We start from the raw sequence: 69,245 nt of genomic DNA, 5'->3' as shown, positions 1-69,245 counted from the left end.
GGAGAAGGAGAAGGAGAAGGAGAAGGAGAAGGAGAAGGAGAAGGAGAAGGAGAAGGAGAAGGAGAAGGAGAAGGAGAAGGAGAAGAAAGATAAAAATATTTATTCCATTAAGAGAGTCCCTAGAGAAAGCATGAACTGGCTTTGACCTGCTTCTGGTAGATCTGGAAGTACAAAGACCAACACTGAGAGAAAAAGGATTGAGTCCCAAGAGATTCGCGCATCTTTCGGGATTTCGTTGTGGTCAGAGACGATCTTGGTGTACAGCAGTGATTCAGAGGCTGGATGTAGCACATTTGTTGGGTCTGAGAAGAGCAGCGCACTGCAAGGTCAGGGTCGCGGGAGACTTAGCGAGCAAGAAGCGCGCCTGCGCCTGCGCGGGTCAGGGCGGGGGAGAGACGTGGTGGACTCAGGACACAAAACAGTGCAGCGACGTGTTTCTAACATGTAGCGGACTCTGGGAAGACAAAACGTGTTTGAGAAGAAAAAAAACTCGTAAAAAGACTAGAACTGCAAAAACTAAATTCTTGGTATAACTTAGGCTCTATTATAAAAGTCTTACCTTGGACCGGGTGCGGGGGGTGGGGGGGATGCTCACCAGAGTGGAGAAGTCCCCTTAGGCCTTGAGGGGTGGAGGGGTATCTAACATTTTAGGGGAAGGGAACAGGAGGGGGGGAGTCAAAGGTTATGCACAGTTAACATGTTGACTCACCGTTTGGCTCTTCCATGGCCTGTGAAATCACGCAAGGTGTTGGGAAGTTTACCAAGTAGGGGATGGAGCGCTCCTTTACTGCCGCCCATAAAAGGTGGCAGAGATAACACAATCTCTGCAAGTTGCTGTGCTGTCATGGTAGATAAACTTGTCTGCTATTTAAGCTTTAGTTGAATCCTCCTATTTAACTGGATATCGAAAGGGCAGTGGTTTGGTTTGTGTTAATCACATCCTAGTCGCTGAGTAGGCATGGGAGGGAGGACTGACTCTCCCTTCTTGATAGGAGATTGAATACAGCCTAAAGGGACAAGGGCCAGAGTAGGTCTGACTTAGTAAGCTTGGCTCCAGCTATAAATGAAGGGGGAGGGAAGGGAATGTGGCATGGCCCTCAGGAGGGAGGACTTCACAACTGCCATCAGCAGGTGTACGTGCCACAGGCTTCAAGTGTAGTAGAGTGGTAGGGGGACAAGCCTGGCCTTTCCAGCCTCTTAGATGAGCCATAGAGTAGCCAGTGATGGCGAACCTTTCAGAGCTTTCAATGAAACAAACAGCCTGCTGGGGCATGTGTGCTGTAGGTTCATTACCACTAGACTGGGCCAAGACACAGCTACTGTGACGGGCCAGAGGACTTCCTGGGGCCTGGAGCCTGTGGCCTGGTTGGAAGGAGAGGGGGCTTGCCCTGGGAAGTGTTTGGGCTGCTCTTGGCAGTCCCAGCCCTGTTCAGGTTAGAGTCTGGCAGAAGTCACTGTTGAAGTAAGTCTTGTGTACTGTGCCTTGTTGGATTTGTTCTGTGTCTCACAGCTAAGGTACTCAAGGTCTTGCTTTGCCCAGGATAGTTCAGATTTTAGTACTGAAGGTTTTGTGCCATAAGGACCCTCACCTGTGGACAAAACTCCGCCCTGCCCGCAATATTCTTTGGAGACATATAAAACCCTTTGGGAGCCTTTCAAGGGTTAATGTGGTCATTAACAGTCTGAAGTAGGAGAGAATGTATGTACTTACTCACTGCTCTATTTCTACTAAGTGGAACTGTCATGGTGTGTGACTGCCCATGTATGTGCACGTGCCTGCATGCCTGTGTGAATATACATGCGTGTGTGAACACAAACATGCATGTGCCTCTGCTTTTATTCTGGAAAATTCACATGTTACCTGGATTCTCTATCTCAAGGAAATCCCACAGGTGACCCTGTAAACACGAAGCCTTCCTCCTTTGGAAAGGAGTAAGGAGGGGATGTATGTATTGTGTTTAATGCTCTCAAGCTTACTGGTAACAGGCTGACCAAAATTTATAGGAAGAAATGAGGGCTAGTGGTGCATTTCATCCTACAATAGAAACTCACACAGTAGTAATTTTTTATTTCATACATATTTAATCATGGTTTTTTTTTTTTTTCTTGGTCTTTTTGAGATGGAGTCTTGCTATGCAGTTCAGGCTGACCTTGAGCTTGCTTTGTAGCCCAGGCTGGCTTTGAACTTGCAGCAATTCTTCTGCCTCAGCCTCCCAAGTGCTGGAATTACAGTCATGCACCACACAAAGCCTTAAGAGGAAGATGTCTAATTCAGAGCTTAACCTATATAGTCACCAAAGAAGATGAGCAACAATTAACTTGAAGTTTCTTTTCTGGCTCTAGGAATTTGAAGCTTATGTTAATGCTTCTGGAGAACATGGAATTGTGGTTTTCTCTTTGGGATCCATGGTCTCAGAGATTCCAGAGAAGAAAGCTATGGCCATTGCTGAGGGTTTGGGCAAAATACCTCAAACGGTGAGAAAACTCTACACGGCTCATTCATATCTGTCTTCATAGGAATTATGACCCTGACTTTCTGTATCCAAATGAATCCTCTTAAATTCCTCTTGGAACTTTGCATTGGGTATTCCCTGCCACTTCTCAGCTACTAATCTAAAGTTGTTTCCCCTTTTTAAGTTTAACTCTCAGCTACTATTTAACCATGGCCCACTTCACCCTGAAGTCTCACTTTATCTGAGAAACCCTAAAGTGTGAGGGAGAATCTAGTTAAAAATAACAAACATGATATTGGTTCCTCCTATATTTAATGAGAATGTCTCCAAAACCTGTTCATTGGGACACTGGATTTATTTCACATTTTTGCTTGTATAGTTCTGCATCCAGTTGCTTTATTAACTAAACTTTCCCTGGAAGCACAGAAAAGTGAAAAAATTCTAAGACCACAGCTTGGTGGCTTTACATATTCACATAGCAAGCACACCCCGGTCACTAAACCTCTGGGGCAAGATGCAGAATACTGCGAGCCCAAAAGGCCATCTTAATTCCTAACCCACCTGCTCTGGCAGGTTCATTTGGAGAACTCATCATTCTAGCTGCTGTAGATTAAAAAAAAAAAAATCACATCGTGGTCTTTTGTTAAACTGTTCTTTTTGTTCTTGCAAGGTCCTGTGGCGCTACACTGGAACTCCGCCATCAAATCTTGCAAAGAATACAATACTTGTCAAGTGGTTACCCCAAAATGATCTGCTTGGTATGTTGGGAGAATGTGATGGGTAGGTCAAACCAGGTTAAATAAAGAAATGGCTTAGAAAAAAAAAAAAGAAATCAAACAATAAAAGAAATGGCTTAGGGATAGCTAATCTAAAGGATCATTTAGCTTGACAATGCCCTGACCAGCTTGTCCGCACCATGGCCAGCTTGTCCCACATGGCTTTTTATCTGTGAGGTCTGCTTTTCCCTGCACACTTCTACAAGGGCCTTGTGGGGATAACACTGAGCTTGGCTAGAAGATTCTGCCACTTGACCGCCTGCATCCCTCCCTGTTTTGCTTCTCAGGTCACCCGAAGACTCGGGCATTTATCACCCATGCTGGCTCCCACGGCATTTATGAAGGGATCTGCAACGGTGTCCCCATGGTCATGATGCCCTTGTTTGGAGATCAGATGGACAACGCAAAGCGCATGGAGACACGGGGAGCTGGTGTGAACCTGAACGTCCTTGAAATGACTGCCGATGACTTAGAAGACGCTCTAAAAAAAGTCATCTATGACAAAAGGTAAGAGAAAAGCAAAAGAAGACTGCTACCTGCATTTCCCCTTCCCCGCCCTTCCGTCTCCTCTCCCTTCCCTCCTCCTCTTTCTTAATAAAGAACATTTATTAAGTCTATGTGTTTTCTGCACATTATAGAAACACATTGCCCTACCAAGTTTAGAAAATCTGGTAGCCTTCCTAGCGGGGAGCAAGCACCAAGGGAGGATTGTCCACTGCTCTGTGTGTCCCAGGCATTGACATAACTCTCTTGGTCCTCAGCTACAAGGAGAACATCATGCGCCTCTCCAGCCTACACAAGGACCGTCCCATAGAGCCGCTGGACCTGGCGGTGTTCTGGGTGGAGTTCGTGATGAGGCACAAGGGGGCGCCACACCTGCGCCCTGCAGCCCATGACCTCACTTGGTACCAGTACCACTCCTTGGATGTAATTGGCTTCCTCCTGGCCATAGTACTGTTTGTGGCCTTCGTCGCCTTTAAGTGTTGTGCCTACGGCTTCCGGAAATGCTTTGGGAAAAAGGGGAGAGGGAAGAAAGCCCACAAATCCAAGACACACTGAGAAGTGGGTGGGGGAAAAGGAAAAAGTTTGTTCAATTCTCTAATCAAATGCAAACTTGAAAGCAGAGTCAGTGTTAAATTCTTTTCATTCTCAATAAAGAAATCCTTTGTGAAAAGTTAGACATCCTTGAAGTATTTTTAAAAAATAAAAATAATCTAATCCCTGGTCACTCCTGGAGGCAAGGGAATTTGAATATGGATTCTGACTCGCCAGTGTCTTGAGTCCATGCTACCCTTGTTTGTCAAATGACATAAAAAGAGCGATGGCACCCTGCACTGTTTTTTGACTCAGGAAAGTCGCCTGTTTGGGCATGCAGGATTCAGAGGTGCTCCCGAGATTCTCCTCGCTTCAGTGATGGCTTTAAGGTCATTGATTTTTTGTAGTGCCTAGCAGTGATGGTTGGTCTCCCTTGCGATCATGCTTCGTAGGTGTTGCTCTGTGTGTTTGGAGGGAAAACTTCGTACCTTTAGCATGTACGTGATGCGAACGAATGGGCTGGAGTCCTTGAAAACAACATGATTTCCAACTTTGGGGGAAAAATTAATGGATGATGTATTTGAGATGATAGTAATCGCTTGTGTCAAATGGATTGGAGTTTGATAAAAACTGAAGTATAATGCTGGGGTAGTATTTTTTTCTGCTGTTTCCCAGAAGTAAAATTTTACTAATAAATTCACATAAATTATATTTCCAAGGTGTTTTTCTCTTGATTGGTGTTGCATTTATTTACATATTCTTACATTGCATTTTCTGATTATGAAAGTAAAACATTACAGGAAATTTGAAAAGTCATGCACATATAGTACATGTGTGCACACATACACACACACACACACACACAGAAAGAAGTCACCAGTAATCACACTGCCCAGAAATAGCTACTGTTACTAGTAGACTTTGCATTTTGACTGTTACCCCAAAGCACATGTGCTGAGCTCTCGGTCCCCAGCCCATAGGACCAGTGGGAGGTGGTGGAACCCTTAGGTGATGGGGCCTACTGGGAAGAAGTTAAGTCACCAGGGTGTGCCCTTGGAGGGCACATTGGGACACTAGCCCCTTCCTTTCTCTCTGCTTCCCAGCTACCATGAAGTTATCAGCTTCTATTGCACTGTGTTCCTACTACCATGTGCTGCCTCCCCACAGGCCCAAAAATAACAGGGCCAAATGGTTATGGACTAAATCCTTTGATTTCTGTCAGGTATTTGTCATACTTAGGGAAATCTTATGAACACAGCTACTACTTTGAAAAGTACATTTACTTATAAATACTGTAGGTGTAGTGTGTGATGTGAGGTGTGTGTGTCTGTAGGGTGGGGGGTTGTACACCTGTAATCTCAGCTCTATGAGAGGCTGAGGCAGGAGGACTGCAAGTTTGAGTCCAGCCTGGCAAACTTAGTGATTTAGTGAGACTGTCTCAAAATAAAAAATAAAAAATAAAAAATGTTAGAGATGTAGGTCAGTGGGAAGGCCCCTGATTCAATCCCCAGTAATACACACACACACACACACACACACACACACACACACACACACTGCATTACTATAGCAAAATACTTTAGGCAACTAACTTGTAAAGAGAAAAGGTTTATTTACTTCACAATTTTAGAGATTCAAAGCATGGTGCCTGTATTTGCTCAGTTCTTTTAAGGTAGCAACAAGTGGCCCCTCATGACAGGAGACTATAGGAGCAAACAAGGGATTATCTTGACTTGTATCATTGGAAGGGGTCCTCATTTTCTGATTTAAAGCATCTGTGTCCTTTTTATTGACATTCACCTCTATAGCAACACATATATCTTGGCCATACCCTTACATGTTTCTTTATTCCTTTCCTGACCAGGCTTTGAATTTTAAATCTCTGTGTCCTGCTCCCTTGCTCCTGATTCTCATGGTAAATGTGGATAAAGGCAGACAGTGACATCTGTTCCATAGTTGGAAGGATTTGCTATTTTGAGATTTTCTCCACCAGATAAATTAGCCTATCACCATTAAGGTCAGCTTTCCACAGAGTCAAGGAATGGGGCCAAATTCTTTGCCACGGTGTGAAAAGGTGGTCCTTTCTCCAGTTCACCAATGGTGTCCTCACTTCCATCTGAAACATCTACATAACTGTGAGGAACCACTCAGACTGCTTCAAAGCTCAGGGGGGGATCTAAGGACCCCTGAGGATGCGACCCTGCTTGTCTAGTGCAGGTGCACAGTGGGAAACAGTTATGTAACCATGACTTAACACAAGTAAACACACATGCGCTGGTTATGGCGCTATGTAAGAATGTAAAGATGGTATAACACCTGTTTAAGAATTATACATTAAAGACACAGGTGGCTCCTGCTCTGGCTCTTGATTTTGCACTCTTGCACTCTTGTGCTCTGCTCTGCTCCATGCTGCCTGCTGTTGCTGATATCTTGCGCATGTGTGTTCTTTAACCTTGGGAACTCATCTGTGGAAATCTCCCTTGGGCCCCCCAAATGGGTGGACAATAGCCTTCCTGTCCACATTTCTACTAGTATTCTGGTCATCTGAGCCCTGGCCAGAGTCACCCATAATGCTCTGCTGACAATACTTTCAGCTTCCCTGCCAGGTCCTCCAAACTCACCCAACCTTTTCACCTTAACTATTTCTAAAGGCTCCCCCACATCTGTAGGTATAACTTTAGTTAGCTTCACATTGCCACATTGGAATAGCTGAGGCAACTAATGCAGAAAAGGAGAAGGTTTATTTAGCTTATGCATTTAAACTCACAGGAGTCTACAAATACAGTACCTACTTATTCCCCAGTTATCTCCCACAAAAGCAGAAGTGGGGAGCTCAATAGAATAGTGCCACCTAAAAGATTTGTGAATGGCTTGCTTGTGCATCCAACATGACTGTCATAACCAGAGAAAAATAAGGGCATTTTCATTTTTGAAAACCAGTAAGAGCCCATGTTTTCTTTAATCTTACTACCCTAGTGTTTTCTCTAGATAGCATGGTCAAAGATATTGAACTTTTTGCTGTGGCTTTTATTATACTCTCTCTCTGCCTGCGGTTTATAAAAATGGTCCCTTTCTCCACACCTCAGGTAACCACATCCTTCCCCATGGGATTTTGCTGCTCTGCTCTTCAGGAGGCTGCACCAATTTCCCAACCTTTGGAGCCCTGGTTGGCTTGTGATAGCCTTGACCAATAGCAGGAGCAAGTGATGAATGCCGGTTCTGAGTTGAGGCCCTAGGAAGCCCTCGGGTGTCTATGCACTCTCTTGGAATCCTGCTGTCAGGAACCTCAATCACCTTGTCACTTCAGTGAACAGCTTGCTAACAGCCAGCCCTCAGCTGGTTGACTATAGGCACATGAGTGACTCCTGCTGTGCTTGACTGAATATGGCCCCGGTCAGCAGAACCACAAACTGCTAACCCATGCACTAATGGACAATAATAACTGCTTGTTTTCAGTCATGAAGTCTGGGAGTGATTTGTTACACAGCAATTGCTAACTGACACATACATTTCTGATTTTAAATCCATGGTCTTTCATGTGTCAAATTGAAAGACCCACAGAGGACACAGATGTGCCTAACCCACACTGTATGCCCCACAGACATGGAGAGCCATGACTAGCTGCACATAGTAGGCATGTAGTGAGTCTATGTGGAATTCTTCTGAACTACAACCATGCTACTTGAGCAGTCCCTGAAAGACATAAGAAGGCCCAGTGGGGAGTGGGAGATGGCAGTGCAGAAAGGCTGTGAGAAGAGTGGCACATGGTAATTGTCTTACTGTGTCTAATCTGTATTGACCAATGGAGTCTCCAAGGGCAGAACTAGGAATAATGTGGGACTTTAGTGGGAAAGATTTGGACAGGAAGTTCATTTTCTAGCTACCCAAAGTCCATGAATGGGCTTCTACTAAGGGGAATGAGTTCCCTGGTGTTAGAGGTGACCAGGCAGAGGCTGAAGAACTCTACCTTTGCAGGATGGGCAAGTTTTAAATGGGAGTTCTACTGAAGGAGCCTTGGACTGACGTGGCTCAGGCTCTCAATTTATTGACCTGTAATGCTCAGAAAGTTTCCTCAAATGCTATTTCATCCTGCAAACTACTGATCCAGACCTTCTGTCTTAGCTGCAAGTGATAGGGAAATACTTTGGACCCCATTTTTGGTTTAAGGAGGCAAGGGTACTGCTCTCCTGCCTGTCCTTGTGCTTTCTTATCTTTCTTATCTTCTAAGCGTCCCCCATACCACACATATCCAATCTTTGGCAAGGAGAGATCTTTCCCTCCAACCTCTCTGCCATCCCCTTCTCCTCCAAACTGACCTCACCTCCCCATCTCGAGCTCCATCCCCCTGGGTTGTGGTTGTGAATCACCACACTCCTCACAAACAGGCCACAAACAGGCCACAATATGTAGCACACATATGATAACAGACAAGTTTAATGACAACATGATGTGGAGTTTTATCCCAGGGCCCTGTGTACTCTGAAGCCCTGGTTGATAGAGACTCAGGGAGGCAGTTGGATCTCAAAGTTCCAAAGGCCTGGGACCTAACGGTGGTGATTCTAATGAAACTCTCCCACCCTGCCAGAAGACCTGCTCCTCATGAGAATAACAGCAGAGAAGCCCAACTATCTCACTTGGACAACTGGTCCTGCCAGTGCTCAGATCTCCTTCGATGTGTATTAGGCAAAGGACAGAGCTTTCTCTTGTGCTGTATTCTTGTTCCATCCAGAGGAGACCTCTGAAGAAAGGTCAGTATTTTGGTCCCAAAGTAAGTCTTTAAGGATTCCCAAGAAGGGAAAAGTGCAGGATGGTGAAAGGCCCTGGACCTTAAGGATAGAGAAACTTGGGACAGGAAGAGAAGGGGTCCTAGAGCTGTTGCTTTCATCTTGATATCTGTGCTGGTGTTTGTCACCCTTTGAGAAGGCATGGATGCTCAGAGAGCCCTTGTGAGGAGGGAGAGAGCGGCTTCATTAGTCCTGATCTTTCAGTGTCTAGAAAAGAGAGATGGGCTCTTGCATTCATCTTCTTTTGCTGTGTAACAGACGGCCACTAACCCAGGGGCTTACAAAGGGCTCCCAGTCATCCCCTCACAGTTTCTGAGGGCTGGCAGTCTGGATGTAGGTCAGCTCAGTCCTTTGCTCAGGGTCTTAGAGGTTGAAGTCGAGGTCTCAGCTGGGCCACATTCCTTTCTGGAGCTCAGGGTCCTCTTCTAAGCCCATGTGGTTGTTGGCAGAATTGAGTTCTTAATGGTTTTACAGCAGAGGTCCCCAACTCCTCACCCCATGGCCCCTTCATGGGCATTTGTATCTTGGTTGTTTTTAATGTCTGTCCCCAGTCTGCTAAGACAGAGTCTTAATTAATAATATAATCATAGGAGTGACTTCCCATCAATTTTGCCATACAGTGTCACCTACTCAAGGGAGGGACTTCCCACAGATGTTGCCATATAATGTTATCCAGTCAAGATGGGACACGTTGTCACTTTTTCCTTATTCTTCTGGTTAGAATCAAGTCACAGGTGCTGCCCATACTCTAGGGGAAGGGTTTAAACAACAACGTGAATCAGTGGGGGGTCACCTTGCTGTGTGGCCACACTGAGTATTTTACAAATCTCACCTGTCTCTGGAGAGCTTGAAGAGGAGATGGCAGAAGTAGCGACAGACTTGAGTGCAGATGCGTTGGAGGAAACAGAGGACCTGCGACCTCCTGAATCAGATGGTAAGGAAGTTACCACATGCCTGCATCCCGGCCCCTCCTCAGCACTCCCTCCTTGAAGGCAGTCAGTCCCAGTCTAGGTCTCAGTTTCTCCATCCACACAAGGGAAGCTGGAGCCATGCCGGTGTAGGGGAGGCCAGGGGCACGTCCTGTGAGTGTAACCTGTGTCATCTTTATTTCAGGTACCTTCCAACAAGTCACCAACCTCCTGAACATCATGGACAATGAGTCTGCAAAGTTGGACGTGGATGGGGCAGGGCCAGACATGCGGAAGACACTGGCCTCAGTGATAATCACAGATAAAGCCACCTCGGAGCCTTCTACAGTGATGAACGCTCTCCTCCACTGCCTGCAGGTGCCGGAGGTAGGACCACCTCACCCTAGGCAGCACCCTCCTCAGAGCTCAGCAGCTTTGGCTGCGAGTACATCCGCCCACTGCCCAGCACACACAACCATCACAGACTAGGGCAGATGGCTGGATGCAGAGATGGGCTACACTGGGCGGTGCTTCCCCCAGTGGGCCTTGGGCATTCACATTAAAAACTCCCTTGTACTGGGAGTCACTTGGATGTACTGTGGGCTCTGGACTGGTTGATGTCTCGGTCTTTTCAGGTTGCTCTAACAGTACCGCAGACCCTGTGGATTAAACAACAGGAACGTATTTTCTCACAATTCTGGAGCCAGAATTCCACAGTGAAGGTGCCAACAGATTTGGATTTTGCAGAGGGCACTTTAGCTTGCTGACAGCTGGACGTTCACTGTCCTCACAAGGCTTTTCCTCTGTGCAGGCGCAGAGAGACAGACAACTCTCTTCTGCCTGCACCTCCTTTATGAGGACATCAATCCCATTGGATTAAGGCCACACTCTTATGACCTCATTTAATCCCAGTTACTTCCCAAAGGTCCATTTCCAAGTATCATGCAACTTGAGGTTGGGCTGCAGCATATGTATTTTGCGAGAGCACATTTCAGTCCTGTTTGTTTTTGTTTTGCTTTTGCATTGGAAAAGCATGCACATGGGCAACTTCTGTACTGTCTCTAAGAGTTGGTTCACCCTGGGAAGGCAGTCTGTCCAGGATCAGTAGTTCCCAAGAATCAAAGATTCAGAAACTACGGAAAATAATAAATGATTAATACCTAGGCTTCAAGCAGAGATTAGTGGCAATAAACAGACAGCAGACAAGTAGGCATGTTTTTAAAAATTAATATGCATCAAAGATTTTTTATTCATTCCTTAATTAGCAAAGAACCAGTAAAACGTTAAAAGCTGTACAAATGAGAATTTGACCTATACAGATATATATTCTTTACTGGACAAATCCATTTGCATTCTCCTGAATGGGAATCATTTTCACTGCTAGGAATGTTTAGAATTTTTCTACAGTTTGACTTCTATCCTTATAAAATTGTAAAATAGGCTAGGCAATCAAAACCAGGCAAAGACACAGACCCTTACAGAGCCTGAGAGTTCCAGAGCACCTGCCACGCAGTACCAAACACTTTCTGAAAGACCACCCAGTGATCACTTTTGCCACTTTCCAAGCTTTTCATACCTTTTCTCTTGTGATCATAAGTATTCTCTAAAAACACTTCCTCATTTATTTCCTTCCCTTCCTCCTCCTTCCTTCCCTCTCCCTCCCTTTCTTCCTCCTCACTCTTCTTTCCTGCTTTCTTTCATCCTTCCTTTTTTCTTTTTCTTCTTCTGATTAACACATAATTGTACATATTTCCAGGGTAAAATATGATGTTCCAATTTCTGTATACATTGTACAATAATCAAATTGACTAATTAGCATATTCATCACCTTAAAGTTATCATTTCTTTAAGATGAGCACATTCAAAATCCTCTCATACAGTTCTTTTGAGCTATACAATGCATTATTGCTAGCTATATCCACCCTCCTGTGCACAAGAGCACCAGGACATTGTCCTCCTCTTGAGCTCTACCTTTGCACCCTTGACCAGCCCCTCCTCCACCTCTTTTCTTACTCTTCTCTTGAGATCTGGTAGCCACCATTTGACTCTTAACTTCTCAGAAAGCAGCTCTTAGCTTCCACATGTGATTGAGATCATGCAGTATCTGCCTTTCTGTGCCTGAGTTACTTCACTTAGGGCAATGTCCACCTGGCCCATCTATGTGATTGATGGAGACCACTATGAAGCAGCCCTCAGCAGGACTTAAATTAACCAATGGGCTTTTCATGTTTACTTGTGAATATGTTCAAGGCCTAGGCTCCTTGTCTGGAGATAGGTGATGGACTCATAGTAAGTGAACCTCTGTGAGTCATTTATCCCTACTGAGGCCTGTAATGGCTGATGACGTTGGAAAACCTCAAAGGATAAGACAAGATCATAGCTAAGGACAGCTGGATCCAACCTCAACTAGATAAAGACTGTAGCCTCAGGCATCTCACTCCTGGGAGGATTAATTTCATACCTGACTTGGAGAAGTCCTTGAATGGTTCCTCCCTTCTTGAGTCCTCCCCTCCCTTCTTCTGATAGCTAAGTAAACATGGGCCACCCAGAGAAGGTCTTAGTCTTAGCCCTGAAAGAATCTTAAATTCTGTGAAAGGGCTTTGATACTCCTGGAGTCCTGAAATCATTCCATTTGCCTCTTTTTATTTAGCCTTCACCATACACTTGTTCAGGAGATCGCAGACCTGATCAGCCTGCAATAATTTAGGGATATTATTAACCGGATATGTGGTCACAAATAGGATTTCATCCTTTTATGCCTAAATAATATTCTATTTCATATACAGACCATATTTCCTTATGCATTCATCTGCTGATTGGCATCTAGCTCAACTCTATTTCTTGGGTATTATGAAACTGTTCATTGAAGATTGACCTTGATCATAAAAGATCTGGTCTTGTAACTTGCCTAGCTATTTATGTAAGGTGCAGTCAGAGTGTTAATTAAGCATTTAGGCCTTCTTAAATGTGCTTTGGCAACCTAGAGCATGCATTCTCAATGAAGTGTTATTGCCCTCAAGAGGAAGGAAGAAAATTGTACTTCTTAGTGTGTAAAACACAGATATGCATACAAGCACATGTACAGTATAATTGTGCTACTAAAATTTAATTGGGGGAGAAATTGGGGAAAATGTCTACAAAGTCTCCTTGGAAAGCAACAATAAAATCACAATAAAGGCTGAGAAACACTGGTCTAGAGCCATGCAACACAGAGTAGCTACTAAGGCTGCAGAATTAACTTCTGTCTGGGAGTTACCAAAAGGAATCTCTGACCAAATCTTACCATCATTTATTATTTGCTGTCCCACTACTAGTTAACCAAAACTAAGATTTCTGTAGTGGATTTTGCCAGCAGAACTTGTAAACTGGAGTGAATTCCTCTTTCTGGGGTCCCCACATCTGCCAAGGTTTCTGGACCTCCTACCGTTTCCCCTGAGGGCTTGGCAGGCAGCAGCAGTACTTGCGCATAGACTCTCTCTTCCTTAAGAGTGGCTTGTCACACCTGAGCAAGTCAGAGCCATATGCAGACGGCACTATCCAGGTACAGTCTCGGGTGCATAACCTGTCTGTACACCTTGACTGTAAGCCAGGTCACTTTAAATGGTGGTAAGTACTGCCCATGTAGAATCAAAAGAGAAAAAGAGACAGGATTCCTGGTCTGAGACACTCCCTTCCCAGGGTAAAGGGCAGGGCAAGTCTGCTTTCCTGTGCTTTCAAGATGATTGGTGTCAAGGACTGTGTGTGTGATCCGTCTGACACCTACCTTGCTTCACACCAACTGAAACAGGAAAGAGAAGATTGATTTGCAAGTCACATCAATAGGGCCAGTAGGAGGCATGGGAGGGACAGAGGAGGAAATGAAGATAGAGAAGTCTACATCTAAGATGTGGTGGGTGGAGAATGGTGGTCACCTTTGCTAGACAGGAAGGGGAGGTTGGGAAGAAGACTTACGGTGCTGGGGAGGTCTATCCCAGACCCTGCGGCCCAGCCGACAGTCTTCTCACCCTCCGTATTTGTTTCCCAGATTTCCACTCAGCGCAAGGTCACCATTTACAACATTCTCCAGGAAATCATCCAGCAGGTGGGGGAGCTGGAGGAGCAGTGCGTGCAGAGGCTGGTCACCGTCGCCTCCAAGGAGATGAGGGAGCACTCGGAGGTAGCGGGGCCCAGGCTCCGTCATGCCCTCCCTTTGTCAGTCTGGGAGCTGGGCTGCTGGAGGGCCTGGGAAGCCCAACACCCTTGCATGCTCACCTCCCCTGCTGAGTCCAAGGAAGTCAAGGGGGTGGAGCCAGCGTGGGGTTAGGGGAGGTTATGGAGGCCAAGTTGATGGTGGCACCACACACGCCCCTGCAGGCGGAGGGCTACACGACGGCAGAGGTGGCCAGTGACACCCTGGTGGCTCTGTCCCGAAACCACTTCAACTTGGTCATGTATGAGCTGCAGCACCACCTCAAGCCCCTCAACCTCTGTGATGAATTTGTCATTGTCACCTTGGCCAAGCTGGCCAATGGCAACGGTAGGGCTTCGAGGTCCCCACCCCGGCTTCTGCCCCGTCAGTTCAGCTTGGCGCTGTCCCGTTCTCCATCTCACTCTGTCTCTGCCTGTCTCTACCTTCCCTTTCTGCTTCTGTCTCTCCTTCCTCCCTTTCATCTCCATATGTCTCTGTCTGTCGCCGCTGTCCCAATTCTGTTTTTGCCTCTCACTTTGGTCTCTTTATTTTCTCTCTCTCACTCCTCCCCTCCTCTTCCCCTCTCTGTCTCCTCTGCTTATGTTGTTTTCTGCCTTCCCACCTCCAGTTTTCTTTTTATTTCTAATCTCTCTCCCTCTCTCTCCTTTCATTCCACAACCCTGAGCTGAGCTCCTGCTCCGTGCGGACCTTGTGAGGGACCCTGGGCCACAGCACGGCCCCTGTGCTCAGAAGGGGCCATAAACGAGTAGATAAGAAGCCCCATGTTTATAGTGTGAGATGATGAGGATAAAGAGAACAGCCTGAGCTCAGGGTATGGGGAGACTGTCAGGTCTGCAGGGCCCTTGGTGAGATGGCCATATTGGAGCCATGATGGGTGATGGGAGGGAGGCTGGTGCACAGTGAACAGCTGTGAGGTGGGCCTGGCTGGTGAAGCACATGTGGAGGAAGGTGCAGAGGAAGCGAGTGGCTGGGGGCGTGGTGGGCTTTCCTGAAACAGGAGTGCTGGGAGAGAGCCAGAGGGCTCCAATGCACAATCTGGTTTGATGAGATGTCCAGCAGAGAGGCCCGATGGGCGGTAAGTAAGCAGAGCTCAGAGGATATGGGCTTTACTGGGCAGTCTCAGACCGCAGGGGTGTTCAGGCCAGTGACACCTGGGGGAGGAAGTAGAGGAGATGGGGGCCCAACTTGGAGTAGTCTTAGGAGAGAGAGGCAGGGTGGTGTCCTGAGGCCGGAGGAGGAAGGACTGGTGCTTTTCACTTAGGATGGGGCCCTGGCTCGACGGAGTTGTCATGGGTTGGGAATACGGCATTTAAAATACAGACTCCGTTGCAGCTCCCATTGCACGGTACTGCAGGGCCCTGGCCCCTGTCCTTGGCCGTGGTCAGGGTTGCAGGAGCCGTGGCTCTGCCTGGGCTGCCTGGCACCGCCACAGAGTATCTTATGCAAATCACTGGCCTGGGAGAAAAATCCGAATTCAAACTTGGAAATGTGGTCTCCGGTGAATCCAGATCACTCTGATGGCAGTGTCGTCAGACACTATAAACCAGGATGCCGTGCCACTCAGGAAGCAAGGTGCCTACTGTGCGCGGTTCTGCCAAGGGCACCAGCAAGATGAGGCTGGAGAAGAGGGACAGGGGACAGTCTCCCTGTGTGCTGGAGTAGAGGCCCGGCTGGGACCGAAAGAGAAAAGGGTTGCAGCTGGGGGGATCCAGGCCTGGGACGCTGCCACCAGAGAGCCCGGAGAGAGGGACCCAGCCAGCCAGGCAGACTGTATTATTTTATGACTGAAGTCCATGTTGTTTCATGGCAATCAGGCCTGAAGAGCGAGCGTGCCAGGCTTGGAGAGGGGCGGCCCCTGCCAGAGGGTGGGTCTTTCCCCGTTTCTCTTCCCTCCAGCTCCACTTCCTCCTGGCTCTCTTCCACCACCGGTCTAAAGCCTTCTCTCTCTTCGCGACCTGCCAGCCCCTTCCCGGGGCGGCTCCCTCTTCCCCAGACTCCCTCTGGCGCCCCGTGCAAGCTCCTGCGTCTCTCCTCTTCTCTCTCCATCCTTTCCCCTTCACCCGCTTCGGGCTCATGCTTGCCAGCCTTGACTGGCTCCTACCCTACTTCCGGTGACCCTAGCCAGGGGGCAGTGCTCCCCAGCTCCGGGCTGTCAGAGGTCTGGAGGCGGTGGGTAGAGGGCTTGTCCTCTGTGGCTGTCCTGGCTCACCTGCCTTCGCCCTGAAGGTGCTCTGTGACTTCTTCCCCACCCCACAGTATTTGAGTTCATGCCATACATGGGCATCACGCTGGCTACAGTGTTCACGATGCTGAGACTTGTTGAGGAAGCCAAGATGCGCCAGGTGATCTGTGGTGGTGCGTGACCCCATGGGCCTGCACGTCGGGCCGGATCAGGGTGCAGGAGGGGAGGCAGGGTGGTGGGGTTGTTGAACGAGAGGTGTGTTGTGTATTCGTTCCTGAACATGAGCTCAGATTCCTGCTTTGTTTGGCCTCTGACTGCCTCTTGGGAGCTGTGGCGGGGTCATGTGGGTGGCTCGAAGATCCTGGCTCAGGGGGAGAAAGCCAGCACTGTGAGTCCGAGGGGCTTCCTCCGAAGCTAAGCATTTCAGGAGAGCAGAGAAGAGCCGTGGAATTCACAGGAGGGAGAGATGAGGACAAGCGTCTCTCTTTGCGGTGGGCAAGTCTCTGATGCTGTCCAAGTCTGATGAACTCACCCCCAGATTTGAGTACTTCACATTTTTCTTTTCAGTCCTGGGGACTGAACCCAGAGTCTTCACACTGAGTCGTAGCCCTAGTCCTTTTCTATTTTTATTTTTTCTCTAATTTTTATTTTGAGCCAGGAACTGGCTAAGTCGCTAATTGCCTGAGCTAGGCTCTCCGAGTGCTGAGATCACGGGTGTGCCCCCATCCCCTGCACGACTTTGCACCTTGGTAGGCCGAGAAACCCTGATGCCCGAGAAAGTGGGCCAAGTGTGTTTGCTGCCTTGTGCACTGGAACCCCAGGTTGGGGTGGGAAGTCATACTCCAGGCCCTGCCTTTGACCCTGTGTCCTCCAGGGCACATCTGTGAGCTCCCCTCTCACGTGCACACAGGTGTACCGGGGGCCCAGTGGGTGAAAGAGCAGAGCGCGAAAAACGTGGGCCGGATGTTCCGGTTCTGCTTCCGGCTCCCGGCCCCACCTGCCTCCCCCTGCTCTGTAGCCATAGAGGTCTTCTGTGAGACGGTGCAGTTTTATCTGAGGCACCTGGAGGACAGCACATACCCCGTGATGACCGAGGAGCAGTTTGCTACGAAGCTGTTCCCCGTGTACCGCTTCATGGTGACCGTGTGGCTAAGACATCCCAGCCCCGAGGTGAGATGCACCCTCTGGAGCTCCCTGGGCGATGGGGCTGGAGATGCTCAGGGACCTCAGAGGGCCCAAGGCCTGATGGGTGGCACCTGGGGACCCACGGGACTTGCCTTGTGAGCCAGGTCTGATACAGCCCCCGCTGTGAGGTGCAGATCGCCACACTTCTGACGGTGCTGTGACGGGCAGGGCGATCTCTGGGCGGCTCGCGTCTGGGAGCCAGTTCCACACCAACTCCTCGATGTAGTACTAGTTCACAAATGAGGAAACTGAGGCATAAGGAGGTCCCCTGGCTTGGAGGTGGGGCTCGACCCATTGCGCCATCTGCAGACTTCAGGGTGAGGTCTTGACTCCCCCTCCACGGCTCCATCTGTGATGTGTCCTTGGGTTCTGTGGATGGGGCTGAGGTCCCTGACCCGGCTCGGGCTGCTGCGGCCCCATTTCCTGTGTCAGGTGAAGGTGGCGGTCTTCAAGTCCCTGAAGCCCATCCTGAGCCTCCTCCTGCCCGACGATAATCTGCGCGAGCAGGTGTATGACTACATCCCCCTGGTGCTGGCCCAGTACCAGAGCAGCCTGGAGCCGTGCTTCATCTCACAGGTGAGGGTGGATGCCACACCCTGCGTGGGAGGCTCTGGAGACCTGCGGTGTCAGCTGGTGGGGGAAGGTAGGGACGCAGCAGACCCAACATCTGCCCCGACATCCGGAACTTGCAGGGTTTGTGGGAGAAGAACTCTGTCATTCATGGGGAAGGGATCACATCCCCAAAGGCCTCAGAGGCTGCAGGGAGGTGGTGGCCTTTGGATTAATATCTTACAGCTGCTATAACTGAGACCACAGGGTCTTGACTAATTACATCTATACAGACCCTATTTCCTAATGAGGTCGCATTCTGAGTTCCAGGTAGACATGAATCAGGAGGACAGGACTGCCTTAGGCTGTGTGAGGCGAGACGCTGCAGGGCTCCAGTGGGTTGTGTGGCCTGGGCTGCTCTACATTGTAAAGGGGTCACTCACCCATGAGCAAGGCACTGACCTGGGGTATAAAAGCGAAGAACAGATGTAAGAGACTTAGGGAACCACCTGTAAATTCTGGCTAAAAAGTGGGATACATGTCCAAGTACATCCTAGGAGTGAGGGGTGGGAAGGGTCTTGAATGCTGTGCTCAGTGACCCAGCACGGCCCCTCCGGAGGTTCACTGAGCTTGGGGCCCACTTGGGCTTGGTGGGATTCAGGGTCAGGTCAGCAGGTCTGGCCAAGGCCAGGGGCTGCAGACACTGTGAGGCTGCAAAGCCCTGGTGCCTGACCTTGAGTTGGTAGGAGGTCACTTGCAACCAGGAGTCCATCCCTTGCAGGTCTTGAGACAGATTCTGGAAGCATCAGTCACCACCAACACCCCCATCCCCCAAATGCAGCTCCATCCCATGTTCATGGAACTGCACGCTCAGGTGGGGCGGCGAGCTCAGCTGTGGAGGGCATGAGCAGGGTGGGCTGCGGGAGGTGGCCTGGTCTCTAACTCACTGGCGTGCCGTCTGCCTCCTTGGGATGCAGACACAGCTGGGCTGGGCTGGGCTGTCCCTGTGCCTCTGTCCCCCTGTGACCGCCCCCTCCAGCCTCCTCACCTCTCCCTGCACAGGTGTGTAGCAAAGGCCCAGCTCTGCACCAGTACAACAACCAGAACCTGGCGGAGACCGTGCAGTGTTTCATGGCCCTGGGTGAGGATCTGAGGGTCTGTGGGGTGTCCCCCGCCTGCCCCTAGCTCTGCCACAAACCCCTGGCCACGAGGTTGACCACAGCACTCCTTCACCTACAGCTCGCTCCTACCCCAAGGAGCTGATGAAGTTCTTCTTGGGCCAGATGGAGACAGGCAAGGAGGCCACCTGCGTGGCCACGCTGTCCCTGATCAAGGCTTTGGTGAGCGCAGACGGTGAGCAAGCGTGGGGCGCGCGGGGTGGGCAAGGACGGGGTCCCCTTTCACCTCAGCCGCTGCCCTTCCCTCTTAGATAATTAGCACTGCTAGGCGAGCCAAGGGAACAAGGTCTCCGGGCTCCTTCAGATTTCCTAACCTTGAACTTAACCAGCACTGGGTTAAGGCCCACCCTCCCCGCCCCACCCTGCTGCAGCTGAACCTGCTACTAACCTCTACAGGGAAAGCAAAGCTAGATCGAAGGCCTACCAGACCATGTAGGCAAAACCCCAGAGTCCCACGGACTGATTCTCACCCTCACCCTCTGACTCTAATCTCCAAACCCAAACTCCAAAACCCGGCCTTGGTATCAACAGGAGGCCGTCGTTCTAACGGAGACACTAGCTCATATAGCACCCGTGTGAATTCAAACAAGGTGCCCTCTGGTGGTAGCATGCAACTCTGCAGGCACGTGACAGAAGCGCCTGAGGGGCTCTGGCTCAGCCTTAAAGCTACAGGCTTTCTGCAGTGTACAAATTGGGCACTTACACATGAGAGACGTTTGTCATGAATCTTTTCTTCTTAAGGAAATTCAAATTTAAATAACAATAAGATCCTTTTTATCTATCCAATGGCGGGAGATGATAAAGATTACAGCTAGAGTTGGCTTAGCCTTTCTTTTGCAAAAGACCGATAGTAAAGATGTGTTGGTCTTTATGGGAGGTACATTTTTACAATAATTGCTCAACTCTGCCATTGTACAGAAAGAACACCAATAGGCTGCTGAAGGTGACTATGTTTCAATAAAACTTTATTTACAAAAACAGGCTCTGGGCCGGATTTGGCTGATGCACTATTCTTGGTTTATCCCTCGTCTAGAGAAAAAAAGAAACCAGCCCCTTATACTTCATCGACAGGGATTTAAATTGATAAACGATTCTAGGTGCTTAATTAAATAGGGACAAGACTTTGGACTCAATATTCCAACTTTTGTCAATTGTGAAAAGGAAGCAATTGTCCAGAATAATTGGACAGAGATACTCCTTAAAGCATTGTGCTACAAGAAAATCATGAGAAACAGCCTAAATGCTTTCTGTGGGGATAAATAATAGCTATTGGCATAATGAATATTATGCAACCATTAGAAAGGGCATAGTCCATCTATACTTTCACATGGAAAAGCTGCTCTGTCCATATTAAGCAAAAATTATAGTGTGGGAATGTTTATAAACCTCTGTTACATGAAGAAAATCCAGGTTCATGTACACGTAAACTACTTTAGAAGGACACACATACTTTATTACAAGTGGTTGTCTTTTATTTTAATTTTGCAGTTATAACCAGAAATAAAGTTTTCATCTCAGAGATGCAATCTCAAAATTCATTCTGCCTTCATGCCTGATTACCTGCCACTGCCCCACCTGTCCTCATTTCCTTTTTTTTTTTTTTTTTGTGATACTATGGCTAGAACCTGGTCCTTTGCACTGAGCTACATCCCCAGCCCTTTATTTTGAGGCAAGGTCTTACTACGTTGCTAAGTTGCCTAAGCTGGGGTTGAATTTGCCAATCCTCCTGCCTCAGCCTCCCAGAGTACTGGGACTACTGGCTCTCTTCCCTGCTCCAGAATTGACTCAGTGACACCTAGTCTCAAATGCAGCCTTAACCTGAGCACCCTTACTTTCCCATTGCTAAGCCAAATACCAAACACCTCAAGTTAAAAGAGGAAAGGTTTATTTGTGGCTCATAGTCTGCAGAGGTTTCAGTCCATAGTTGCCTGGCTCCAAGGCAGGACTACATGGCAGAGGGGCATTGTAGAGGAGAAACAGTCCATGGCAGGGTAGGCAAAAAGCAGCAGCAAAAGCTGCCTCCCTTTCCCTTTCTTTTCTACCTAGGCTTCAAAAGTGTTGATTGAACAGTTTTGGTTGAACACCACAGCCAGGGTATGAATCCATTCAGGCTACATCCAGAACCATGCTAATCCAATCAGTGGACCTAGCCAGTTATCATACACTCGTACTCCATATTCACACACTCCAGATGCAGCCACCTCTGACAACCCCCACCCATGAGTGCATGAGGTTTTGAAGGGGTCTAGATACAGCAATACTAGACCTCTCTGGGACTTTCTCAGGGCCCTTTCCTCCCTCCCTGAGCCCTCCTCCTCCACACATGGCCCTGTGGTGTGCCAGGCACCATGCTGACTCATTCAGCTTACAGCAGCTTGGTGAGGGAGGCGCTATTATCATTCACAGCTCACAGAGGAGGAAGCAAAGGCACAGAGGGCTTCTGATTCACCTGAGGTCATTTGGCCAAGTGCGGGATCTGAACCTGGCCTGCCTGGCTCCTGGCCCACACTTCTGACAGCTGAGCTTGCAACCTGGTGTGCTCCGAGCAGGGTGCTTGGCTACAGGGACCTTGTGCAGAGCTCTAGCGGACAGCATCGGGGTCAAATGAGGCCCTCCCTAGGTAGCGGCCAGGGGACAAGGTGTAAAACAGTGTCCATGCCTCCCACAGGCCCTAGCAGAAGGCACTGCTGCTGTAGGGACTGGAAGGGGAGGGTGTGTCTGGGGAACCCAGAGCAGAGTGCCATAAGAAAGTGGCCCTAAGTGTTGAAGGTGTTGGAGGGGACTAACTGTGAAGTGACAGGGCCCAGCCACTTGATGTCTCGCTGAGTCACCTCCCTCCAGGCCTGCCTTCCTTTTCCAGGGCCCAGAATGAATATCAGGACCATCGGCCTGGCCATCCGGGTGGTCAAGAACTCCCTCTCTGATACCCGGTCCAAGGTAAGAGGGCGGGGATCTAAAGTGTGTGATGTGCGGCTCTGCGAGGCACCTGGCTTCCCACACGGCCCAGTAGCCTCTGTGGTTCTGCTCGGAACCCTCCTTCCATCAAGGACCTGGGGTCTGCTAGTGGGGAGCCTCAAACACCATCCGGCTGCGGGAGAGGCCAGGAGACTGGCCAGGCCACACTGTGTGGGCCTTTTCTTTGTTTTGTAGTACTTTGGGCTGAAACAAGGGCCTTAGCACGGTGCTACATCCCCAGCCGTTTTATATTTTTTGTTTTGAGATAGGATCTCCCTATGTTACTGAGTGGCCCAGGCTGGGCTCGAACTCGGGATCCTCCTGTGTCAGCTTCCCAGGGTGCTACGATTACGGGCCTGCACCACCGTGCCTGGCCTGTGCAGTGCTTTTTACTGCATATGACAAAAGTGACAGAGGGACTCAGGCTCCAGAGAAGCCCCAGGCAGCACAAAGTATAGCTTGGGGTCTGGCTGCAGAGGGAGAGAAGGGGTCTTTGGGTGGCAAGGGCAGCTGTGAGGAATTCAGGGAGGAAGTGAGGCGCTAGGACAGGAAATCAGGACAGAGCTGCGGAGAGGAGAGCGAGGCTGGCCCCGTGCATCCCCCCCACAGTGAGTCCCACTGTAAGACATGGATAAAGGGTTGGTTTTCCCCTTGAGGGCCCCTAAAGTAGGGCAGCGCCTGACAGGAGATGGGGGTACGGGGCTCTGAAAGGCACGCTGCAGAGAGGGACCCCAGATGAGGCAAAGGGTGGTGGACAGAGGAGGCGGTAAGTAGCCAGGTAGTACTTGGGGCTTTTCTCAGCCCGGAGCACCCCCGGTTCCTAGGTGTCTCACGTCACTGGAGTCGGGGTAGGGCTGAGCCCCCACCCAGAGTTTCCTGTCCCCAGCCTGCCCTCAGCCATGCCCCTTTAGGTGAGAGCAGCTATTCTCCGCATCATCGGCCAGTTGGCTCAGTCCGGCTACCAGGAGAAGATCAAAGGCTGGGGCTTGAAGTACGTGTCTGTGCAGCTGACCCTGTCCACCTACAGACTGGTGAGCAGCCCCACGGCACCCCACACAGCAGCCACTCTTTAGAAACAGTCTCCAAGGTGCTGAGCAAAGTGTACTACCCAGTGTACCTACACAGGATGACTCAAAAATTCAACAAGTGTCTCCATTTTTAAAAAATGCATTACAGTTAAAGACATATTACCATAAATCTCCATCAAAACACTTCTCTTTGCTTTCAACAGACTTACTCCTCTGTCCCTGCCATTTTCTGCAGCAGTTTTAGAAGTCTTGCCTCAAATAAAAATATTCAAAAAAAATTTCACTTTTCACAGCCATTTTAACTTTGGGGAAGAGCCAGAAGTCACAGGGTGCCAGGACTGGTAAATAAGCTGGATCGGGCATGCTATGAGGCTTTCCCAAGCCTGCATTTCTGTTGGATGGCACTCGGTGGCAGCATTTACTAATTTTTTTAAATCATGTCTTGTAAAGACACTCACAAGACTTCCAGCACTGCTTCAGGAAGTGCCAAGAGAGATGGGATAAGTGCACTGGGAGGGCAAGGGTGTATTTTAAGGGGACTTAACTGCAGTGTGTCTTTTGCTGTCGTAAGTTTTTCTTGATTTAAACATTCACGCTGTATTTGGATCATGCCTCCTATGCTAACCCTACATAGCCACTCATGCTGTAAGTACAGAGACAGAGTGAGCTGGAGGTTAGGGTAAGTGCGGTCTTACCGGCAGGAAGCCCTTGCCCAGGAGAGCATGCTGGAGACCCAGTGTCTGGGCATGGAGCCCCCGGGGTGTGGGGAGACTGTCCTCCATATCATAGCAGTCCCCTGCCAGGCTCCCAGCGGGGCTTCCTGGGTTCTGCCTTCCAGGAAAATCGCCGGGAGAACTTTTATCAGAAGGACTTGGAGGAGAAGATGGTTCACAAAGTCACCATGGACACCGTGAGGATCATAACTTCTTCTGTCAGTGGCATGACCAATGTGAGTGACTCTCTCCCCACCCCGTGGGCCACACAGCAGAGCCGTGGATCCTGTGTGCACCTTGCAAGTAGAGAGTGGAACTGAGCATGCCCAGAATTCTGCCCTTCCTGTGTTCCCTTCTCACTGCCTGGGCATCTGGGAGACTCTTCCCTTGTTTGAGCTCTTGCCCTTCAAAACTCAATTCTAGAGCCAGGTTCTTGGTGAGACTTGTCCTCCTTCACTGTATTCCCAGATGCTAGGAGTATGCCTGGCACACAGTACACAGTAGGTCTCAATATGTTTCACTTGACTTAGAGAGTCCTGAAAAAATGTTGCCTTTATTTTAAGGACCTTTCAGTTTAGTTGTGCATGTGCATGTCTGTATGTGTGTGTGCATGTGTGAGTGTGTTTAAGAAAACACTATAAACATTCAGCAAGTTCCTACGATATGAAATACGTGAAGATACATGGTACAGGGACTCACTATGACCCCATGGAGTTCACAGGTGATAGGAGAAACAAATGGTCAACTTTCAACTGCAGTGAAATGTGACATAGCAATAAGATAGGAAAAATGGATTGTGAAAGCATTGAAGAGTGAATGATGACCCACAAAGTCAGATCACAGGCTAGACACTTTCTGTCCAGTGGCAGCTTACTTTAATTGCAGAAATAATAATGGCAGCTATAGTCTTGGAGTGCCCACATGTAGCAGGTACTGTGGTAGTTGAACCCAAGGGCCATCTCTTGTAATTGGGAGGGAGGTTTTCCTATTTCATCACCCTGATTTTGCAGAGGAAGAAACCAAGGCTCAGAGGGACTTCTTAACTTGCTCAAAGCCTCTCAGCTGGTAAACAATCCAGCCAGGATCAAAAAAAAACCCCTTTCTAATTCACTGTGCTGCTTCCCTGGGGGCACGCAGGAGCTGAGAGATTCTCATTCTGATAACTAGTTCTGCTCAAGCCACTGCACTGGTTAGTTGGTGGCGGACGAATTCCCCCAACTCCTAGGTTTAGGGTGGGGTAGAAAGGAACCTGGAGGGGCTGGGATCTGATCTCTCCTCCAAGGAGAGTGGAGATGGTAGTGAAGTCACAGCTGGAGACTGCTCTGTGAAGCTGTGTCAGCCGGAAGACTCATCTAGTTGGCTAGATGTGAAAATAGACTAGCGCCACCAAGGGGCTGCCCAGTATGAAATGTGCAGGCTGAGCCAGCAGGCTGGAGGCCAGGCAGGGGTGGGGGCTGCCATCTTGGGGGAGAATTTCTTCTTCCTCAGCAAATCTCAGTTTTCTGCTTAGAAGGTCTGGACTTGCCTGGCTGAGACCTACCTGTGTTATCAAGGGTGGTGTCCTTCAGCGATGAAAAGCTGTCATCATGGCTATGTGACATAACACCACTCCATTAGTGTTTGAGTGCCTGGGCAGCTTCACCCTTGATACATATATATATCTATATGTATATCTATCTATCTATATATATCTGACCATCACAACCAGCAGGCACAGCTGGGTCATCTGCCCAGCATTTAGCTCTGGGGGGTTTGGGATGAGGGGAAGGCCCTGGATATAATGGGTGTAGGATTAGTAAGAGGCTAGCATGGATGGGTTGGGCCCAGCTGAGTGGAGGTCACCTAGATGCCACTGACAAGATCGAGGTCCGCAGAGCGTCAGATCCAGGCTGAGCCTGCCAGTCAGTGGGTCAGGGGCAGCTCTGGGGAAGTCCATGGGAAGCACACTGTGGATGGAGCCTGACCAGTCTCCTCAGACAGCCATGTGCTGCGCTAAGCTCATCCTGGGCCCCTTCCCCATCCCCTGAATGCCAGGAGTTCTGGATGAGACTGCTGAGCTACATCATGGAGACAGACTGCATGGAGGCCTTGACCCCCATCTGCATCAGCCTCACGAACCTGGCGACGGGCCAGCTCCACAGCAGTGACCCGGAGACTGGTGTGGCTGGCAAGGGCAAGCGTGGTGGGTAGCACCCTGTACCAGACAGTGGAATCAGGCACGAGGGCCAGCTCCTTATAATCCTTTCCCTTATGCCCCACAACCAAATGTTCCTGTCTCCAGCAAGCATTCAGAATGTCCCAGACAAATGTGAGGCTGTGCTAACATCTTGCAGACTTTCCCTTGGTATCTCACTCCTCATGTGCTCTTGTCCCCATCTGGCATGTCTAGTCCCCGACCCCACCCTGGGGCCTCCTGCTTAGCCTTTCTCCAGTTCCAGCCTCTCTGAGACAGCTTAGAGGAACTATCGTTATCCATCCAAGTCCGCTTGGTCCACCTAAGGTAGGCACTGGTAACACCAACCTCTCAAAAAACAGTGACTATGCACACTGCCATACATTGCCACTGTCCCTCTTACTTCTCACCCCAAGGGGGCTGCTGTCATGGGCCAGGGCTTGCAGGGAGTGGCGTGGCTGATGACAGAGGTGAGCAAAGGAAGCCTGTAAGAAAAGAGATGGTGAAGGACAGAGGATGCTCTGAGTTGGATCTGAGCAAAGCTATGTGGCCCCTGAATTCTTCCTCACGGCCCTCTCACCCCTGAGTCCGAGGCTGAGTCTTTTCCTATTCCCACATCTGTGACTTCTGAGGGGGCCTGACCCTTCCTTTTCCTTTCCACCCATGAGCTGAAGGTTTGCTTTTCACAGGTCCATGGATTCCCAGTGCCTACAGACAGGACAGGGTGGGAGCAGGGTGTCTAATTCCTGCTGGTTTAACAGAGACTGAGGCTTATCATAGGAAACAAACATTGTCATGGCAAGTCTTGCTCCCTCTTCAAAATGAACATGGGAGAAAAGTACCTTCTGAACCCAGCCTATGAGCACAATTCTCCCCTCTTCCTTGGATAAGCCAATGATAATGATAATCTTTATAGGAAAATCTCCTGTGCCAACTCAGTTTCCCTTCAGGGGGCAATGGGATCACAGTGGGGAAACATCTTTCAGGGTAAAAATGGGGCACGTCCTGGGAAGGGACAAGCAGCCTCAGTGGGGTGGTATCTCCTTCCTCAGTGGACCTGCCTGCGCCTCAGAAGCTGCTGGCCCGTCTCCTGGTGAGTTGACAACCTGTGCGTGCCCTGCCCTGGTGAAACCATGTCCCATCTCACATCTCCCCTGAGCTCCTCATTCCCAGGGAGACTGAGAGAAAGGAGCTGGGCATAGCTGGGACAGCTCCCAGATTCCTCTGCCCAGAGAATCCCCAGGACACCGCTTGGGTCCTGGCTACCCTGGGGGTGGGTTCTGTCCTGTGGACATTCATCCATGCTCTACTGAGGCTTGGTGAGGAGAAAATCTAGATCTGACCTCATTCCCTTCCTTTCTGCCGCATCTTCTCCATCTTGGAGATCCTCAGGCTCTGTTTAAAAACTGCTCACTTTGTCCAGTTGCCCTCCTTTACAGTGAGGGCAGAGACAGGAAGTAGGGTGCTCAGCCCCGGCCCCATTGATATCCTCCAGGTGCTGATGTCATCGCCCTACAAAGGGGAAGGTCGTGGGGTAGCCATGCTCAACCTCCTGAGGACGCTGAGCCACAGCATTGTGCCCTCCTTGGCCAGCACGTGGCAACAGGAGATCCCTCTACTGGTCCAGTACCTGGAAGGTGAGGTGCCCATCCTTGTTGGTCACGGCTCAAACAGGAGTGCATGCTCTTGGTGTACCTGCAGAATCTCCTTTGGGCTTAGACATCGGCTGAGCAGCTTGGGGAGGTGGGGAGGGATATGCCACACGTGATGGGGAGGGCCTCAGATGCCGGGCTGAGACTGACCCAGAGGGCAGCAGCAGAGGAGCGCAGCCCATGAGCATGTGTATGTTCCTGCAGAGCACACTGAATTCACTTGGAATCAGAAGGCCTGGGAGGACAAGCTCATTCAGGTGACTGCCCTTCTGAGGCCTGAATGGGGGTGAGAAGAAAGTTCATGGGAAGGCATTTGGTAGGATTGCCTTGTGGGGAGCTTAGGGTTCCCTAAGGGACACGGACTCCTTCTGTCAGAGAGGACTTGGCAAGTGTCAAGTCCACAGCTCTCTACCAGCAAGGCAGAACTGACAGTGCCAAATGCCTGCAGGAGCAGAGCAGCAGCACCCTCTCACCCACTCCAGGCTCAAGACGCACAGAGCTTCAACCGATTGGGGCTGCAAGGAATGAATGGTCTAGAGACTGGGGGAAGGAGGTCCAGAAAGGGCAAGGCACTACTCAAACTTGCATGGCATGCCCAGAGCCTAGCTGAGGACAGTGCTGGCATCCCTCGGGCCTGCCTCCCAATGTCTTCTCCCTCCCCAGTTCCTGAGAAACTCCCTCAAGAAGACCAGGGGGACCCACTGGAGCCTGCGCCTGAGCAAAGAACTAAACAACCTGATCAAGAGCTTTGATAGCCCCTCTCTGGAAAAGGTTTGTTCCCGCGGGGCCAGGGCATTTCAGAGAGGGAGAGGATTCCAGGGTGGGTAGCACAGAGGAGATCACAACGTGTGTACGAGACCCTCTGAACCTGTAGCTGTTTACCGGACCCTGGAAGGAGAGGTGAGTGGTCTAGTCCAGTGATGCTTAGTTTTGTTTTATTTATCCTGCAGATTCTGGCTCGTGCTCACATATGTATTTTTCCTTATAGAAAGGGTTTGGTTTTGATTCTACAAAACTATGAAAATGGTTAAAAGAAAAAAGAGAAAGTTTCAATAAATGGAAAACATCCCATGTTCATGGATTGGAAGTTGATATAGTTAAGATGGTGATACTCACCCAAATTTATCTACACATTCAGTCTTACCTCTACCACAGTCCCAGTTGATTCTCTTTCCTCCCAGGGATTGACAAGGTGATCCTAAAATTCATTATAGAAATGCAGGGGGCCCAGAATATATAACACAATTAGAAAACAGAACAAAGTTGGGAGACTCAAATTTCCCCCATTTTAAGATTTTTTACACAAATGCAGTAAGCAAGATAGTGTGGTACTAGCATGAGGATAGATATGTAGACTGGTAGGATGAACTTGAAAATCCAGAAATAAACTCTCACATTATAATAACTGATTTTCAACAAGGATTCCAAGATGACTCAGTGGCAGAAGTAAAAATCTCTTCAACAAGTGGTCCACACAACTGGATATCCACATGCAAAAGAATGAAATCAGGGCCTTCTTCACATCTTAAGCACAAATTCAATCCAAATGCATGATGGACCTAAATATAAAAGCTGAAAGTATAAAATTTTAGAAGAAAACATAGGCATAATGACCTTCATGACCTTGAGTTAGGCAAACACTAATTTATGACAACAAACAGGACAAGTGATGAAAGAAATAGTAGGTAAGTTGAAGATCATAAAAATTTCTCATCCAGGCATGGTGGCACAAGCCTGTAATTCCAAAACTCTAGAAGGGTGAGGCAATAAGATTGCAAGTTCAAGCCCAGCCTGGGTAACATAACAATTTAGGCAGACCCTGTCTCAAAATTAAACATTTTTAAAAGGGCTGGGGATTTAGTTCAGTGTGAAAGCTCTAGATCCAACCCCTAACCCCTCAAAAAATAATCTAGCGCTGAAAATAATACCATCAATAAAGTGAAAAGAATACCCATAGAATGGCAGAAGATATCAGCACATCATGGATTTGATAAATGTGCTGCACTCACACATATGTAGAAACTTGTTAATAAAGACTAAGTATATAAAAAATAGACAAAGCATCTAACTAGCCTTTTCTTCTAAGATGCACCACTGGCCAGCTAAGGAGATGAAAAATATGTTCAAGATCATTGCCATTAGTGAATTGTAAATCAAAACTCCAATGAAACTTCACTTCACACCCACTAGGAGAGCTATAATTAAAAAAAGACAGATAATAAAAAGCACTGGCAAGAACGTGAAACAATTGGAACCTTTATATATTGCTGGTGGGAATGGAAAATGGAGAATAGCTTGGTATTTTCTCAGAATGTTAAATATATAGTTAAGATATATCTACCGATTCTATTCCTCATTATACATGCCCAGGAGAAATGAAAACCGACATTCACAAAAACACACTTGAACGTAAGTGTTCAGAGCAGTGTTCTTCACAATAGCCAAAATACGAAAACAAAGCAAACGCCCATCCATGGATGGCAGGATCAACAAATACGGGGCAGCCATACATGGGGACATTACTCAGCCACAAGAAGGATGGAGTGTTAACACATGCAGCATCTTACATGAACTGTGAAAACATGCTACGTAAAAGAAACCAGATGCCAGGAAATACAAAAGAACATGCATTATACCCTTCTTTTCACATGAAATGTCCATGTCTTGGTTATTTTTCTTTCATTGCTGGGACAAAATACCTGACACCCAAAATTAAGGAAAGAAAGGTTTATTTAGCTCATAGTTAAGGAGGTTTCAGTCTATAATCAGCTGGCTCCAAGGAAGAATGGCACATGGCAGAGGACAAAGGTTCAGGGTAGTGGAAAACAGCAAAAGCAGCAAGAGCAAAAAGGGAGGAGCAGAGCAAGTCTCTTTCCCTCCTTCATATTGTATGCAGGCTATCCGCCTGAGGGCGGGTGTAGCACTCACACCTATAATCCCAGCATTGGACCACAAGTCAGCCATAAACTCTAGAAGCCTGCTCCTTGGCTGCATGAAGCTTCGGGGGGACATCTAGACACAAACCATACATTCCATGATAGAAAAATTCACAGAGACAAAAATTAGACTAGTGATTGTCAAGAGCCAGGGGAAATATGTAATAACTGAAAATGGATAGAAAGTGCTTTTAGGGGCTGACAAAAATGTTCTAAAACTTACACTGTGATGATGATTGTACAACTCTGAATGTACCATTGAATTTTTATATTTTAGCTGGATGTGTTTTATGGCATATGAACTGTTATGGTTTGTATCTAGATGTCCTCCCAAAGCCTTATGTGATCATAGGACTTTTTCAGAGTGGGGGTGAATCTAGAGTGTGTAATTGATTCTTCTTGTAATGCTGGGATTAAGGGTGGGTAATTGCTGAATCCATCCACTGATTGGATTGGCACTGCCTGAATCCCGGCAGTTTGGATAAGATGAAAGGAGCAGAAAGAAGCCTGTCTCCTTTTTGCGTCTGTTGCTTTTACTGTCTTCTGCCACTATAAACTGTTGCCCCTCTGCCGTGTGCCACCCTGCTTTAGAGCCAACTGATTATGGACTGAAACCTCCACAAACTGTGAGCTAAACAAACCTTTTCTCCTTTAACTTTGGGCACTGGGTATTTTGTCTCAGCAATAAGAGAAAAATAACTAAGACAGGAGCTATATCTTAAAAGATTTTTAAAAAATGTTTTGTGGGGCTGGGGATTTAGCTCAGCGGCAAAAGCGCCTGCCTGGCAAGCGCAAGGTCGTGAGTTCGGTTCCCGGTACCGGAGAAAAACCAAAAAAAAAAAAAAAAAAAAAAAAAAAATGTTTTGACAGGAGTTAACAAAAAATTGCATTTGTAAATATCTTTTATTATTGCATATGTACAATAGCAAACAGCAAAAAATATATTACAGATACCTTCTGCTCCTGAACACTATAGATTAGTAGGTATAAGGTATTATCAGATGTCAATACAAGTCCCATTTGAAAAAAATTGTATGTAGCGTCTAATAAATAAATGCATACAATTCAACCATGTTCCAGTAACCCATCTAACTTTTCATTTCTCATACTGGCACCCTTCAGATGGGGCGCCAGGTAGCTGTCAGCAGCATCTAGACTGTCTTTTCCCATGATCGGTATGCAAAAATCATTATCTTTCCTATACGCAATGATGAAAGAAGATATGCCAAAGGGTTCTCTTTGAAGTCACAACAGCATGCAACGTATATAAGCAGATAAAATGTGGACTGTGTGAAAGAAGGACAAAGGAACCAAAGTGAAGAATAGAAAATCACAAAGAAGGCTGGGAAATGAAGGAAATGCCTGAAAACCGTACAGGGACAGAAAGGTTCAGTGTGGTAATGTCCATTTTCCCCATATGGATCTGTGATACAGTTACTCCTGTCAAATCCCTTCAAGGAGAGCTTGTGGAAACGTGATAACTTTATGGGATTTGACAACATTATTTCCACCTTCATCTGACTGAGAAAATGAGATTAGTTACGAGCATATGGAAAAGTAAACTCATGAGGAAAGACTTGTTTTCCCAGAACGAAGCAAAGATGTCAGTGTAGAAAATAAAAACAGGGAAAAACATGAAGAATATATTGACGAGTATTTGTATAGCCTCAGTGTGGGATTAGCTTTCATATGCATGAGAAGAAACCAAGGAAAACAAAAGAAAAGAGATGAACTTTACCACTACTAAAATTGACTGATTTCATCAATCTGATGAAATCAGATTGACAGGAATAAAGTCAAAAAAGAGATGAGACATTAGCAGCTGTACTCCTACAAGTGGCCTCCTAGTTAAGAGTTTTGATAAGCAGTTGTTAAGAATATGAGCCTCTGACTATTTTCACCTGATTTTAAATCCTGGTTTCATTTCCTGCTTGTTTACGTGTTTTTACATACTATAGTCCTATTGATATTATGACATCATTTTGAGGATTAAGTGAGATAATGCATTGTTGTTCTCATTACATGTTTCCAAACATACAAATGAAATTCTCATAAGTAAAATAATACCAGAAAAATTAGAAAATGTGGCCAGAAATTCAAAGAATTAAAATGGCTCATGAGAATATGGAAAAACGACCAACATGACTAATAGAGTGACAGAGCGAAATGAGAAAATTCCCCTTCTCACTGATAGTATCTTGTTGGGGACTGTCTGGGAAACTGATGCTCCTAGATTTGTGGGAGTGCACAGGGGTTCAACTTTATAGGACAGGAACTTGGCCTCCCCTACTAAAATGTAACCTGCTTTTTTACAGCCTGAACCCAAGAATAACCCAAGTGTTTATTTAAAAGCATATAGGAAATGCACAGAGAACTGTACATGGTTGGAGGAGGGGGTGGCACATAGCAAGTGCTTTGCAATAGCGCCACCTGGAGGTGGGAGAAGGGAGGTGTGAGCTCCTCCTTCTGCCTCTGCAGCACTTCCTGTACAGGGCCTTGGGCTTCACCTTGGCCATGGGCCTGGAGGCCGACAAGGTGGAGTTGCTGCTGTTGGAGATGCTATACAAGACAGACTATGGCAACGACTTCGACAGGGAGGTGAAGGCGCCTGCAGTCCCCTCCTGTCCACCACTCCCTCTGGACCCTGGGAGGGAGGGGGTTTGGGTGTGACTATGTGTTGAGCTCCGTGTTCCTGTGCCCGTGTGGCTGGCTGTGCACCTGTGTGTGTGCACGTGTGCGTGTGGGCCCCTGCCCTCCCCCTGCCCTCACTGTGGCTGGCTGGGGCTCCCTTGCAGGGTATGATTCAGTGCTTTGGCCTGTGCGCCCACGGCCAGGTGAAGACAGTACTGAACGTGCTCCAGGACTTTGAGGAGAGGATCCAGGAGTCAGAGCAGACCTGGCAGATCAGTGCCTGGCAGGTAGGGCCTGCTCGCTGCACAGCTGGGTCAGTGGGGTCTCCGTGTCTCCTAGGACCTCCTCTAGCAGAACCTGGGCTGTGGGTTCATCTGAAGAGCACAGGCTGGGCCTTTCTAGGACCCAGATATTGGGTCCAGGGTCCCAGCTGCTGGAGGCTCATGGTGGGTTCCTCAAACCAGCAGCAGAGGCTCTCTGGGTGCACAGTCCAGGCCCTACCAGAGCTAGGACACTTGGTGGGTGCTGTCCATGTGTGATAAGCTCTGCCTCAGTGTACCCACTCTGCGGTGTCCCTGGGGCTGGACTCAGAAGTACCCTGTTCCTACCACTGATAGAGAAGGACGCAGAAGCATGTGGGAATGCTCCCGCTGGGCCTGTGGGGACCCCAGGATTTGGCTTTGTTCTTAATCATTGCCCCTCCCTTCCCTGGGGAATGGGCCTGCAGCTGGCTGGGAACCCCAGGGAAACCATCCAAGGCGTCAGTACCTTGGGCTTTGGCCTTGACCTCAGACCCTTGCCCAGGGTCTGGTTTGGATGGAGAGAGCAGGGATGGGCCCAGCTTTTCGGCGCAGCGGGGCTGGAGCCCTTGAGTTTTTCTCCAGGCGTAGCTGTGCATGGCTGCCCCAGGTCCTGTCCGAGGATTTTGGCGGCTGCAGCACCTCCCCCTACCCGAGATGCTCAGAGGGTGCTCACAGCAGAAGGACAGGCCGTCCCCACCAGCGCGCCAGCCCACGGGTGCCCAGCCTGGTTTAGGTGCCTGGCAAGGGGAGGCGCAAAGAGGGCGCAGGTGGCCTCTGCTTAGGGGGTCCACACAGACCTCGCACTCACAGCTGAGGGGTGGTCCTCACATCTCTCTTGAACTGAAGCCTCCCTGGTGTGGGGTGCTGGTCTGTCTTGCTCCCCACCTCCTGCCGAGAGCCTGGTGTGGGACAGGTGCTCAGCAAAGATGTGAATGAATAAATGCGTGAGCAAATGAATGAGTGCTTCTGGGACTTGGGAAACAGCCTGCCGAAGTACCTCCCAGTGTTCCCAGGGCTCCTTTGGTTCTGTGGCCAAAGAAGGGACAGCTTCTGCTTCCGGCAGGAGGGGTCTATGGAGCAACCCCAGCTCCCCTCAGGGCGTTTGCCCCCCTTCTCGCTCCCTGCAGAAGGATCACCCCTGGAGGCGGGAGACTGTCAAGAGCACCCTCATGGTGATGTACAGCTGCGTGGCCTCTCACTGCCACCCCCAGATGCTCCTCACCTACGTGGACAGCCCCATCACGGCCAAGATCCTTCACCACTACTCCAGCAGCTGTCAGGTAAGCACATCCCACCTCCGCGGCCAGGGCTGGGGTGGGAGCTGCCTTCCCTGAGCCAGACTGGCTGGTGTCAGCCCACATCATCATCCGGACACCCCTCTTCCCCGGGAGCTCCCAGGCCGTGTACTGCTCCTTGTGCTCTGGTGTCATGCGCGGGTCCCTGGAAGCCACAGGGTCAGCCCCACCTCCTCCCAGCCTCTCCCACTCGCTCCACCCCCGCCTCTGCCTGACACTGACGGAGGCCTGGTCCGGTCATGAAGGACAAGGAGGGGGTCGTCCTCAAAGAGGTGCAAGGGGACCGAGTACTTCCTTGGGATGGCAAGGAAGAGAGAACGCACAGAGAGCAAAGCAGGAGTTATTTTATTTTCCATTTTGAAAATAGTGGTCAAATACACTGTCTTGGTTACTTTTCTTTCGTTGCTGAGACAAAATACCTGACACTCCAAATTAAGGAAGGAAAGGTTTATTTAGCTCACAGTGTGTGGAGGTTTCAGTCCATACTCAGCTGGCTCCAAGGCAGAAAGGCACATGGCAGAGGGCAACGGTTCATGGTGGTGGAAAATTGCAAAAGCAACAAGAGCAAAAGGGAGAACCTGGGGCAAGTAGCCTCTTTCCCTCCCTTACATTGTATGCAAACTATCTGCCCCAGGGCGGGTGTAGCAGTCACATCCTTAATCCCAACACTGGACCATGAATCAATCATAAACTCTAGAAGCCTGCCCCATGACTGCATGGGGCTTTGCGGGGACATCCAGACACAAACCATAACAATACATCAAGCATGAAAATTGCTGCTGTAACCCTTTTTAGCGGCAGTAAATAAGTTCACGTTGCTGTGTAGCCACCGTGAGCTCCATCTCTGGGATTCTTGGTCTTCCCAACCTGAAACTTTGCCCCCAGTAAACACTAATTCCCTTTATCCTCCTGTCCTAGCCCTTGGCAATCTCCATTTCACTTTCTGCCTCTAAGAATTTGACATTCCATTTCTGTCTGGGGTGACAGTTCCCGAGAATGAGGTGTTGTGGATGAAAAGAAAAACAAGAGAGACAGTTGTGGGATCAAGGGGCTACAACCTCTCGGACTGAAGCCTCGATTACCATTTTCAGTAACCTTTTATTGAGAAAGAACAAAGGAAGCAGCTGGGCAAATGGGAGGATAGCAACAGGTTTAGCAAGGACGATACAACTCAGTTATCACAAGAGTGAGACTTGACTAGTTAGCCGTCATGTTATCATGCCTTCGGGCATATCTCAGCAAAGCATCTAGTGTTGTCCCACAGCTTTCCACAGGGACACAGGTCCTGCTATCATTTTCTTTGCACCAATGCTTTTGCTAGACTTCCTGGAACCAAACAATCATATGACTTGGCCAGGCCTGAGGTAATTCACTGAAGGATTATCTAACGAATGTCCTTCTCCACATGCTCCAAGTTCTCATGTAAGTGGAATTTCAAAAATCTAATTTTTTAATTCAGTAACTCATGCCGCCTCTTAGGTGACACATGAGGTGACCCTGGTCACTGAGGATGCCCACTTCCAGTGTTGCTGCCTCGGGCACAGATGAGGGAAGCCTGGGGGTAGTGACGTCCTCCATGGGGCCTGGAGAGCCGTCCTGTGTCCAGTGTCCCTGGCATGCACAGATGCTGAGTCAATGTAGTGAAGGACAAAAAGACCGGTCACTCAGAGCACCCTGACACTGACCCCTTCTCCAAGTAGAGGAAGGATCCAGGAGCAAGGGCTGTGACTCAGGATCTCCCAGGGCTCCCTCGTAAATGGGTTCCCCTTCCTGTCCCTCTGCTGGTCACAGGATACGGGCCTCAAAATGGCCTTCATGGAGAGTGTCACGCAGGTCACCACTGCCCTCGGAAACATCAAGGACCTGGAGGACTTTCAGTTTGACCCAAAGGAGACTCTTACTGGCCTCATAACGGTGAGCTGAGTGGGGCTCCTCAGGCCTGGATGGTTTGGGGTCTAACCCTCTACTCACTGCTTTGTTCCTAGTTGGGTTTTCAGAGCTCCTGAAGGTATTCAGGGACAAGGGGGCTGCAGAGCCCTCCCTGTCTCAGTTCTGCCTCCATCCATCTGACTGGAGGAGTTCTGAGAACAAGTTTTGGCTCTGATGAAGGGTTTCACAGGCCGGGAAGGGGTTGGAAGCCAGGGCAGGATCTTAGCTGATGTAAGCCTTGCACCGACTGCAGGAGGCTGGCTTAGGGGTCAGGTCCCGGGTGGCCAGCCGCAGCATTGGTGCTTCCTAAACAGTGGTCTAGAAGCAGTGCTTAGAGGGACATTTGCACAGACCTTGGGCAAGATGTAGAAAATATCAGTTGTCCAAAGGTGGATGCAGCCTACGGGACAGCCAGTGTCCTTCGTCCTCACACCTCTCCAGCCCCAGTGCTGCTTGCCTGTGGGAAGGACCCAGCGTGTGCTGGACACAGTCCCTAGGACAAGTGGGTGGGAAAAGCCTCTGTTGGCCGGGAACTGAGTCGTTTCATGCCAGCTGGCCACAGCCCTGTGATGCAGGCATTGAGCCTATGAGAGGCACACGGGATCTTGGCTTAGGTGGGTGTTGTGTGGCCAAGGATGCCCGGCAGGCCAGCAATGGCCCTGAGTGAGAAGCTCCTTCCACACGAAGGTGCTGTGGGCAAGTCAACCTGAAAAGAACAAAAGAGGGATGGGGTACTAGGACCAGCTCTTCCTGTGCTAACCCTGGGCAGTGTGGCCAGTCACCACTGTCAGCTAAGGGCCACTGCTCCTCCCCTCCTCGAACCTCTGGGAAGCTGACGCATTACCACCCTGCTTGTGCTGGGCAGGCAATCATCAGGGCAGAGCCGACCGACCATCTGGCTTCTCCTGTGCAGGCAATGGCCATGGATGCCCTCTCCCACCTGAGGTGAGCTGGGCCCCTGCCCAGCCCCAAGGGCCCCCCAAGCGCGGGGACAAAGCCCATGACCAGGCCCTTGCTGCACCTTCAGGGCTTGCACTGCATCTTCCTCCCTGCCTCTGCGGCAGGGGTCTCAGGCAGCAGCTCCTCGGGGCAGCGGGCAACATGGTAAATGGGGTCTACTCCTTTCCCGTTCTTTCAGGCTGGGGACCTCTTTTGCACAGGGAGGCAAATGGCAGGTGGGTGGGCAGCTCTGGGTGCATGAGGGGGATGTTTCGAGCAAGAAATCCTAGCAAGCAATGCTGGAAAGCATTATGGGGAGACTGTACCCTTCAAGTTGGGTTGGGCCCATGAACAAACTGTGTGCTTTTTATTATGAGAGCTTATGTGAGGAAATGCAGTGGCCGAGGTTTGCCCTCCTGGAATTATCAACCAGTCCACTGGAGGGGAGGGAAGTTAGGGATTTGTGAAATTAGTGCTCAGAATGGTCAGATCATCTTTGGGCAACTTTAACTGTAGGAGATGGACTTTAGTTAGGGACTTAGCAGAGCTACTCAGTGCTTTAAGGTGACACAGGGTCGGACACCAAATATGATTCACCCACCTCAGTTGAGTTGCAGGTGAAGCGCTGATCCCAGCCTTTCAAGGACTTGGAGAAAAGACAAACACATACACAGAGTGACTAGATTTGGTCAGGTGTGGGCACCTCTCTGGAGGGTGAAGAACAAGACATGCTTAGGTGGCAGAGGTTTTACAGTTAAGGTAGGGTGGTGTCTCTCCGCTCTGGGTCATAACAGAACCACTGGGGAACTTTGAAATTTAGGCTTAGACATGGGCTCTGGGGTCTGTGGAAAGCTCTCCAGGTTGTTATGATATGCAACGAGGCTCCGGCACTATTGATGAATGGGGTAGAGAGTAAGCTCGTGTGCACCACCCAGCTAGTGACCACCCCTGGATGGCTTATTGAAACATGAAAGACAGAGACACTCCGGCAGAGGTTTTGATTCAGCAGGTCTGAAGCAGCACTGTAAAATTTGTGTTGCTAATGTACTCCAAGCCTCCGCTGGTGGTCCGGGTATTATACTCTGAAAATCCTGAACTAGGAGCAGCCTGGGAGGGCATTCAGGGAGATTCATTAGAGCGTGTGGCAGCATGTGGGAGAGGCGGCCTTGTACCTCTGAATCTCTGCCTTAGTCACAGGCAGAGCACTGGATACTGGTGGCAGGGCAGAGCAGGGCCCCAGGCAGGGATGGGTTACCTGAGCCCACAAACAGGAAGTCGGCTGCGATTTGCCTTTGTGCCCAGACTGGGAAGAGGGTGGCAAAGGCTCAACTCACTTATGATCTCTCCTCTTTCCCCAGCAAACTGAGGCCTTTCTACTCCACAGAAGAAAGCAGTGAGCTGATGGAGATCAGTATACATTCTGTAATTTCTCTCCAACCCCCAGGAGAGGACAATGAGGCCATTAAGGTATGTCTCTTGGGACCACCTCAGTTTCTGGGTCAGGACCTGGAAGTTTAGTGGACGTGGGCAGATTTTGCCTTTCCAAACCACCTGTGAGTGGTTATAGGCAGCAATGTGTTGTGGGTTCTATCAGTAAGTATAAGGTGCTATGGACTGCTGTAACAGATAAACCCTGAACGTTGGTGGTTTAACCGGATATATTAGTGAGGACAAAATATCTGACTCCCACAATTTACAGGAGGGGAGTTTTCATTTAGCTCATGATTGCCAGTCCATAGCTGGCTGGCTCCAAGGCAGAAACATCATGGTACAAAGGCCTGGCAGAGGAGAGCTGCTCACCTCATGACAGCCAGGAAGTAGAGAAAAGAGAGGGGCTGTAAACGAGAATACACCCTTCCAGATTACGCTGGCAGTGACCCACCTAAAACCACACCCCACGTCCTAATAGTACGTGAGTTCATCAGTGGATTAATCCATTGATAAGCATAGTGTCCCTATAACCCAATCACCTTTCAAAGGCCCCACCCTCTGAACACATGAGACTTGGGGGAATATTTTAGAGCTGAACCTTAACACAGATAAAGGTTGATTTCTCATCTCAGTAAAGTCCATGGGTGAGTGAGGGAGGGTGTAGAGCTGTTTTACATAGGTATCAGGACCCCAGGCTGACAGCCCACCCCCACCTTCAGTGTAAGGCTCCTAAGATGCCTTGGGCAAGGACATCTAGCCTGGACAGGAAGGAAGAGAAAGCACAAGCAAGATTCATGTGCCATTTTCCCTCCCCCCGCAGTCCACCACATAGTCACATGCGGCCACCTAGACACAGGGATCCTGGGATGCATCATGTCAGCTGGATGGCTGTTTCCCAGCAGCACTGTGCAAGAGGAAAACAAATGCTGGGGACAGGGGGCCACCTGCTCCTCAAGGGCCTGGCCCTGATGAGGAGAATTGGGTTGTAGGAGTTCGGTGCAACCTCTTTTCTTGAAAGATTGCCTTGTACCTCACGTGCAAAGATGAGCACAAAGCACGAAAACTAAGCAGCAGCTCATGGGTGATCCTCAGGCCACTTCACCTCTCAGCCCTGGTAGACACCTGTGGAGTCCTGGTGGGTGGCTGTGTGCCACTCGTGGTCACCCAGCTCTCTGTCTCTCCACCTCTTGACCATAGACCCTGTATGTGAACGCCCTGCACTCCCTGGAGCAGCTGATGGAGGGCCTCCTACAGAGGCAGCTGGACCCCAAGGGGCTGCAAGAGATGGTGCATGTGAGTGGTCTGAAGCCAGGGGTGGCCACCCCTCCCAGGAAGTGGGCCTGAGATCCATGCTGCTGGAACAGGCCAATGCATTAATAAATGGTAGTAACTTCATTTTAATTACATTTCAAATTTGTTGAGAAACTTTAAGAAGAATACAAAGATACTCTTCACCCAGATTCATAGTTTTTAATATTTTACATTTTCTTCTTTATATTTTCCTCTTGCTCTTTCTCCTTACGTGCATGCACATGCATGTATACACACATGTGTGTATGCATACATAGGCAAACATCATTTGAAGCATGGAAAGTTAGTCACAGACATCAAAAATCAATCTCTTACATTACAAGAGCACAGTGATCAAAATCAGGAAATTTAAGGTCAATATACTGCTATGATAAAACCCATGATCCGTATTCAAATTTCACAATTGTCCCAGTGATGTCCTTTGTGTGAGTCCCATGACACCATCCATATTATGCACTGCATTTAGTTGCTGTGTCTTTATTCTTTCTGTCTTAGTTACTATTTTGTTACTGAGCCTAAGTACCCAAAGTTAAAGGAGGAAAGGTTTATTGTAGCTCACAGTTTGTAGAGGTTTCAGTTCACATCGGATGGCTCCAAGGCAGGGTGGCATGTCAGAAAGGCATCACAGAGGAGAAACAGTTCATGGCAGGCAGAAGGCAGCAAAAGCTGCAAGCAGCGAGTGACAAAAATGGCTTATTTTGGCTCACAATTTCAGAGGTTTCAGTTCATGGTCAGCTGGCTCCATTGTGTGGCCGGTAGCTCATCATGGTGGAAACAACTGGTAGCAGAATCTATTCACCTTATGGTGGCTGGAAAGTAAAGAGGAAGGAACTGGATCCCAATGTCTCCTTCAAGGGCATTCCCTCACTAACCTCACTTCCTCTCATCACACTCCACCTCCTAAAGGTTCCGTCACCTTCCAGTGGCACCACAAGCTGGTGACCCAGACTTTAATACATGGCCTTTGGGGGACGTTTAATATCCAAAAAACAGCACACACATTCTATACTCTGAAATGAGCTTTGATGTTAGAATGGCCCTCAGTGCCACCTAGAGCGCAGGTTGTCTGTGCTCTCGGCTCTCACTGTGAGCTGACATTTGGAGCCAGGTTGAATGTAAGAGCCATTTGCCATCTAGGAGAGGATGCTAGGAACCTCTCTCTTGTATTAGCCTCATCTCCTCTCCTGGGAGGGCCAGGGAAGAGTGCCAGAGTGTCTAGGACCATGCAGAGGCCTTGAAAGTCAAACCTTGAGTGGGAGGGACAAAGGTGGCAAAAACTGGCAGGACGGGGCTGGTCCCTGATTTCACTGACCACTTCTGTGTTCTGGGCTCCACCCATAGCTCCTGGAGAAGTGGATCTTGTCGGAGAAAGAATGGGAGCGGGAGAGAGCCATGAACCTCCATCTCCACCTCATGGAGATCTACGTCCGAAGTATCGGTGTCTGTGTGAGTCTGGGAACGCCTCACCCCTAGCCTGCCACCCTGACTGCCATGGGAAGTCCTCTCTGTGTGAGGGAACAGGGGACACTTGAAATCAAGCTCTACCCCAGAGGAGCAGGTTGGCAGGACCTGAGGTAGTAAGGGCCCTATTAAGAGAAAGAGAGAGAGAGAGATAGGATGTGCTAGGCATGGTGGCACACGCCTATAATCCCAGCACTGTGGGAGGCAGGAGGATTACAAGTTTGAGTCCTGCTGGGTAATTTAGCTACTTAATGAGAGCTTGTCTCAAAGGAACAAAAGAGGCTGGGGATGTAGCTCAGTGTGAAGGCCCTGGGCTCGATCTCCAGTACACCAATAAGTCCAATCAAAACAAACAAACAAAACACATCAAGATACATAACTATGAATACCACATAGGAAAGAATACTTAGAATGAGAAAATGAACCACCACAAAGTCACACATTTCACAAAGCTTGGCACGTATCACAGGCATCACAAAGCCTAGAAGAATGAGGCAGTATTTTTCTTGATGAACTGGCTGGTGCAGCTCTCTTCACCTCCATTGGTTGGCTTCAGGCCCTGACAGCCTTGTCCTCAAGCACAGCTGTGGGCAGGAGGATGGCGGTGTTGCGGCTGGGGTTTGGGGACAGCCTTGGGTCTTGGGGGTGGCGACATTGAGACCCTGGAGCATGCGATGGAAGTGGGAGGCTCAGTCCAGTGAGGCAGGAGCCCAGGCCAACACGAAGGGCCAGTCAAGGCAGCTGCTGTGTGGGATGCTTTTCCTGGATTCATGATGGAAATTTTTAAAATTTAAAAATCAGCTGGTAGTCAGACACCAGAGTAGGACAGAATAAGAGCGTGTGGCCTACAGCCTTGACTGACTACACCAGAGACAACCTGACCCAGCTCAGTTTGATCGCACCCAGCTACCCACCCTATACTTTCTAGCAATGACAGATGACCAACACTAGTACTCACTTATTTCAAGGACTTTGTGCCCTGCAATGAGAGATGACCGACACTACCCAATAGAAATTCACCACGCTTTTAAGCCTTTGTATCTCCCGCTTGCAAACCTATATAAACTAAGCCCAAAGCCGGCTCTGGGCTGACGCTTTGGGAGTGATCCCGCATCAGCCTTCAGGCATAATAAAGTTGGTTGCCTTCCAACTCCGTGGTGCAGAGCATTTATCATTTGGTTCGATACCAACTCTGCAACAAATTCTCTGGTCCTATTCTGCGGCCTTTCCTGAGAGATGAGGCGCTGTTATTAACTCCATTTTAGAGACAGGCAACACGAGAGACTGAGAGGTGAAGTGCCCTGCGCAGTCACTCAGCTAGTGAGCGGGTGAACCCATATGGGAACTCAGCTACAGGAAAAAGCAGAGGCCTAGGCATAGGAACCAGGCCCAGGCTTCCTCCAGTCATCAGGACAGAGCTGACCCATTGGATGCCAGCTAATAGACTCCAGGGTCCAGCTGAGGGGCTGGGGACGCTGACGCCCGGGCTGCAGGCAGAGCTGGCAGCCTTTCTTGCCCAGAGGCATGTTCAAAGTGGGGTACACACACTCTAGTTGCCCCGGCTGTGCAAGGGAGGCAGGAGGTGTGAGTCCCCACGTCTCCTGACTCTCAGATCCCCCTGAAGCTGGGCCAGTTGGGCACTCTGGTGGGGCTCATTGCTCCGTGCACCTGTGACACCCACCGAAGAACTCGCATGGCCTCGGCTAACGTCCTGTCCAGCCTGCTAGATCTTCACGGTATGCGGCAGGTGGGCCGGGAGTGGGGTGGCATCAGGGTGCCAGAGGCATCACCAAGAGGCCATGGGAGCCTCTGAAAGGAGAGGCTCCTCGGTTCAGACTGGTGCTTGCCACTGAGGGCCCCCGGGAGAAGGCCCGCTGCCGGTACCCGGCTGTGGCAGAACTGGCCAGGGTGGAGGTCTGGGTTGTGGGAGAGGTGCTCAGGCAGATGTGCACCACGGAGAAGGCGCAGGGGGAGCAGAGGGGGAGAGGGATGGAGGGGCAGATGCTGGAGGGTGACTTGAGCCTGCGGATCCAGGGCAGGAAATTACCATGAAGTGACGCAGATCAAGTGCTCTGTCCTGCTAATAGTGTCTGAAAGTGTATTCCCAACAGCAAGCCAGACCTGCTCCTTATGGGGCTCCACCGAGGAGCAGGAGCTGCAGAAATGTAAGGAGGACCTGCTGAGCATGGAGGAGGAGAAGATTTCCTGTGCCTCCTCCAGAATCGCCAAGGTGATGATGATTGGTCTCCGGAGCCTGAGCCATCTCTAAGGGGCCAGGGCTTTCCCCAGCTGGCTGCAGTTTTCCTCTGGGGGTTGCAGCTTCCCTGGCTTTTGGTGAAGCTGGTGCGTCTTGATGGAAATGTCCTGCAGGGTGTCAGGACCCCACGGGGGTGCCCAGCACACGGTAGGAGCCCAACACTCCCTGCCGGCTCTTCCTGGTCCCTATGATGTGCTACACTGCGCACGCAGCAGGCACCAAATGACCCAGCAGGCTCTGCACACTGGCACTGGCGCGGGGGCACTGTGAGGAGTGGGAGCACCCAGGGCCTCTCGCACAGGGCTTGAGACTTTGTGGGGTGATGGTGTCACATGTGTCCCAGGGGTGGAGGCAGCTTCCTGGTACAAGGGGGTGTCTTGGAGTGGCAAGAGGAGGTCAGAGGGTGTCGGGCTCAGGACACACACGCTGGAGGCAACAGGAGTGGGGACAGGGAGAGTTTGGGTGGGGTGTCTTGTGTGGGGTTTGGGCAGGCTGGGGACAGCAAGGAAGACTGGGAGAGGCCTGGGTGCACCAGAGCAGACTTGGAAGCCAGCTGAGCCCGGACCAGCCAGCTGGACCTTCCAGCTCCCAGACAAGGGAGCCCTTGGAGACAGAGAAGGGATGCCAGAGCAGCCCCACTCTCGGGACAGTGAGAGGCAGGACAGGCAGCCCTGAGGAGGCTGTGACGCGACTTTGCTGTGGTCCTAGGTGATCTGCATGGAGTTTAACTGTGACGAGGTGGTCTCACTCATCCAGAAGCTCTGTGAGAACATCGGAGCCATGGACCTGCAGCACGACAAGGCTGCCGTCGCCTGGATAGGCACCTTCCTCCAAATGCGGGTCCAGGAGCTGGACGACAAGGTGGCAGAGCCCAGCAGGGCTACCTCGGGGTGGGAATGGGACTGCCCGGGGGCATCCTGACCATGGGCCCTCTCGCTCACTGGGCTTGCCTCCTCCAAGTCCTGAGTGCTCAAGAGAAGCAGAAAATAGAGTTCTAGAACAAGGAAGCCCTGTCTGGATCAGTTTATGGACAGGGATCCAGGCACACCGCCTTCCACCTTGAAATCCAGTGAAGGAGCCAAGGAAGAGAGCCACCAGTGTGCAGGAGAGGGTACTGCTGGTTCAACCTGCCTGGCATCCTCCCTGGAGGAGGGGTGTCCTGTGCCCTCCACAGGTGACTTCTGGCCCCCACAGGTGGCTGAAATCTTGAGTGCCATCCTGGTGCACCTACCCGTGGTGGATCACCTAGAGGTGCGGCATCTTCTCATTGAAGGCATCCTCCTGCTGGCACATTACCACCAGGAGACAGTTCTCACATTGCTCTTGAGACAGCCCCTGCCCATGCAGAGGTGGGCACCCTGGAGGGGGTGGGTGTGGGCAGCGGGGCCTCAGGGCAGGACCTAGTGCCACCCAAGACAAAGCCCACTACCTGTGTCTCAGGTAGGAGGTCCCAGCATCCGGCAAACCGCTGATCTGGAGCTCAGAGCTTCATAGCTTCATCGTATGGGGGTGGAATCTGGGTCTCCTAACTTGTGAGTGTCCAAAGCGTCGGTAGCATCAAGGACTGGGTCTTAATTATGCTCCTTGGTGGCTTATGCCATCTGATTGTGTTTCTTCTCCTAGAGTTCAATCCCTCTTCAGGGGACTACTGAGGGGTGGCTCAAGGGATCCTAACCTGCTGGGGGGTGTGCAGGGAACCCACAGTCTCTGTGCCTCTCTTTTTTTTTTTTTTTTTTTTTTTTGTTTTTTTTTGGTTTTTCTCCGGTACCAGGAACCGAACTCACGACCTTGCGCTTGCCAGGCAGGCGCTTTTGCCACTGAGCTAAATCCCCAGCCCCTCTCTGTGCCTCTCTTTGCCCAGCCATCTGAAGGAGGTGTGGCTCGCAGTGGTGGAGAACGTGCCCTTGGCGCGGAGCATGATGCATGGCCTGATGGGGCGGCTGCAGTCACGAATGACTCCCAGGGTGCAGGCCACCTCCAAGGCTGACATCTGGCGCCTGGCTGCAGTGGACCCTCTGATGGTGAGTCTTAGGGCAGGCCTGGGACTCCTCAGGGGGCCCAGGGTCAGAGCCCCGAAGCCCAATCCTTCTCTCTGTAGACCATGTGCACCATGTACCTTCTCATCGAGAAGGTGGACAAAGACACCAAGCTGCTGGACCTGTTCCCTGACCTCGTCTACACCCTCCTGATGCAGCTCAGCTGCAGCCACAGGCCTGAGGCCACCTCGCCTGTCCTGAAGACCTGGAGACTGATCCACACAGGGACCCTGCCTGAGGAGCTGAACCTGCAGAGGTGCTCAGGGCAGGCAGCAGGTGGGAGGGGGTCGTAGGGTGCAAGGCTGCTGAGTCGGGCTGGACCTGGCCTCCAGCTGTCCTTTGGAAGCCCCTCGGCTCCAAGAGTCACTCTCCCCAGGGGCCCATGGTTGTCCCTTCCTGGTGGAAAAGTTTCTGAAGCAGATTCTACGTACAGGCCTCCCTCACGTGTGTCCAGCATGGTGTGGTTTTGAGAGTTTACAGGCACACGGTGCCCTGTGATGGCCCCGTCAGGCCTTGCACCAGCCCAGCAGCACGCACATCTACCTCCTCCCAGGGTCACGATCAAATCCATGCGGCTTCTGTTTGAGAGACTCAACAGCGAGGGCCTGGTGTGCGCCCTGGAGGAGCAGTCGGTGTGGGCCCAGCTGGAGAGCAGCGCCACCTTCCTGGAGGGAATCAGCCTGCTGGCCAGGTGGGGCCCAGGCTCTTGCGGGGTGGGAGGTGTGCAGAGCTGTCCCCTGCTCTACAGAAGGCCTCTGGGAATGGCACTGTCACATGGACCCGTGTCCTGGACCCTCTATTCCCACCTTCTGGCTCCAGAAGTGGAGATGTGAGGCCAGAGGGAAGAGGGGCTTGTCCCAGGTCGCATGCACGGGGCTCCAGCAGGGCCAGGATGGGCAGTCACCCCCCAGGTCCCCAACCTATCCCATTATAAAAAGCAGACAGGAAGAAAGTAAGGATTTCACTGACACCCAGCCCCGTAGTGCCCCCTGAGGAAGAGATCTAGCAGTATTCAGAGATCCGCCCACTTTCACCCTCAAGCTGGTGCCAGGCTCCAAATGGTAGGCAGGGCTGGGTGCACGTCCCTGCACGGGGGCACCTCTGTCCTTTGCAGGCTGTGCATGCAGAGCGAGGGAGGCTGCAGGCAGCGGCTGTTGAAGCTGGTGCTCAGGGGCCTGGGCTCGGAAGTGCTGAGCTGCCGGATCAGCTGCACGGCAGCCTGCGTGGAAGTGAGGCACCCGGCCCGGGTGGGGTACAGTGGGGGTGGGGACGGCTCTCCCTGGGGGAAGTGCCCAGTCCCCTGGGGGCCCCTGAGTCCTGGAGCAGACAAGCTTCCCTCCATTGTGTGCTCATTCACTGCTTCACTCTTCAGTGCAGTAGCGGGGCGGGCACTGTGGGGATGCTGAGAAACCAGGGGACCCAGAGGGGCTCCTGCAGGAGAGCACTATGGGGGGCACCGCCTCGCCGGGCGTGAAGGCGGGGTCTGTGCCACGGCTGCTGGGGCCCGGCCACTCTGCCTCGGGCTGGAGGGGACTCCAGAGAACGCCCAGGGATACGGCAGCATCTTCGTGAGGTCCACTATGCCTCAGGAACTGAGCAACTGCCTGGGCTCCGCTCAGACCCCATGCTGGCTGCTGACGTTTCAACTTCACGTAATTCCCACGAGTCATGAAATGTCCTTCTTCAGATTTTTTCCCACCACGTAAAGTGTGAAAACGACTCTTTGGACTGTTCAAAACCTCCCGGGCCAGGGCAAGACCAACCGAGATCATACATGCTGGCCTAGAGTTTTCAAGCTCATGGGCTCCTCCAGTGTCTTCTGCTCTTCGCAAACCTCCCAAGTGATAGTGGGGAGACATTTACAACTTTAAGTGGTCAGAAGGCAGCACTGCATGGTGGCCACATATAGAGAGCCCTTTCTGGTCTTTGTTGAGGTCTGGGGAGTTTACACTTGTGATCCCATGGAAAAGTTATTGGAATTCTAGTGAGTTAATTCCAATCTACCACTGGTGCCCAGGATGCACTGGAGGAAACCCGGGGCAGGGACAGAGCGCCAGGCAGCTGGGGCAGCCTGAGGGCATCCAAGGAACTGGACAGACGTACAGTGGTCACTAACTAGCTGCCCCTTCTCCTCCCCAGGAACCCCCAGTGTGGTGCTTTCTCTCCTCCCTTCCTCCTCCTTCCAACCCTCCCATGTCCTCCCTTCCGCCTTCATCTGTTTTTCTTTTCGCAGACCTGGGGATTGAACCCAGGGACTTGGCACTGAGTTACAGGTGTCCTGAGCCCTCTTTCTATATTTTGAGACACGGTCTCACTCAATTGCTAAGTGGCCTGGCCGGGCTCAAATTTACAATCTTCCTGCCTCAGCCTCTTGAGTGCCAGGATCACAGGTGTGCACCACCAAGCCAGGCATTTCTGTTGCAAACAGAATTTCTGTGTGTTCTATTGCAAACACATAGGCTTCAGGGGGCCCCTTGGGCCTGAGGTACGAGCACCCCGAGTTCTAAGCCATGAGGGGGTCTCCGAGAGTTCAGTCTGTTCCCCCGCGGGGGTGGGGCTCTAGCATAGGTGGCAGCTGTTTTAACTGGAGAAACGGGCGGCAGATGAACTTGCAGGTCACGGTCACCTAGCACCACCTGTGTATCTCCTTCCCGCATCCCCTGGGGCAGGTAGGAGAATCATTCCTTTGTACTGCATGAGGTGGGGAAACCGAGGCACTGCGTTTCCCGCCCCTTCTGTGCACAGAACTGCTGTTCCTGGGAAGGCTTCTGACCCTGCCCCACTCGGCTGCTGGGAAACGGGCCTCCCTCCCGGCCACTGAGAAATGTCTCCTTTCCAGTTCATGAGCAGCCCCGTTCTGCACCGGGAGAAGCTGCTGAGGCCTGCAGTGCTGCTGCTGGAGAAGGGAGCCGGGCAGCAGGAGGACGAGGCCCTGCAGGTGCTGTCCCTGCGCGCCCTGGGCAACATGGCCATCGGCGCCCCCCGGAAGGTACAGGACGGCTCAGGCCTGTGGCTGCGGGCTGCCAGGATCGGTGAGGCCCGGCTGAGCTGTCCACTCCCCTGCAGGTGAGGCAGTACCGGAAGCTCCTGCTGGAGCAGTGCCTGGGCTCCCTGCAGGGGAACGTGAGCGGCAGGGTGACGGCAGAGGGCATGGAGGCCCTGACCAAAGTCCTGGCCCAGCTCCGAGAGGGGGACATGGGCTCTGCTTTCAAAGCCATCTCTGAGCAGTGCAGGCTCCTCTTTGATAACGTGAGTGCAGATGAGAGCCTCCCGATGGTGTCTGACAGCTGCAGATGCAAGGACGGGCTGACTCTGGGATCTTGTGGAAAAGGCTGTGTCGTCCTAAGCTCCAGGGCGTCAGTGCTGTGGAGTCCGGGGGTGGTGGCCTTCTGCCACGCTGGGAGGGAAAGGCGTCCCACGCTCTGGGGACACCGGCAGCACGTGCCCTTGGGGCCTCGGGGGGTGGGGTGTGCAGACCCTCGTGAGCCCTCAAGCAGGAAACAGGGGCCCCAGAGGCCAGAGCCATGCCCCTCCCTCGTGGGCTCCGAGAGCCCAGCAAGGGAGAGACGCGCCCCTGGGGCGTGGCCTGGGGGGCTCCGCAGGGGCCAAGGTACTGGAAATGGCCCTGGGGAGAACGGCTGGGGTTTTTCTGGTTTCCTGCGCTGGGGACGAATGTCAGCCTGCGTCAGCCCCTTTGTGCATTTCGGCCACAGGAGAGCGAGCTGCTCCGGGAAAAGGCTTTCATCCTCTTTGGGAAGCTGGCCAAGGTGGTTGGGATTTCCAGGAAGCACTTCTTCAAGGAGGAAGTGAAGAGAGCCTGGGTGCCGCTCTTGCTGCACTGCCGGGACCCCTGCCCCAGCACAGCCCAGGTCTGTGTCCCCCAAGGGAAAAGGTCCTCTGGGCCTGCGGCCGCTGTTGGCCATCGGCTGCAGGAGTCCTGTGGGCACCCCATTCCTCATGCAGGCTGGGCACAGGGAAAGCTGACGCTGGGTTAAGGACCCTCGGCGCTGTGGGGAGACATGGTGTGGTTTCCCCGGGCCCGTGCCTCCCTGCCCACAACCGTCTTCTGCCCAGTGTCCCTTCATTCAGAGCATTTCTGTATAGGGTGGGTCACTTCCCGCCTTGGGATTCGGTTCATTGAAACTCACCTTGAATCTCCCTCTCCGCTCCCTGAGGGGGGAACCCACCTTGGGGCTGCAAGGCATCCTGGAGGCCTGGCTGGCTGCTGCCTGCTCTTCAAGGCCCACTGTGGGTGGCAGATGGAAAGGCCCCGAGCTCCTCCCGGGCCGCTGCCTCTCAGGGTAACAGTGGGCAGCTGTGGGCTGCGGGCTGCTCACCGAGCCCTGCTCACCGAGCTCTGCAAGCTCCACACGGCCCAGGACCCCAACCGCTTCTTCTCTCCCCCACAGACTCACCGGGGTGTCTGTCCCCTCCTGTAAGCCTTGGGAATCCTCTGGCCCCACACCAGGGGACTTAACAGTCATCTTTCTCTAGGGCTCTAGTCCCCGGTTCTGGGCCATGACAAGTCCCCTCAGTGCTGCTTTTGTGAGGGCTGGGGCTTTCTGGGTGGGGGTGGGCTGGGTTGTTCAGGGGTACAGGGGTGAGGGGCGTCCCGGCATGCATGCCCCTCACCCGGTTTAGCTCCCTGCCTGGGCTCCTCTGCGCGGTCCCAGTCACCCTGAGCACGGAGCATCAGCCCTCAGCCTCCCTTCCCTTGGAAGTGCACACCAGCCTCCACCACTGGTCTGCCTCGCTCCCTCCAGGATATTCCCCTGGGGCCACTTCCGGGAATGGGGGCTGCCACGGCAGTCAGAGTGCTGCACCCCCTCCATGGGGAGCATACCAGCCTCTCTCCTCCTGCCGGAGGCCAAGGGCTGGAATGCAGCAGCACAGGAAGCTGGAGATAGGGCTGGGTGGACAGGTGACCGTTCCAGCCCTGCCTGCCTGGCCGACTCCAGACTCGAATCTCCTGCAGGGCTATTGAGGGCCCAGAGGCGCTGCCTGGGCGGCAGGTTGGGCAGAGGCCTTTTATAAACGCACACAGAGTTTTATGGGAGCTGGCGGGGCCCTGGGTCCCCGTGGGCCCCGGGAGCCCCAGCCCTGCCCTGCTCTGGCTCCAGGCTCTCTGGGGCTGCTTCGGCTTCTCACAGCTCACCCCTCACGAGGGCCATGCAGCACCCAGCTTGCTGCCACCTCTCCTGCCGTCCTGTGTCCCTCCAGGCCTGTGTGGCTACCATGCTTCAGTGTGTGCACTTCTGGGGCTGGAAGTCCCTGGAGAGCCCCTTGGGGCACAGCGACAGCGGCACTGAGGATGACAAGATGACCACTTTCCAGACAACCATGTGCGCCATCCTGGTGAGGAGGCCAAGGGCACCGGGCTGGTCTGGCTAGGAGCTGAGGGGACCTGCCACAGTGCTCTTCTTCCTTGAGGGAGACCACTATGAAGCAGCTCCGAGCAGGACTTATATTAACCAGTTGGCTGTCCATGTTTACTTGTGAGTCACTGGTCCCTACTGAGGCCTGTAATGGTGGGTAAAGCCATGAAGCCTCAAAGACAAGATAAGGCCACAGCTGAGGACTTTAGGCTCCAACCCCAATGAACTAAAGGCGTCTGTAGCTGCAGGCATCTCACTCCTGCAGTGAAGGCCTTCCTGGAGATGACACAGTTCTCCTAAATTAACATAAAGTATTACCTGGAGAAGTCTATAAAGGGTTTCCCAAGTCCTACCCAGATTCCTGCATTTTCTTCAGTATTCCCCTCCTTTGTTTGGAAACCTAATAAATACCTGCTGCTCAGAGAAGTCAACTCAGAGAGTCTTAACCCAAAGAATCTTAAATATTATAACAGAGTTGGACCCTCCTGGAGCCCTAAAATCATTCCGATTGCCTCACTTATTTAAGCCTTCATCATCCACTCACTCAGGAGACTGCAGGCTGATTAACTAAGGGAATTATTAACAGAATACTTTCTCCTGGCCGTGTCCCCCTCATAGCTGCCCAAGGCCCCAGAGAAGTGGAATGTCAACCATGTACTTACTTTATGAAGTTTTACAGCTGCAACATTCTGAAAAGTGGAGATAGGCCGACATAATTTTGAAAATATATTTTATTTAACTCAATATAATCAAAACAGGGTCATTTACAGCGGTATCTCAGTGTATGAACTTAATTCCACGATTCTGGTCACACACCGAATTGCTGGCGAAAGGAATTGAATTCAAGGGTTAGGTTCAACATCATCCTTACGGGGAAATTCGATTTGGTTTGCCAGCAGAGCTGCGGCAGGAATGATGTGTGTGAACCCGCCCCAGCCTCAGGACCTCATCTTGCGAAGCTGTGTCCTCTATCTTTTGCAGACTCAGAAAAAGCCTGCTGTTCTCTACAACTTCCTGCTGGAAACCATGAGCTATGTTAAACATCACTTGTCGAGGACCAGAGTCGTTGCCTGTAACTTGGCAGGTGAGGGGACAGATGTCTGACGCAGCGTGGGCGTTGGAGGCCACCTGGTCAACCCCGGCCCTGCGATGGGAGACGGGGCAGCGTTGGGGTGAGAGCGCAGGCCTAGCGGTGCACGATGCCCATCCTGCGGAGCTGCACACCCGCCTGGCTCGGCTTTCTCCTCGCCGACTTTGCACTATTGGTTTCTCTAGCAGGGAGGGACCTAGTTTTTGTGCCATGAGCACTTCTTGGGCTCTCTTCTTAGGAATTATTATGAAGCAGCTCTCTGCTCATTATGTGAAGAAGCTGGACCTGCAGGCGCTACGGAACTGTAAGTGGGGGTGTGTCGGGTCCCAGGTCTGGCCCGGGTGGCCCTGCTGTGGGCTGCTTTGGGGGAGCGATGGGGGCACGTGGGGAGGGCTTTGCAGGAACCATTGGGTGGGTGGAATCTTTCATGCTGTGTTGCTTCCATTTGAGCTTGAGCTGCTTCCACCGGGGTTCTGCACTCAGATTCTGTGGGTGGCCTTTCTGCCCTTACTGGGGACTTCCGTCCTGGGGTGGGGGTCAGTACTGGGCGTGGGACACAGCTCTGCCTGCTGACGCTTGGCCTTGCATCCAGAAGGTTCTGAGGTGGCCGTACCTAGTGGCATCCTGCCTCGGCCTGCAGTCAGCTCAGGGGCGCTGCACACAGGGCGTGTGGTCCTGCGCACAGGCTGACCCTTCCTCTCTGCTCTCAGCTCTCCAGGAGCTGCAGCTGGACTCAGACCCTGGCGTCAGGAGGGCAGCCCTGGAGACTCTCAAAGTCCTGGACAGCTGCAGTCAGGCCTGGCTTCCAGCTCTGTCCGACGGAGCGTCCTAGTCGGTTCAAGCGTGCGATGTGTTGTCTCCCGAGCGCGGACCCCTTCCACAGCAATGCAAACCATTTTTAACTTAGTTTTGAAGAAAGACTTTGCAGAACTATCACCCTCCTGCTGAAATAAACCTGCATTGCCGCTGGACTGCAGCGTCCTGACTGAGGGGATAGCGTCCTAGAACCAAGACACGGGGCAAACTTCTCGCTTTGCTCCAGAATCTGTGCCAGACAGCACTGAGCCCTGACGGTCTGAGCCTTCCCGGCTTCACGGCCACGGTCTTCTCATACTTGCGGAGCGCGTACCCGCTGCCAGGCAGCCAGGGAGGCGATCTGCTGCACAGCCCCTACCTCCGACCTCGTTCCTAAGGGAAGAGGCAGATGTGCACCCAGCTGACCCTGACACAGGGCTGCATCCAGGGTGCAGTGCAGTAGCATCCCCCGGGCAGCGTGTCCTTGGCTTGGAGACAATCCCGGTGGGCTTCTCAGAGGCAACTGTCTATACCAGGCCTACCCTCACCCTTCCTGTGGAGGCCTCAGGGTACCAAAGCGGGTTCGGGCTGCTAGTGACGGTGTCCAAGGGATATGGTGGGGAAGAGGGGAGGCAGGAGACTTTCCCATACTAAGGCCACCAACAGCACAGTTGCCAGCTATCCCCCTGCAGGCCCTAAAGGTAGCATCAAGGGGTCCCCCGAAGGGTGGGGGGCTGCTCTACAGCCCGACAGCCTCTACCCCAGGCTTCTCTAGATGCTACTGGAGCTGCTTTGCGGCTCTTAGGAAACTAATAGCAGAGCTGTTTCCTACCAGGCGACGAGATGCCTCTGCTAACGGTGAGACGCGCCGGTGCGGCTGGGCCGTGCGCACGTCCTGCAGCCAGGGTCCCCACACCTGTGACTCACAGACCTAAACAGCAGCGGGACTTCAGCCCTGGTCCTGAAAGGGTAACGGCAGCCAGGAAAGCAAAGGATTAAGCTCTCTGGCCATGGAAAAGGGTAACTTCTGAAGAATAAAACGTCAGAAAGTTAAGTGACAAATCATAGCTGAACTTATCCTCCAGTTATAAAACTGGACTGCCTCGTAGAGATTCGAATCAAACAAGAGGAAACAGACAGCACTCTGAGGATGCTAGGAGAGCCAGGCCCCCAGGACATGCTGGACCTCAGGGCAGAGAGAGACAGCAAAGTATGCTATAGGTTCAGTCACCACGGAGGCCCCAGCCCGAGGCAGCAGTGTGAGCAAATGGTGACTTTTGGTGCAGGACAGAGGGCACCGGGAGACCCCGGGGAGGCAGCCCCAAGCTGCCGATGCACCATCCATGACCCACAACCTGCCTCCGGGGGTGTCAGCATTGTGGCCCGAGTGCCCCTATCCAGACCCCCAGGACGGGAATGTACTACCTACAGGGAACCTCTCGGGTGAGAATTTGCTACTGTCACCAAATACCCGAGCAAACTGCCTTTAGAGGTTTGTTTTGCTCACCTTTATGGCACCAGTTTCTGCTTGTGCCTGGCGAGGGGCTTGTGGTAGAGGGCGGGGTCAGGCTCAGCCTCTTAGCAGAAACACCTTAATCCTTTCCCCAGGCAGTGCTTCTACCTTAGACCCCACAGCACATCCAGTACTAGCACCTTGAGGACCAAGCTCCCCACACAGACCTCAGGGGCTCCCCTTCAAACTGTAGCACCCGGCACACCAGTTCTTGTCAAATGCAAACCACCTCTTAGTGAAACAAAGCTGCAGGATCCACGGTAGTAAGTGCAAGTGCAGGTTACAAGCAGACATCTACCACAGCTTACGGGTCCTTTACCAGCACACTGGCTAAACCCCAACCCCCACCCCACATCCTGTGCTGAACACCAGAATATCAAAACCTCTTACCTCCTAGGCCCAAGGCAACCCCTGGCCAGAGCAACGGGGTTTCTGATAGAGTGTGCTTGTGTCCCAGGAAGCAGGGGCTCCAAGGAAAGGTCTAGAACTAGGGGCCACCTTGTCCCAAGGCTGGCCAAGGCGAGGCTATGTGCTGAAGGATGCCCCCCTGACTCACGGCTGTAGGCTGACTGGTGTCGCTCAGCGTGGAGGGGAGGCCCTGACCCGGACAGGATGGGACTGGAGGGGGGCCTTGGGAGGATGAGGCAGGCAAGGGACGAGGGTGGGGGCCTCTGGATGGGCTGAGTGTCCTTACGAGACACTAGGGCGGCCCTGTCCCTCCTTCCTTCCTGCAGGCGCAGCTGTCCACAGCCTGTGGGGGTGTCCCCACCAGAGCCGACCCTGCCAGAACCCTGGCTTGCTAACAGGTGGGGGACATCAGGAGTGACTTGCAGAGGGAGGGGCGAAAAGGAAAAGTGTGTAATCTCTTCCTGCCTTTAACTTTTATTGCAAAAAATTATATATAACAGACAGCAATGTATCAACAACTATCACTCCTGATGGGCAGTTTACGGATTTTGCTACTGTTCTTGAATATTAGAAATAATGCGTTAAAATATGGTATCTTATGGTAAACGGTCTCACAGTGACGTGTGGCGTTGCGGACGCTCTGGAAGTGCAGGTGTTTTGGGACTAACGTGGGATCGCTAAGCCACAATGTGCTTTCATCCAACTCCAGTCAGGAATTACTTTTTGTGGGTGAGTAATGTTCCAGTCTGCCGTCTCTCATACAGAAGAAACTGTGTAGGGTGGGGAGGGATCTGAATGTAACACACCAAACAGTCATATTTCCCTTCAAGGATCACTGGATCCAGGGTTTAAATGTAGGCTTTTAAACAAACATTCTAAAAACAAAAAATAACAGGAAATGTAAGGGTGAAGTCTCAGGACATGTCTAAATTTAAAAAAGAAAACCTGAGAGAAATTGGCCTATAAGGGCTAACTTTTAACATCCTAAATTGAAGCTGGGCATGGTGGCGCAAGACTGTAATCCCAGCACTCGGGAGACAGGAGGATCACTGGGAGTTCGAGGCCTGCGTGGGCTACAGAGTGAATTCAAAGCAGTCTGAATTACACAGTGAGACCCCGTCTTGAAAAAAAAAGCAATCTTATTCACATAATGTTAATAACACGAACTCAGAGTTCAATCTGCTGGAGACAACTTCCCCAAATTTGTGTTAAGGATGGATAAGCCAACTATATTGCTACTGTCCTGATACTTGAAAAAGGGTTAGTGGCGTAGCTCAGTAGAGTGCTTGCTTAGCATGCTTGAGGCCTGGGGTCTAATTACCAATACTGTAAAGCAAGAAAACAGAACAGCTGGGTGCTGTGGCTCACGACTAATCCTCGTTACACCGGAGGCTGACGCAGGAGGATATGGAGGAGGAGGATTAGCCTGGGCAACTTAGCAAGACTGAGTCTGGAGGAAAAAACCCAAACAACATACAAACAGAAAGCAGAGAACAAGAGGGAAGAAAGTCACAGCTCCAAATAGCCTGGCTACACATGTCTAGTTTTGAATTCTTCTAACAAAAATCACTTTTCTCTTCCATTCTGAAGCATATGTTCTTCTTTTCCCTAGAAGAAAAAAGACAGAGAAAATGATTTCAGTAAAATTCCAGTAGAACTCGAGCCAGCCAGCAGAAACTTAACTGCTTTATATTTCCTTGTATATTCACAAATATATGTGTCCATTACAGACAATGCTATTGTATTAATAAAGAACCTAAAAGAAAGTGACCGTCACGCAGGCAGGTGCACCCGAGTGAGAAAGTCCACGGGCTCTCAAATCCTCGCCTCCATGGGGGGTGCACATTTGTAATCCTAGCACTCTAGGTGGGTGAGGCAGGAAGATCAGAAGTTCAAGCCCAGAGCAGACAACTTAGTGGGACCCTGCCTTGAAATATAAAGTAAAAAAGGGCTGAGGACACAGCTCAGTACAAAGGCTCCGGGCTCAGGTTCAATCCTTAGTACCAAGACACACACACACACACACACACCCGGCCCAGCCCACACTGCCTGTGAGTCACAGGTCAGCAGACTTAGCCTGCGCTTCCTTGCTTAGGAGTCAAACCTGCGTTGGCGGGAGATGTCTCAAGGGGCTCTTGTGGGGACCCAGGTGAGCTGCACAAAAGCCACTGCATGGTCGAGGACACAGGACGGGCTGAAGCTGGCCACCAACCTTCCCCACGCAGTCGTGAAGTGTGGAGAGAGGGTCCCCTCCCTATGCGCCTGCGGCGATGGCCACAGTGACTTGCCACCATGGCCCGGGGAGCTCTGCCGCCCTGCTGAGGGCCGAGCACCGGGCACTGTCCCATCAGGTGCGGTGACACCTGCTCACAGCGCAGAAGGACACAGCATCACTGCCATGGCCAGGCCCGAAAAAGAAGCCCCAGGCTGAGCACCGGGAGGCAGGACCCCAAGGGGAAGTACAGGAGGTGGGAGGCTGGGAGCTGAGGCGGTGCAGGGGGACGGGCGGGTGGGGGGGCCGTGGGACTGTGACAGGCACGAGTGGGAGGGGGGGCTGCTTGGGAAAAAGTCACTGAGGCTGTCAGCAGAGAGGCAGTGGACCAGGGGATTCCCATGTGTGGGAGCCGGGAGGGACCTGGGCGACAGCCACGGGTTGTCACTCTCAAGGTCGCCTCCGCAAAGCAGGGGCTGGGACCTTGGAGGCCTCACCCATGCCCGACTCGGTGAAGGTCACCTGGCGTGGGTTTGTCCTGGGAAAAGCCCCGTGGGCATGAGGGTGGGGCGGCCAGGGGGGACGGTGCAGGCGTCTATGCACCACCGTGGGCCGCAGCCCTGCTGGCAGAGGAGCTGTGCACAGTCCACACAGCACCCGGGGCGAGGGTCACTCTCCAGGCTCAGCGTCCTGGGGTCCCCCGAGGCCTCTGCCCTAAGCAGGGTCCTTCCCCCAAGCCCTCCATCGGTTCCCTCAAATGGGAAGGCATGTGCTGTGCAGGCCGGACGTCACACCCCGAAGTGTGCCGGACACACAAAGCCAGACCCAGAGCTCCGGAGATTCATGCCAAAGGTCTGCGATTACAGGCAGAGCAGGGCTGAGGCCCGGAGGCAGTGAGTCTACCCCAGCCACTAGCTGCAGGCCGGAGCTGGAAGTGGTCCAAAAGTCAGCATTTTCGGGTCTGTTTTACCTTACCATACTATTTTCTGAGCATGAGAGGAAGGAGTAGGAAATGTCAGTGACAAAGACGAAAGAGAGTAACAAGTGAAGGTTTTAAGAAGAAAAGCCGAAATCATTTTGATGGAAAATGTGTGACTTTTCTCTTTCAAGAATGTTTTCCACTTTGATGCATTTTCCTCAGAAACACGTGCTTGATATAAATGCTGATTTTGGAGAGGAAAAGAACTGGGGACAATATTCTCGTGAGTATTTACACGACAGTCCTGCTGGGATTGGTCAGAAGGGGCACAGGGCTGGGTGTGGCCTCACCTGCCCGAGCTGCACCTCTACCACTTCAAAAGACACACAAGAAACAAAGGCTGCGGCTGCGACAAGCCATCACCTCCAGAGCTGTGGCTCAGAGAGCACCAAGCTGACCGACAGAGCGTGGCTCTTTCTTACCGCTTGGGCTGCGAAGGGCAGACTGGCTCCGCTGGGGTGGAGTCCATAAACCTGGGGGTCCGACAGCCTGCGTCGCTTTGCAGGGACCGGAGGGTCCCTCGTGGCTGTGCCTGCAGACACGTGAGCCTCCACTGCAGCTGAGCCCCTTGGACTTCTCACGAGCCCCTGGAAGCCCTGGAGGCCCAAGTCTCGGTGTAATCTTCCAAAGCTGCCTCCTGTTTGGCACCGAACTCCTGCCCTGGCTTTATCTGCGCACACTCCAACGCGCGCAGGCAGCTTGGCCTGCTGAGGAGAGGTCTGGAAGCACCTCTGGTGAAGCTGGTCAAATCTTTCTTTAACTTCATCATAGCGACTCTTAGGACAGCTTGCAGGTTCTATCCTTGGCACCGAAATAGCTTGGCTGGGTGATACTCCCTTTCTGATGGTTCCAGAACTGTGTCCTTGAAAAAGGTCAGGTGTCAGCGCAGAGCTGCCTGGGCTCGGCGGGGGGTGGGACTTTGAAAGTGAGGAAGAGGAATCCCCCCTTGGGGGGCAGCTACTCACTCTGACCGATCGCCTGCCCAGGTGTTCGAAGGTCTCACTTAAGCTCTTAGCTTTCGCTCTGCTGAAAGGAAATCTTGGCCTGCGGGTTTCTGAGCCCCAGGGACTGCCCGGTCTCACATGGCCACCTCTGTACACGTCCAAGGCGCAGGAGTCTGAGGGTCCGGCTGCTCGAGGATGTTTCCTAGGACTCAGGCAGCATTCTCGGTAAAGCCGGTCAAATTTGTCTTCAACCTCCCTGTATCGGTTCTCTGCATGGCCCTGCAGCATCGGTGGTTGGGAAACTATTTTTACAGGTGAAATTAACCATTTTAATGTCCTAAGTCGATTTTCCCAATCAAGATGCACTGTGCTGAAGTCTAAGTAAGGCAACGAAGAATGCGTCCGGGGTGTCACCTGGAGCTCCTTCCAACTAGGATCTAATTTACGAAGCTGCGGTTTGTTCTCTTTAAGGAAAACTTTTTCCAACTCTAAACCTGTCTGGTGGTGAGCGACGTGGAGTAAGTTCTTGCAGTCTCTCAACGTCTGCCCCCACCTCCGGGGCTCTGGGTAGGGTGGGGACCTCTCCTTGGCGCGCCGCTGGGAGTGCCTGGCCCCTCTGCAATGCGGCTCGCTCATCTGCACCCGGCTTCTCCGGGGATGCCTCCTCCGGGAGCCCCAGTTCTGCACGATGAACGTTTTGGTGGAGATGATACACGACGGCTTTGCGCTCAACAGCCGACTCATTGAGTGCAGCATGCCGGCGTACAGGTCACTGATCGTCACATTGCAAATGTCATCGCCCTCCAAGGACTGGCTGCTTAAGCAGCTGTGCCCGCTGGTCCCCAGGAACGACAGACTGTCACTGCTGGGCACTACAGCCATGTCTGCTGGGCAAGGGGGCAAGGGCCCCCATGCGGTGGAGGAGGAAGCTGGCTCCACAGGGCTCCTGAGGTTCTCTGTAGCGTCATCACCAGAAGGTCCTGGGAGAAAAGAGCACAAAGTCAAGAAGTGTCACCACTCAGTCACCCACATGTGCCAGACACATAGCACTTGTAGGTCCTGGTCATGTTTCTTTTAAATAACACAAAAACACACAAATATTCAGGAACAAACTCTTTTCAGAGATTACTCCTTTGGCTGTCAGAATTTGATCCCGTCTCACCTCTGAGAAGTACCCTTCCCTCTGGACTGTGATGGCTGCTTTTCCCAAAACAAAGTAGCAACCAGGCTATCACAAGGGCCACCCATCGGAAAGGGCGGGGAGGGCAGCCAGACCCCCAAATTCACTCTTTACACGCCTTCCACTTTGCACTGTGTGAAATATTGTATGTATTTAAAAAAAATAAAATCAAACCAGTAAGAGAATGGGAAAACCCTAAAACTGAATGCAAAGAGGGAAAAATGAACTTGCATATCAATCTGATAATGGAAAGAGAAAAACGCACGGAAATCACATGGCTCTGCACGCAGACCCTGAGTGGATGGAGGAGCTGGCTGGAAATGCTGAGGGGTAGCAACAGCCGCCACCACCCTGGAGCTTTTTGGACGGGATGACTGACCAGAGGAGCACACCTTGCCGGGGCTGGTGACAACCAGGACAGACGGATGCGCAACAGGGGCGGGGTGAACTGGTGCCCAGGGACTGATGGGGACACGAGTCGGAGGACATGGAAGCGGCCCAAGGCGGGACCAACTTGGGCCTGAAGAGGAACGCTGGCCATAGACTGCAACACGTGCACTTTTAAAAGCCCGTGAACTCTTACAGAGCTCCGAACAGCAGGAAAGGAAGCAATCAAAGGTCTGGGTTTCGGCTAACTCAGGTAATCACCACTGGACACCAGAACCGCCGGTGGAAGCTTTTCCAGGAAAAGACTCCCTGGGGACCCCGAGGATAGAGGGCCCCTGCGGTGAGGAGTCAGAGGGGCCCACCTTGACTGAGCAGTCAGCACCGGCGGACAGGTGGAGGCCATGTCCTGGAGGACAGACCGTCACACAGGTTGTATTTATGCTGAAGATGTTCACCAGGAAGCGACCCGTGAGGGAAGAATCAGGCAACCCTAAACTGGGGGACCTCTGCAAAGCCACTGGCCTACGTAAGACTGAAGGTGACAACCAAATGCAGTGGGCGCGGCCCAGGGGTCCTCAGCCACTGAAGACGACAAGGAGCAGAGGGCGCGGCCGGCTCACTGGGTCAGAGCTCACGGGAGTCAGGGAGGAGAACTATGCCGTCCTAGACCCACGTGCAGCACTCAGAGATGCGGAGTCCACAGACCACCTAAGTACATGCTGCCTGCGCGGAGGGGCCGTGGAGCAGCTGGACAAGACGTCAGCTGGTGCTGCCCCAGAAGGGAGCTCACTAAAGCACTCCTGTGCTGCCGGCAGTCCGAGATGTCCACGCTAGCAGAGGGGACCAAGAGCTGGCGGGCGGCTTCTGTGCCACCCTGCAGAGGACAATGGCTCCCTTAGCAAGTTCCGGATTTTCCTATGAAGTGTAGTGGGCAGCAACGGGATGTGCTGCGCCCAGGGTCCCGGTGGCTCCACGAGCAGCGAAGGAGGCATGCGCGGCTCGTGCAGTTTCGACCGCACACTTACCCGGGGCAGGCACGGCAGGCGAGGCCACAGGAGGGCCCAGGGTCCCAGGCGTGTCCTTCCTGACTCCCTTCTCCGGGCCCTGGAATTAAAGGTGATGCTTACAGGACAGTCACGGAATGCGAGACCCTGGAGCCCAGGGCTGGGTCCTCCCCTGGCAGTGCGGAGGCCCCCCGGGGTGGTGCCAGGAGCTGCCCCTCTCCCAACAAGACTGCGGCTCTTTCGCGTGGCACTGCCGCGAAGCACGTGAATGCGAAGACTGCCAGCTGGGCTTCAGGCCGTGCGGGGAGACTCGAGCGTCTACTTTATGATGGATGTAAACCACACAGGGGAAACAGATACCTCAAAACACCCGGAATCCTGCAGCAGGATGTCCACTTGGGTCAGGTACTTCCTCCTTAACTCATCTTTCAAAGGGCTCGGAGGCACTGCAGGCTGGTCAAAGAGAGAAGCCGGTGTTCCCGAGAGCGGCCGGATACCGCTGGCCTCGTGCGTTCTGGAACACACTGGCAGCTCATCCGCGCACAGTCTTTAGGTGGAGACACTCGAAGTCACTTTTTCACTTCCTGCTCTTAGCAGTGCAGAGGGGTGAAGCCCCTTGTGGGCGCGGTGGTGCGTGACTGTAACCCCAGCACTCAGGAGGCTGAGGCAGGAGGATCACTGTGAGTTCAAAGCCAGCCCAAATTACATAGCGAGACTCTCAAAATACCAAAAAGCACAACCACCCTCCCAAAAAGTGGTGTGGTCCCTCAGAAAATTTACTGACCCAATTTCTACCTCTAGGGAATCTACCCAGGGCAACCACCCAAAAGAAGACCAAAACGCACTAGCTGGGTGATGTTTATGACCGTAGTGCTAAAACAGGAAAAATAAGACAATCTAAATATTTGTGAGAGGGTTCAAGCCCAATCTTAGTAAGAGCCCCACTGGTGCGTATGTAAGAGGCCCAGTGCTCCAGCGCCGGCAGCAGAGATGGTGGAAACCCCACCCCCCCGCCCGCCAGACACTGTCAGGGCTGCAGCCTCCTTGCTGTACCCGCATGGGTTGGGCCAGGGACTCGGGATCAGAGGGCGACAGGGCACTTTCGCACAGGGCCCGGCCTGCACCCCGGCTCTATACAGCAGGCCCGCTTCCCCCTCGCTGCTGATATCAACAGAACATGTCACAAAGCTTCGCTGTCCGTCCCCAGGGCACCGCTTCACTTTGGGCAACAAACGTCACCCACGGGATCACAGAAACGCTTCACAAAGGGCAACTTTGGCAGAGAACCGGGCACCAGTTACACTGGCATCTGACAGCAGGTGCGGTGGGGCAGGGAAAGATCGCTGGGCCTCACCTATCTGGGCAGGGAAGCGGAGGGCAGACGCAGACTGCGTGCAGAGACACCGGTTCTGTGGCCCCTGGGCATTGGGAAGGGACACACAAACGATACTTATCGCTGAGGGCAGTGACACTGCGACTGTGTGGGCTTCAGGGGCTGACCCAGAAACACCTCCCTACGCACAGTCTGCGGAGCGGGCCTGGTTCAGGACCTGACTCTGCGGGCAGACGCAGGCTGGGAGCCTCAGCAGCGACATCTGGCTGCAGAGTGAAAATCCTCCTGCAGCACTTAGAATCATGTCAGATCAGCATGTCAGGTCAGCACGTCAGGGCAGCTACGGGTGGTGCTAGGCTGAGGGGGACTGAAAGGAGGGGACCAAGGACCAGAGGTGTGGCAGCCAGACAGACCGGGAAGAGGACTTGGGGAAGACAGACGCAGGGACACTGCCTGAGACCGAGGCTCCCTCCATCCTCATCGGCGGCACTCACCGTTGGGGCGCAGGCAGACGGGTACCCCTGGGCTGAAGCTTCGTCAGCATCACTACTTTCTGACTCTAGAAGTAAACAAGAAAATAGCAAGAGGGATATTTAGGAAACCCTGTGTATTCTTATCAAGGTCCGTTTGGGTATCATCCTATGTTCTTTTTTGTTTTTTTTCTGGTACCAGGAATCGAACTCACTACCTTGCGCTTGCCAGGCAGGTGCTGTGCCGCTGAGCTAAATCCCCAGCTCCTTCACTCTATGTTCTACAGTAAAAATCTCATTGCTTCAAGAATGCTCCCTTTCTGAAGGCACACGGCCACCTATTGCTAGTCAAGACTGCAGCGGCCGGCAGGACCAGCAGGACATGCCTATGTCAGATTTCCCACCACAGCAGCTGTCGGGGCCTCTGATCTGAGAAGCTGAGCGCCTCACCTGGCACTGCTTGGCAGACCAGTGCAATGGCGACGCTACCCAGTCTCCACTGAGTAGCTGGAATGGGCTAGGGAGGCTCAGGAACTGAGAGTTCAGTGTCACTCAGTTTTCTGTTACTTTAAATGGCCATGGGTACCAGTAAGTACCATACCGGACAGTGAAGCTCTGAACTATTTTCACTCATGTCTAGCAGTCTGTGAAATTCATAGATCTAAATATTTATGGAAGGGGCTGGGGATTTAGCTCAGCGGCAAAGCGCCTGCCTGGCAAGCGCAAGGTCATGAGTTCGGTTCCCGGTACCGGAGAAAAACCAAAAAAAAAAAAAAAAAAACTTACGGAGTTAGGATTTGGGTTAATACCAGTAAAGAAAAAATACCATCATACCACCAGACATACCAGATTTTCTTTCTAATCCTACCTTAAATTTTACCAGTAATGTGTGACTCAACTACTCATGTTACCAATGGCCTGCTGTAGATAAGGCGCCAGGAAGGAGCCGCGCAGAGGGGACAGAGGCTGTGGAACGGCCAGCGTCTGCAGTGGTGACGCACTCCTGTAACGCCAGTGCCCTAGACAGGCTGGGTCTGGACAGGAAGTGGGTGAGAGAGAGGCTGCCACATGCGCTTTATCGGAAGTGGGTGGTGAAGGGAAGAACAGAGGGAAATAACTAGTAACACCACGTGGGAAGATCCACAGGGGAATCGGAACAAGTCTAAGTGCTGATGGGGGACTCAGGCTAGCGAGGAGGTGAAAGAAGGAAGGAAGGGCTGGGAAGGCCTGTGAGGAAACCGGCAGGGCCAGGAAGACGAAGGACAGAGGGCTGAATACAGAGGCGGAAGGGCCGTGACGTAAGCGTGCGTTCACAACTGCTCTGGAGGGTAAGGCTGAGCTCAGCAAATCTTGACATTAACTTTTTAAAACGGGGGGCACGGTCGTTTATCGAGGAACCACCTGAGTGCCATTGACATGCCGGGCACTGTGGATGGACCTGACTGGGTGACAGATGGCCCCCGGGCCCTCAGGCGCTTAGGAGGACGCCACAGGCCATGTTAGGATATCTTTATCTTTTGAGATCCTGGAGGAAAAGGGAAAAACTTATCATGAGGAATCTTTAAACGGTCATAGCGGGGACATCTGTTGGGCTGGGGCCCCCTCCGCCTCCCTTGTGAACCTGAGCTACACTCACCTGTTTCCCAGACCTGCGCACGGGGACGGAGGAGGTCATCACCTTGCTTCCTGGGGGCGTCCTAGAGGGGCAAAAATCAGCAAAGACGTGTTGGAGAGAGAGCACGTCGTAACCCCGCAATGCACTAAGCCTGCAGTCCTTCCCTGAACACAGAAAGCTTCGAGAGATTTCGGAAACCTCAGAGCATTCAAGACGCTAGACGGGCCACGGCATCTTAGGAAGCACCGGCCCGTAAGAACAGGGGAGTGCGTCCTGGGGAGGCCTCTCCATGAGGGAGAGGCCTCAGTGTCACTCCTGCGGGCCCTGGAGACTTTTGGCTACTGAGCGGCACTAACCCAAGCCTTCCTCCGGAACGTTACCATTCGCCCCTGCTGAAAGTGCCTCCTTCCGAGGTCTGCCATCTCCTGTGCTCCAGGGCAGCGATCTTAGGAGCAGTCTGAACATTGGGTTTTTTGGGAATAGATGAAGGCAGACTTGGGCATAGCCACCAACAGTAATTCCAGTGAGGTCGTGGCTGTCCAAGTTGTAATGAGAGCTATGCCCAACTTCTTAATCCCAAGAAAGTCTAGAAATTCTCTATAGACACTGGGCAGGAGTCCGCCCACATTTGAACTAAAAACCTTAAAGAAACGTCCAGATGGAAACATTCTGTCACCAGGACCACTTTAGCACTGGTCTGAAGAGTAAGGACAGCACGGCCTTTGGCTTCCTAACCTCGTTTCTCAGCGTTTACTGCAAAGGAAGCTACTTAGCACTGGGCAGTGGTCAGGGCCAGGATGTTCCCAAGGACTATACAAGACGGGGTGAAATGAAGCTCCACTGGCACACAGCCACACTGCTCATTTACACCTGTCCTACAGGAGCCGAGTCGCTACGGCAGACGTACGGCTAGCAAAGCCTCAGATACTTACATCCGGCCCTGCACAGAAAAAGTGACTGAACTATACAGTGCATGAAGAGAAAGGTTCCCCATATATGTTAAATGGAAAAGAACTAAAAAACATGTACTTTAAGACATGCATTACACACAGAGTTCAGTCAAAATTGAAGTACTCGCATGCATTTCTAACACTGCTATGGCTAAAATAATTAAATAAGGAGGTTTGAGTTTTAGAATTGCTGTCAACGTTGTGTAACTTTAACCCTGATGTTTTCATTCTTGGACACCGGTTCCCTGACCTGTGACCAGAGGTGGAACCATGGGCATCTGAGAAGTACTGATTAACAGAACACCAGACAGCGCTGCAAAAGCTACCCCGGGAAAGGCTGCTGGAGGGCAGTCTCATGGTAGGCGGGCAAACTACCGGTGCCACTCAGTAAAACAACAACAGATCATTAGCTGCAAAGCCTTGGGATCATTTTGGGGATGTGGGGCTTGAAACCTTGTTCCTAAAAGGGAGGGAAATGCAGAAGGAAGAGTGTGATCCTGCACGCTCTACCCTCCGTCCATCTCTCTTGTTTGCCTTTCATCTCCTTTCCCAGCAGGGAATGGATCTGGTCTTTTCTTTTTTTGACACAGGGTCTTACTACGTAGTTCAAGCCAGCTGTGACCTCACTGTAGCCCAGGCTGGCCTCCAACTTGAGGTGATCCTCCTGCCTCAGCCTCCCGAGTAGGATTACAGGTGTATGCCACCATGCCTGGCCTGTGGATCTGGTCTTTTCTGTAAGGACTCAACAATGGGCTATGTGGCCTGTGGGAGGTCATCCCACTAGCTCAGCTTCTCTACAGGCAAGTCAGCTATCAAAAGCCCTGAGGCCTAGGACGGAGGAAACACAGGGCAATGAAGAGGCTAGGCAGCGGAAGAAATGCCCTCAGAAATCCTCAGACAGGGACAGGGTGACAGGCAAGGAAATCAAGTGTCCTGTCAGGGCCTCCAGCAGCTTCCAGCACCAGGGTCCACTCACACTCATTCACACCAACCCTTCCCGCAGCAATGCATTTCAGCGGTACAATTCGACACGAAGTACCTGGATTGGTCCTTTGTTTATCTCCTTTACTAGTTTTCCTCCCCAAATTCTCAGTCCTTAGAAAAAGAAACAAAAACAGTCATTTAAGTGAAGCAATTCTCAGTACTGAAGTTTTGTTTAACCTGCATTCATAGAAGTCAAAGTGACAGATACACAAAGTATATAACATGTTTTTGATGGTCTGTTGTCCCACATTGTGAAGTTCCAAGACTTTTCATGAAGACTAGACAAATTTTTCATTAACAGAAATCTCTTCTACCCAGCAGGCAGGCTCGTCAGATCATACCACTAACCTGAAAAGAAGCACATAGCTATGCCAAGTGCTGTCCTTAAAATACACATTTACGGAGGGCGACAGAAACACTGCATTTGCGGAACAAGCACACCTTAGGGCAATGTCGACATAACAGTGCTTTCTGAGGGCGACCTGCACGGCGTATAAACAGAGCAAGCCCACGCTCGCGGCAGCTTCTGGAGTTGAAGCGCACCTAGCTTTGCCACGTACTAATTCAGAGAAGGCTGGCGATACACTGATTCGCCGAAACCTCTTGGACACAGACGCAGGTTCAAGGGAACACGTAATGCTTTGGTCCCTGACAAGGAGGTGAACAAGCTCTATTTTCCAAAGCGGGCACAGCAGCATCCGGAAGCCTAGCGGTCACCCTCTCAACCCCCAGTGCGGGGTGCCTCCGTACCCTGGGGCGTCTCGTAGGTCAGCGTGGACATGTCCACCACCGGGTCGTCCTCGAAGGGGTGCTCATACTGCCGGGCAGAAGGGGGCGTCGGTCAGTCCCGACCCCCGCCCGCCCCCAGCCCTCCCCGCATCCCCGGCCTTCTCCGCCCCAACCCTCCGCCGGCCGGTGGCTCCCACCTTCGCTATCAGCTGCTGCATGCGCCTCTGGAAGCGGCGGCGGCTGTCACCGAGCTTGTGCAGCAGCAGGTCCTCCTCCGGGAGCTGGCTCTCCAGGGCCTGGGCTTCCATGACGTGCGCCACACCCAGAGACCACTCGGCGCGGAACGCGGCCCGCCGCTCCCCGCGCGCCGCTCAAATAGCTCGCTCCGCCCCCTTTGCCCCAGTCTCGTGTTCCTATTGGCTTCAGCGCAAGGGCCGGGCGCTGATTGGGGCCTTCAAACGGGTTTACTCCTGACCAATCCACGACCAACCTCTAGGTCCCGCCCTCAGCACTCGCCGGGCGGAAATGGGGCAGAAATGAGCCGGAAATGAACCCAGCGCCGGGACGAGTCGCGCCCGCTAGGGGAGTGGCACGGCCAGGGCCAGGGCCGTGGTGTCTCTTTGAGGCGTGCGGATGTCTGTTGTCAAGCGGTGTTCCTCCTTCATCACTTGGCTTGTGCACTTGGCACAAGCGCGGCCTGAGACTCCTCAGAGACTTGTCTGGGTCTCCCCGCGGGTGGGACGCCCGCCCGTGGAGTTCCTGTGCGGACTCCGCCCACTAGCTGGGCTCCCCGGCGGCGGGGGGCGGCGGGGGCGGGCGGGGAGAGGCCAGGCCTTGCAGTCGGTGGGGAAGGAGGCATGGGAGGGTTCCTTGAGAGAAAATAAATAAAATAAAAAATAAAAATGAAAAGTAAATCCCAACACAAAATATGGGTAAGGTGCCTATCAGTGCCATAAACACAAAATCCAGGAAAATAAGAGAATGCGTCT

At 51.9% G+C, this 69,245-nt stretch overlaps 3 protein-coding genes across 11 annotated transcripts in view; 2 read left to right on the top strand and 1 right to left on the bottom strand.

Annotated features, from left to right (window-relative positions):
• The window catches only part of LOC102006309 (UDP-glucuronosyltransferase 1-8), a 161,266-nt gene extending 156,291 nt beyond the window's left edge, over positions 1–4,975 (top strand). For all 8 annotated transcript variants that reach the window (XM_005395341.2, XM_013519894.1, XM_005395340.2 and 5 more), the window contains 4 exons: positions 2,344–2,475; positions 3,124–3,211; positions 3,517–3,736; positions 3,991–4,975. In XM_005395341.2, the coding sequence (XP_005395398.1) occupies positions 2,344–2,475; positions 3,124–3,211; positions 3,517–3,736; positions 3,991–4,288 (738 nt within the window). In that variant the 3' untranslated portion in view covers positions 4,289–4,975. The remainder of the gene's footprint in view (positions 1–2,343; positions 2,476–3,123; positions 3,212–3,516; positions 3,737–3,990) is intronic.
• A 3,757-nt stretch (positions 4,976–8,732) lies between these two features.
• Positions 8,733–53,724, top strand: Mroh2a (maestro heat-like repeat family member 2A). Of its 2 annotated transcripts, XM_013519892.1 has the most exons (43): positions 8,733–9,012; positions 9,893–9,982; positions 10,162–10,343; positions 10,592–10,678; positions 13,981–14,112; positions 14,310–14,472; positions 16,402–16,500; positions 17,346–17,497; positions 17,945–18,088; positions 18,843–18,935; positions 19,124–19,202; positions 19,301–19,414; positions 22,100–22,176; positions 23,106–23,225; positions 24,061–24,171; positions 25,970–26,117; positions 27,161–27,201; positions 27,604–27,745; positions 27,965–28,017; positions 28,424–28,531; positions 33,175–33,294; positions 33,492–33,614; positions 34,757–34,909; positions 36,716–36,838; positions 37,719–37,798; positions 39,151–39,259; positions 40,421–40,516; positions 41,876–41,980; positions 43,608–43,731; positions 44,107–44,225; positions 44,961–45,113; positions 45,447–45,601; positions 46,114–46,273; positions 46,351–46,544; positions 46,842–46,979; positions 47,403–47,517; positions 49,128–49,277; positions 49,355–49,537; positions 50,002–50,157; positions 51,509–51,643; positions 52,645–52,747; positions 52,992–53,057; positions 53,464–53,724. In XM_013519892.1, exons 1-43 carry the CDS (start codon positions 8,937–8,939, stop codon positions 53,583–53,585), a joined length of 5,193 nt encoding a protein of 1,730 aa, XP_013375346.1. In that variant the 5' UTR covers positions 8,733–8,936; the 3' UTR covers positions 53,586–53,724. The 2 variants fall into 2 exon arrangements, with proteins under 2 accessions (XP_013375346.1, XP_013375347.1); XM_013519893.1 differs by lacking the exons at positions 8,733–9,012; positions 9,893–9,982; positions 10,162–10,343; ... (1 more) ...; positions 13,981–14,112; positions 14,310–14,472 and having other exon boundaries at positions 16,403–16,487.
• Positions 53,725–56,533: 2,809 nt separating this feature from the next.
• On the bottom strand, positions 56,534–68,606 carry Hjurp (Holliday junction recognition protein). The gene is made up of 9 exons (XM_005395333.2): positions 68,454–68,606; positions 68,278–68,344; positions 67,583–67,638; positions 65,615–65,675; positions 64,003–64,067; positions 62,536–62,628; positions 62,197–62,275; positions 59,083–60,584; positions 56,534–57,077 (listed from the first exon to the last, which is right to left on the bottom strand). The coding sequence occupies exons 1-9, from the start codon at positions 68,562–68,564 to the stop codon at positions 57,036–57,038; spliced, it is 2,076 nt and encodes a 691-aa protein (XP_005395390.1). The 5' UTR covers positions 68,565–68,606; the 3' UTR covers positions 56,534–57,035.
• Between the last annotated feature and the right edge of the window lie 639 nt (positions 68,607–69,245).

This window comes from Chinchilla lanigera, unplaced genomic scaffold (genome assembly GCF_000276665.1).
Source record: "Chinchilla lanigera isolate Chin_1 unplaced genomic scaffold, ChiLan1.0 scaffold00052, whole genome shotgun sequence".
In the NCBI taxonomy this organism is placed as follows: Eukaryota; Metazoa; Chordata; class Mammalia; order Rodentia; family Chinchillidae; genus Chinchilla; species Chinchilla lanigera.
The sequence above is the reverse complement of the archived record's forward strand: the minus strand, read 5'-3'. Positions and strand labels throughout refer to the sequence as shown.

Bases quoted from the DNA above. Each gene is read 5' to 3' on its own strand.
- Mroh2a (XM_013519892.1), top strand. From the start codon at position 8,937: ATGTGTATTAGGCAAAGGACAGAGCTTTCTCTTGTGCTGTATTCTTGT. The intron at 23,226-24,060 runs GTGAGCAGCCCC...TCTGCCTTCCAG, and splicing joins CCCTGTCCACCTACAGACTG to GAAAATCGCCGGGAGAACTT. The intron at 27,202-27,603 runs GTGAGTTGACAA...GATATCCTCCAG, and splicing joins AGCTGCTGGCCCGTCTCCTG to GTGCTGATGTCATCGCCCTA.
- Hjurp (XM_005395333.2), bottom strand. From the start codon at position 68,564: ATGGAAGCCCAGGCCCTGGAGAGCCAGCTCCCGGAGGAGGACCTGCTG. The intron at 62,276-62,535 runs GTATCTGTTTCC...CTTTAATTCCAG, and splicing joins AGGATTCCGGGTGTTTTGAG to GGCCCGGAGAAGGGAGTCAG. The intron at 57,078-59,082 runs GTAAGAAAGAGC...TTTTTCTTCTAG, and splicing joins TGCCCTTCGCAGCCCAAGCG to GGAAAAGAAGAACATATGCT.